General features: G+C 36.7%; 1 protein-coding gene across 1 annotated transcript; it reads right to left on the bottom strand.

Moving 5' to 3' along the window:
* Positions 1-31,337: 31,337 nt before the first annotated feature.
* Positions 31,338-60,412, bottom strand: SULT1B1 (sulfotransferase family 1B member 1). The gene is made up of 7 exons (XM_032164402.2): positions 60,265-60,412; positions 59,865-59,993; positions 55,321-55,418; positions 38,482-38,608; positions 37,758-37,852; positions 34,840-35,020; positions 31,338-31,450 (listed from the first exon to the last, which is right to left on the bottom strand). Exons 1-7 carry the CDS (start codon positions 60,410-60,412, stop codon positions 31,338-31,340), a joined length of 891 nt encoding a protein of 296 aa, XP_032020293.1.
* Between the last annotated feature and the right edge of the window lie 11,677 nt (positions 60,413-72,089).

Genomic DNA, 72,089 nt, shown 5'->3' with positions numbered 1-72,089 from the left:
ATCTTATTTGTACTTTTGACCTCAGGTGATAAACCCACCTTGGCCTCCCAGAGCCCTGAGATGACAGGGGTGAGCCACCGCACCCAGCCTGTTTGAGATCTTTCTAATTTCTGGATGAAGGTATTTAGCACTATAAATTTTCTTCTTAACACTGATTTTGCTAAAACCGAGACATTTGGGGGAGGCTGTGTCTCTATTTTCATTAATTTCAAAGAATTATCTTATTTTTGTCTTAATTTCACTGTTCATCCATGAATCATTCAGGAGCACATTGTTTAATTTATATGTATTTGTTTAGTTTTAAGAGCTATTCTTGATATTTGATATGATTTGGCTCTGTGTCTCCACCCAAATCTCATCTTAAATTATAATCCCCATCTGCTGAGGGCAGGACCTGGTGGGAAGTGATTGGATCATGAAGGCAGTTTCCCACATGATGTTCTTGTGATAGTGAGTGAGTTCTCACAAGATCTGATGGTTTAAAAGTGTTTTGCAGTCCCCAAACCTCTCTCTCTCTCGCTCGCTGGCTGCCCTGTGAGAAAAAGGTCCTTACTTTTTCTTCACCTTCTGCCATGATTGTAAGTTTCTTGAGGCCTTCTCAGCCATGTGGAATTGTGAGTCAATTAAACCTCTTTTTTTTTTTTTTTTTTTTTTTTTTACAAATTACTCAGTCTCAGGTAGTTCTTTATAGCAGTTTGAAAACAGACTAATTGAATATTAAGCATCATTTTTATCACACTGTGGTTCGAGAGCATGCTTTCTAGATTTTGGTGTTATTAAATGTGTTGAGACTTGCTTTATGACTATATTAGTCCATTCTCATGCTGCTAATAAAGACATACCTGAGACTGGGTAATTTATACAGGAAAGAGACTTAATGGACTCACAGTTCCACACAGCTGGGGAGCCTCACAATCATGACAGATTGCAGATGAGGAACAAAGTCACGTCTTACATGGCATCAGGCAAGAAAGTATGTGCAGGGGAATTCCCCCTTTATAAAACCATCAGATATCATGAGACTTATTCCCTTTCATGAGAACAGCAAGAGAAAGATTCGTCTCCATGATTCAATTACCTCCCACCATGTCCCTTCCATGACATGTGGGAATTATGTGAGCTACAAGTGAAGATGAGATTTGAGTGGGGATACAGCAAAACCATATCAATGACTAAGTATGTAGTCAGCCTTAGAATATACTCTATGTGCATATGAGAAGAAAGTATATTCTGTGATTGTGGGGCAGGGTGTCAATTCCAATTATTCAAGTATTGAGTTTAAGTTCAGAGTGTCTTTGTTAGTTTTCTGCCTTGATGATCTATCTAATGCTGTCAGTGGGGTATTGACGTCTCCCTCTGTTATTGTGCCATTTTCTAAGTCTTTTTTTAGGCCAATAAAACTTATTTAGGAATCTGGGTGCTCTGATGTTAAGTGCATATAGATCAAATAGTTAATTTCTTTGGATTGTACTCTTTATCATTATGTAATGCTCATCTTTGTCCCTTCTATATTGTTATTGTTTTAAAGTTTGTTTTATTTCACATAAGAATAGTGGCTCCTACTCTTTTTGTTTCCCATTCACATGGTAGATCTTTCTCCACATTTTCAGTTTGAGCCTGTGGCTGTTGTTACACATGAGATGGGTTTCTTGAAGGCAGCATATGGTTGGGTCTTACCTTTTTATCTAGCTTGACACCCAAGTCTTTTTGGTGGGGTGGTTAGCTCATTTACTTCAGGGTTAGTGTTTATATATGAGATTTTGATTTTGTCGTCATATTGTTAACTGATTGTTACATAGACTTGATTGTGTAGTTGCTTTATACTCCCTATGGGCTACTTGCTTAGGTGTTTTTTTGTTGTAGCAGGTATTGATCTTTTGATTCCCTGTTTAGCACTCCCTTAAGGAAATCTTGTAAGGCTGGTCTAGTTGATATGAATTCCCTCAGTATTTGCTTGTCTGAAAAGGATTTTATTACTCTTTAACTTATGAAGCTTAGTTTGCTGGGATATGACATTCTTGGTTGGAATTTCTTTTATTTAAGGATGCTGAAAATATGCCCCCAATCTCTTATGGCTTGTACAATTTCTGCTGAAAAGTCAGCTACTAGCCTGATGAGGTTCATTTTGTATGTAACATGACTCTATTGTGTTTACCTTGGTGCACCTGATGGCTATATGTTGTAGGGTGGTTGTATTGTTTAGTATTTAAGCAGGTTTTTCTATTTTTTTTTTGAATTTGAATGTCAACCTCTAGTGAAATTAGGAAACTTTTCATGACTATATTCTCAAACAAATTCTCCATGTTACTTATTTTCTCTCTTTTTTGTCAAGAACACCAATGAGTTGTAGATTTGGTCTCTACGTAATCCCATATTTCTCTAAGGTTTTGTTCATTTTTAAAATTATTTTAAATTTATTTTTTTTGACTAAGTTGATTCAAATAATTCACCTTTGAGCTCTGAGATTCTTTTCTTAGCTTGGTCTATTATGTTGTTAATACATTCTATTATATTATGAAATTACTGTAAATTTTTCAGCTCCAGGAGTTTAGTTTGGTTCTTTCATAAAATGACCTTTTTGTCTTTAATGTTTGGATCATTTTATTGGATTTCTTGGATTCCTTGGATTATGTTTCAACTTTCTCCTGAATCTTATGAACTTCCTTGCCATCCAGATTGTAAATCCTATGTCTATCATTTCAGTCCATTTAAGAACTCCTGCTATGAAGCTATTGGACTCATTCGGAGGAAAGGGGACCTTCTGGCTTATTGAATTGCCAAAAATTTTGTGCTGATTACTTCTCAGCTGGGAGGGTTGGTATCCCTTTAACTGTGGTATAAGTTGAATATAGTCAGTTGGCTTCATTTCCACATGTTTTCAAAGGGTCAAGGCTAAGCACAGGGTTTTTATTTGTAGTTGAATTATTGCCCTTGGTTTCACAGGGGATATATTAGTAAAATATCTTTGGTGTTATACTTTGGGTTGTGATTCAGTAAATGGTGCTTAAGAGTAATGGGCAGTAGATAAGTTCTTACTTAGCCACATGGCTCCTATGGATTTCCTTGCATCTGTAGCCATGTGCTGTGGTGCAATGGGGAGAGAGATGGCCCCTTTACCAGGTCTGCTCCTGGGCCTTAGGGGAACCCCCTCCAATTACTGGCACTGCACTCATATTTCTTTTTATTAGGTGTTCCAGGCCACAGGGCTCACTCACCCTTTCCAGGCTGGCTCTTTTAACGGAAGCACACCCAACTCCTACTCCAGCCAACAAACACAAGCATCTCACATTGCTCAGCACTCTAAGAGTGTGGGCCACTCTTCTGCTCAAATCATGGCCACATAGCTCAGCTTAGCATTTCCAAGCTTCATGCCACATCCATGGGGTTCCAGATCAGCATGTGGCTCTGTCCTTCGGAGTTAGGGAGCATTTTGTCAGCTCAAAAGTCAACGGGGAAAGCAGGGTCCTTTGTAGATAGAATCCCAGTAGTCTCATATTTCCTTCACTTGTTCATTTGCCAGGAGTCATTCAAGAGTGGAAACTAGCTCTAGCATTCGGGTACCCCACACAGGGCTACTGGCTTTCTTCTTTAGCTTAAGTGCTTGAGACATATCTTCATCTACTTTCAGCATTTACTCTATGAAGAGCTTTTCAAATTATTTTTGTTTACTCAAAATTTTGTTCTCTCTGTGGGAATGATTCTTCCTGGCTGCATCTAACTGGCCATCTTCACTTTTTTTTTTTTTTTTTTTTTTTTTTGAGATAGAGTCTCACTCTGTCACCCAGGCTGGAGTGCAATGGCACGATCTCGGCTCACTGCAACCTCCCCCTCCTAGATTCAAGCTATTCTCCTGCCTCAGCCTCCTGAGTAGTTGGGATTACAGGCACCCACCACTATGCCAGGCTAATTTTTGTATTTTTAGTAGAGACGGGGTTTTGCCATGTTGATCAGGCTAGTCCTGAACTGCTGACCTCAGGTCATCTTCATTTCTTATTTCCTGCACCTTTAATAAGACCTGTCTTTCAAACCCCTAATTGTTATATTTGTTTATGTTTAAATTTTATGCATTCTTGATTTCACCCTAGTTCTATTTTCCATAAGTTTTATGACTACATTATACTTGGTAATTAAATAAATGTATCATCCAATTTAGAGTACTTAATTAATTAGCTCCCTCATATATATAATAGAACTATAATGGTACCTTGGAATACATTTAATGAAGGAGGTGAAAAGATCTCTACAAGGAAAACTGCACTACTGAAATAAATAAAAGATGACACAAATAAATAAAAACATTTTATGCTTTTGAATTGGAAGAATCAATACGATTAAAGCATACTGCTGATTTAATGCGATTTTTATCAAACTACCATGTCATTTTTCACAGAATTGGAAAAAACTATTCTAAATTTCACATGGAACCAAAAAGGGGCCTGAATAGCCAAAGTAATCATAGGCAAAAAGAACAAAGCTCAAGATAATCACACTACCTGACATCAAAATACAATATAAGGATATAGTAACCAAAACAGCATTGTACTGGTACAAAACAGACATATAGAACAATGGAACAGAATAGAGAGCCCAGAAGTAACGTCACACAAATACAATCATCTGGTCTTTGACAAGCTCAATAATAAGAAGCAATCAAGAAAGGACTCCCTATTCAATAAGTGGTGCTGGGATAACTGGCTAGCCATATGTAGAATATTAAAGCTGGACTCCTATCTTTTGCCATACACAAAAATTAACTCAATGAATTAGAGCCTTAAAGGTAAGAACTAAAACTATAAAAATCTTAGAGGAAAACCTAGGAAATACAATTCTGGAAATTAGCCTTGAAAACAAATTTATAATTACATTGTTAAAGCAATTGCAAAACCCCTCAAAATTTACAAATAGGATCAATTAAACTAAAGAGCTTCTGCACAGTAAAAGAAATTATCAACAGAGTACACAGACAACTTACAGAATGGGAAAAAATATTTGCAAACTATGCATTTTATAAAGGTCTAATATCCAGAATCTAAAAGGAACTTAAACAATTCAACGAGCAAAAAGACAACTCCACTAAAAAATAGGAGAAGGACATAAATAGACACTTCTCAAAAGAAGACATACATGCAGCCAACAAATATATTTTAAAATACTCAATATTCCTAATTATTTTTATTTTTATTTTTTGAGACAGAGTCTTGCTTTGGTGCTTAGGCTGAAGTGCAGTGGGATGACCATGGCTCACTGCAGCCTTAAACTCTGGAGCTCAAGTGCATCCCTCACCACAGCTTTCTGAGTAGCTGGGACTACAGTCATGTGCCACCACATCTGGCTGTTTTTTAAGGATTTTTTTTTGTACAGATTGAGTCCTACTATGTTGTCAGGGTTGAACATCACTAATTATTAAACAAATGCAAATCAAAACCACAAGATACCATCTCACACCAGTCAGAGTGGTTATTATTAAAAAGATAAAAAAAAACACATGCTGGTGAGAATGTGGAGAAAAGGGAATACTTATACACTGTTGGCAGGAATATAAATTAGTTTAGCCACTGTGGAAAGCTGCGTGGAAGTTTTTTAAAATAACTTAGAGCAGAACTATCATTTGACATAATAATGTCATTAGCGGGTGTATACATACTCAAAGGAAAATGAATCATTCCACCAAAAAGACATACGTATTCGTATGTACACTCAGCACTATTCACAATAGCAAAGACATGGAATCAATGTAGATTCTCATCATTAGTGGACTGAATTTTAAAAATGTGGTAAAAGGAATGTTTTAAGAATAAATACAATGGTACAAGAGCAGTTCAGTGCTTGGAACTTATAAATTATTCAGTGGTATTTATTATTGTTATATTTATGATTTTAATTGTCTTATTTGGGAGATTATATTCAGTAAACATTTCATGAAGATTATTCTAATTCCTTTCTTGTATATTCACTCAGCTTTCTTGCCTCTCTCAGCTCTCGGCATACTTGTTTTGAGAAATCCCAAGTCTAAATTCAACATTCCACCCATTTTATACTCAAACATGGCTAAAGAAAACACATCGCTATAGTGACTGGTCTCGTTTTAAATTCATGGCATGAACATTTTCCCACGGCTCTTCCTATATTTTCCTACACTTCTGAAAAAATAACATTCCACATCCCCTTTGCTATTTTTCTTTGCTCTACTTTGTGTTTTATTTTTAGGTCCCTATTTCTCATCTTCCTTTTTGATAAATTTGTTAACCCATGCTTTCCAGAGCATAGTGAGCCATGAAAGCCATGCATGTGTGAGATTATTAAATATATAATTTAGTGCAGCACATACTGAGGTTCAAGTTTGTGAGGGCTTTGTGATAAAATTATTATATACGTTGGAGTTATTTATCAACACTTTGAGGAAGGACATTTATTCATCATGGGACAAAAACAATACTCTTTAACTCACTAGACATTACGGTGAAGGTAGTTACACATCCTGGTAGCAGGTAAGGATGCCCAAGTTTACTCAGAATTGTAGGGGGACTATCCAGGGTAACTCTTCACAACTGTTAGTTAGACATCGAGCCCCTGAATAAGCTCCAGAGTACTAGAGAGAATTAGTTAAGACAACAAAATAAAGCATAAAAGTGAAAGATACTACCAGTGTTTCAAAAAAAAAAAAATAAGAGGAAAGAGGAAGAACTACTTTCACATCAGGTGCTCTATAACGATGGTGGAAGTTTGTATTTTTTTCCCCACTGCTTTCAATAGAGATAAAGAGAATGCACTATCTTTTTCACTTTAACATTGTCCTGAAAAGTAACTAATCCAATAGGTCTGCAGCCTTCCCAAATATACATGTACCGTCTTTCTTTTTCATCTTTTATTAAGAGGGCATTGTATTTTATCAATAAATTTTTGTTTCTCAAACTCAGCTCTAGGATTTTTCAGAAAGTATATGATTTAAGACAACACCATGATAAATCTTTCAGCAATTTTTCAAAAACAAGACACCACACGAGCAGTGACAACAAAAGTTTTAAAAGCCCTGTGTATTCAGCCTTTAGGATTCTAACTCTTAAAGAGTAACCTTACAGAGCTCAGGGACACATGAAAACAGACCTAAAATGATTCACTACCTCAATAGCACTGTTTCATTCTCCATTGTTACACTGTAGTCTTCTGAAATACATAGATGAATTCATATTACATGGTCCAATTTTAATCGGGAGAATTTCCAATATTGAACTTGCCTTTTACTCTTTATTTCATTGTAATTGCCCATTTATAAATTGATAGTAGGCAGGGTGTGGTAGCACACACCTATAATCCCAACTACTTGGGAGGCTGAGGTACGAGAATTGCTTGAACCTTGGAGGCGAAGGTTGCAGTGAGCCGAGATCGCACCACTGCACTCCAGCCTGGGTGAGAGAGTGAGACTCTGTTTCAAAACGAAAACAAAAACAAATCACTGTTAGTACTCAAGAAACTAATTTGTAAATTATGTATTTTAGAAAATATTTTTCTAGTTTTGCCTGTTTTATAGTTCTTAGTCTGGCCAGAACACATTTTCTGTAAATGATTAACTCCATGAAAAGTTATATTTAAATTATTCTATGTGCCCTAATAAAGAGTATACATAGAATATACATGGGGCTATATCTTTCTGCAGTGTGTGCTTAGAGTTCCATCCTGGTGTGTTAAGGGTGGTAGGTGTTCCTGTTAGTTCCTCTTGATGACTGTACACCCTGTACATTTTATTCAGACAAATATTAATACACATAGGCTGAAATAAATGAACATTTTAATCTCTACTGACTCAAATGTCAGAAAAATAAAATTATAAGCATTTGGAGAGAATAGAAAGGAATTGTTATTTTATAATTTACCACTTTCTGTTTTTGCCAATTAAAAAAACAGCCTGGAGCTGACCCACTCATAATATTTGTGAGGTCTAAACAAGAATATGAATGGAAGCGCTAGCCCACAGTAACACCCAACTCCACTCTCCTCCAGAAGGGTCTCATATAAATATATTTGAACAAACCACACCCCAAGTTAAAGCTCTGCCCCACCCTTTCTCCCATGCAAAGAACCACCATTTGCCCCTCCTTTAAGTTATGGCCGCACATGCTTACAGCCAAGGCCTGCCCTTGGGAGGAGGACCTGGGAAGAAAGCCTCATAGGGCTGCAAGTGGGCCATGACCATATGGGCAGGGAATTTCTGAGCTTGGGACACCTGAAACATGGCCTACATGGAAGGACAGTCCCTGGCTTTTTGTCCATCGTGAGGGGTACAGCAAAAGAAAGGCCAGAGTATGAGCCCCTGAAACTTGAGGCTCTCAGCAGATAACAGCCAGGGATGCATTTCTCTCAGTTAAAATGAGACTAACTTATAGGATAAGGATTATGGAGGACTAAACATATGAGGAGATAAAAAGTAAATAGCAATAGCACCATAAATGCCCAGTCTGGTGGGAGATGAGGAGAGTGGGCTTAGCAGTGAAGGAAGGTTTCAAGTATGACATCCTCTAACTGTTCGTGTTTTTATTTTCTATTTGAGTTACAGAGGTTACACTATTGCTTCAGGGTTTATCCTGCACAACTAGGGCATTTAATCAGGACTTTGCTTTTTTTTTTTTAATCTACGGTACTAACCAGCTGTCTTACAGCTTTCCTGAATGGCAGGTAAGAACTCATGGCATTGGTTTCTGTGATTTCAATATTACATATAAAACAAGGGAGGAGTAATAAACACTACTTCCTAGAGATTGCACTATTGTTCTGTTTCATAGAATTGATGGGGAAAAAGTAGTCGCAATTACAATTGAATAATATTTGTATTCCAACAAATGAAATAAAAAGCAATGAACATTTCAACTGTAATAGAAAATTTGTTTCAGTATTAATTATTAATGCTATTTGTAGTGATATTTTTAAATGATGTTAAGTTGTAACACTCTTCTAATGAGAGGGGTCTTTGTTACCTCCCCTTGAGTGTGGACAGGCTTCAATCAAAAGAGTATATTGAAGTGACACTATTTAAATCCTGATTCTAGGTCATAAAATGCTGTGTAACTATCCCTTTGTTGGTCAGAATATTTGCTCTTGGAGTCCTGAGTTGCCGTGTAAGAAGAGGACAGACACTATCCTGTGTGGGAGCTCAAACCATAAGGGAGGTAGCCCTCCGGTGTTCATTACCAGTTGAGTATAGTCTTCAAGTTATCACAGCCCAGGCTTCCAATCTGTGATTGAAGACACCTCCAAAATATTTCAACACCCAGCCACTTGAATCTTCCCAGTGGAGTCCCCCAACATTATAGAGGGGAGCCAAGCCATCTCTCTGTCCCTTGTCTGGATTCCTGATCCACAGTATTTTTAAATATGTTTTCATACCACTATATTTTGGGGTAGTTTGTTGCATAAAAGCAGATAACCTGAAACATTTTAACAATTGTGTGCGTGTGTGTGTGTGTGTGTGTGTGTGTGTTCTACATAGGTACAAATATGTTAGATGAGAAATACCCAAATATTACAGAAACTAATAAAAGCTATTTATAATTTCATTGCACAGTTGGTTGTGTGTTTACAATTGAATCACTTAGTATAATATTTTGTTGCAAAGAATCAGGTGTCACGGACCTTTCTTGACTTTTCCCATTTAAAGTTCTATAGTTGTGGATTCATTTGTAGAGCTGTGTTAAAATTATTACATATTTTTATGTGTTCATTTTATTAGTGTTTGAAAGAGTAATTTGAAAAATGTTGTGGCATTTTAAATAACATTTATTATATAATATACACATCTGGGGGAAGAAGAAACTGAGATTACTCAATCTTAAGCAGTTTTAGAAGTACTAGCACAGAGATTCTTTAAAACAAAACTTCCTTTCAAAGTTGTAATAAAAAGAAATAAAACAATTATTATTCCGTATAGCAATTACTTAGGTAATCTAGATCTTCAGGGATCTTTACAAGACTTTAAATCTTCAATCCAACAGTATCTGATTTAGATCTTTATACCTTGGAGAGTTCTTTATTATACATTTTCTTCATTTATTGTTATCTCTATTTTCTGTTTTTCCCTCACTTCCCATTTGCTACTGGCCACTGATTATATTATTAGAAGAAAATAACCTAAGTAAAGCAAACAAACTACTGCAGTTCTGCTCATTTTCTTTGCTTTTATGGTTAGACATTTTCTACATTAAAATTTTTATGAGACGAGGTCTAATCCAACCAAACCTCACTTAATTCTTTTTTTTTTTTTTTTTGAGACGGAGTCTCTCTTTGTTGCCCAGGCTGGAGTGCAGTGGCACATCTCGGCTCACTGCAAGCTCCGCCTCCCAGATTCACGCCATTCTCCTGCCTCAGCCTCCCGAGTAGCTGGGACTACAGGCGCCCGCTACCACACTCGGCTAATTTTTAATATTTTTAGTAGAGATGGGGTTTCACCGTGTTAGCCAGGATGGTCTCGATCGCCTGACCTTGTGATCTGCCCGCCTCGGCCTCTCAAAGTGCTGGGATTACAGGCGTGAGCCACCGTGCCCGGCCCTCACTTACTTCTAACCTCCTTGCAGATCATCTGCTTGAACATCTCCAGTATCTCCTTCCTCTGGAGACATTTTGGTGTTTTTCCCAGAAGGAACCCTTACTTATGGGAGAATCACATTTGATAATTTTTAACACTTCTAATGAGTGGGATGGTTTGGTGATTTGGGACAATTATACTCAGATAAAATGTGATTATGCCCAGTCTGAGAAAGAAGAAACTAGGCAAAGAAAAATAAAGTGAGTTTCTAATGATCACACAGCTATTAAAGCAGAATTAGAAATCAGGTTTCACTTCTAAATGTTTCTGCTCAATTCATGCTTTTCATTTTTTGTCAGTCAGACTTTCTAACTCAACTGCATGCTGAAGGATTTTTTTTAAATTCTATCAAAATAGAAGCTCTTAGTAGTATTTTATCTTAATCTGTCACAGTTTAAAGTTTCAGAAGCTGGTTCATTAAAATGCATTTTGAAAAATCGATAAAAGATTCATTTAAGAAAGAAAACCGATTTTCCTGCTGATTGCCTGTAATATTTTCATGCATTGATTTTAAATTAAAAATTATCTGGAAAATGTGATAAAGTTAATGGGATTATTTTTAACATGTGTGGTGGGATAAAAGAGGTAAGAATATACTGATATTTTCGGAGAAAGAAAATTTGAGAGCAAAGGAAGAAATTTTTTTTTAAATTTTAGAATATTTACCAAAACCCCTTATTAAGCGGTATTCTTTTTACGTAATTTTGCAAGATCTTTGGATATCAGGACAAAATGAGAAGATATACATGAATTTAGTTTGAAAATTATTTATACCTCTTTAATGACACTATATTTTGTAAGATTATTTTCACTTCAGAAAAAAAAAATAACAAATTGTCTCATTGGCTTTCAGGACTCGGGAGTTCTTTTGTCTCTAATAAAAAAGCTGTGAAACATAAAGTTACACTCCTGTTTGTTTCTTTGGGTTTCACTTGCTCTTTGGAGGATCTACATGAGCTTCTTAAACCTGGCTTGTATAGCATTGTTTTTGGCAATGCTAAAACCATGGTTTTGGCACATCACACACTATCTCGTTATTACTCATGTCAGAATATTCTCACTATCTGGGAAATTTCCTCTATAAATGCTTTGAACTAAACACACCTGTGATAGCTGGCTGGGGCAGAATCAACACAGCTATGAAATAAAGTGTTGCCTAAGGCAGGAGAAGTTTACAACTGCCTTTCAGTTCTAGGCATGTCAGAGTTTGTCTCCCTTTTCCTTTTCTTTACTTCTTTTTGTTATTGTTGAGTGTGTTTTTAAGTGTGCCTTTACACCAGATAATCATATTTAATTTCACATTTCATGGTATACATGTGACAGAAGAATTTGATGGAAATTCATCAAATTTCATCAAAATTGACTATGAGTCAATATTCTACATGTTTCTCCCATTAAGATACATTTGTTTCTATTTTTTGTTTCAAAATGAATCATCTGGATGCAATTTTATGATAAGGATTGAAATTCTCATTTATATATTTTAAAGTTAAAAATACATTTTTGTCCATTACAAACCAGAAAAAATGTACTCATGCAAGATATATTTGCTGTGTGAATGTGTGTGCCTTTCCCATCCTGTCATGCTAATTTTTAGACAATTGTCTCATGCTTGTTTTTAGACAAAATTATGTTGCTTTCAGAGTTTTGTTTTTGCCAGGCTAGTCTCCAACAGATAACATTCATTTTCTAAAATGATATTCACTAATGAGTGAGTAACATTTCTTTAGACCTGCTATGTGTGAGTAATTTCTAAGAGCTTGACATATGCTTACTAATTTTACCCTCATTACACTCTCATGAGTAGCCACTATAATTGTGCTCATTTTTAAGGAAAGAAACTGTAACAGAGGCTAAGCTACCTGATCCATAGCACCTGCCAGAAAGTGGCAAAGCCTGCATTCTTAACAACTCTCACGTACTACTTCATTATATAATTTCAAAAATAATTGAAATAATAATAGTAATTACCATTTTTACATGTTTTTTATGTACTCTGTGTGAGATTTTGCATATTTCATTTTATTTTATTCTCTTCATAATGCTATGAAATACTTTTTAGCAATGTGGAAATAGAATCAGACATGCTAACTAATAAGCCAAGGTTATGGAACTAGGAACTGGGGGCATATAGATGTTAACCTCTGTGTTAATCTGTTCTCATGCTGCTAATAAAAAAACCACACTCAAGAGTAGGTAATTTATAAAGGAAAGAGGTTTAATGGACTCACAGTTCTGCATGGCTGGGGAGGCCTCACAATCATGGCCAAAGGCAAAAGGGTCGCAAAAGCATGTCTTACATGGCAGCAGGCAAGAAGATGTATGCAGGGGAACCTCCCTTTTTAAAACCATCAGTTTTCATGAGACTTATTGACTACCACAAGAACAGCATGGCAAAGACCCACCCCCATGATTCAATTACCTCACACTGGGTCCCTCCTACAACATGTGGGAATTATGGGAGCTACAAGTCAAGATGAAATTTGGGTGGGGAGACAGCCAAACCATATTATTTGGCCCCTCGCCCCATCCAACTCTCGTGTGCTCACATTTCAAAACCAGTAATGCCTTCCCAACAGTTTCCCAAAGTTTTAACTCATTTCAGCACTAACTCAAAGTCCAAGTCTAAAGTCTCATCTGAGACAAGGCAAGTCCTTTTTGCTTATGAGCCTGTAAAGTCAAAAGCAAGTTAGTTACTTCCTAGATATGATGAGAGTACAGGCATTGGGTAAATACACTCATTCCAAATGGGATAAATTGGCCAAAATGAAGGGACAAGACACTCCATGCAGGTCTGAAATCCAGTGGGGCAGTCATGTCTTAAAGCTCCAAAATTATCTCCTTTGACTCTATGTCTCATATTCAGGTCACGCAGATGCAAGAGGTGGGTTCCCATGGTCTTGTCCCTGTGACTTTGCAGGGTACAGCCCCCCTCCTGGCTGCTTTCATAGGTTGGCATTGAGTGTCTGTGACTTCTCCTGGTGCACAGTGCAAGCTGTTGGTGGTTATACCATTCTAGGGTCTGGAAGACAGTGGCCCTTTCCTCACAGCTCCAGTAGGCAGTTCCCCCAAGTAGGGGCTCTGTGTGGGGGTTCACAACTCACATTTTTCTTCCACACTTCCCTAGCAGAAGTTCTCCATGAGGGCTGTGACCCTGCAGCACACATCTGCATGGACATTCAGGCATTTCCATACACCCTCTGATATCTATGTGGAGGTTCCCAAACCTCAATTCATGATTTGTGTGCACCTACAGACCCAACACCACCTGTAAGCTGCCAAGGCTTGGGGCTTGCACTCTGAAGCAAAGACCTGTGCTCTATGTTGGCCCCTGTTAGCCATGGCTAGGACGCAGGACACCAAGTCCTGAGACTGCACAAAGCAGCAAGGCCCTGGGCCTGGCCCAAGAAACCATTTTTTCCTCCTAGGCCTCCAGACTTGTGATGGGAGAGGCTGTCATGAAGACCTCTGACATGTCCTGGAGACATTGTCCCCATTTTCTTGATGATTAACACATAGCTCCTAGTTACTTATGCAAATTTCTGCAGCTGGCTTGAATTTTTCCTCAGAAAGTTGGTTTTTCTTTTCTATTGCATTGTCAGGCTGAAAATTTTCTGAAAGTTTATTCTCTGCTTCCCTTTTAAAAATAAGTTCCAATTCCAAACCATATATATGTGAATACATAAAACTGAATGCCTTTAACTATACCCAAATCACCTCTTGAATGCTTTGCTGCTTAGAAATTTCTTCAGCCAGATGCCTTCAAACTCTCTCTCTCAAGTCCAAAGTTCCACAAATCTTTAGGTAGGGGCAAGAAACCACCAGTCTCTTTGCTAAAACATAGCAAGTCACCTTTGCTCCAGTTCCCAACAAGTTCCTCATCTCCATCTGAGTTCACCTCAGCCCGGATTTTATTGTCCATATCACTATCAGCATTTTGGTCAAAGCTATTCAACAAGTCTCTAGGAAGTGCCAAGCTTTCACACATCTTCCTTTCTTCTTCTGGGCCCTCCAAGCTGTTCTAACCTCTGCCTGTTACCCAGTTCCAATGTCACATTTTCAGGTATCATTTAAGCAGCACCCTACTACTTGGCACCAATTTACTGTATTAATCTCTTTTCATGCTGCTAATAAAGACATAATTGAAACTGGGTAATTTACAAAGGAAAGAAGTTTAATGGACTCACAGTTCTGCATGGCTGGAGAGGCCTCAAAATCATGGTGGAAGGTAAAGGAGGAGCAAAGGCACATCTTACATGGCAACAGGCAAGTGGGCTTATACAGGAAAACTTCCCTTTTCAAAACCGTCAGATATCTTGAGACTTATTCAATAGCATGAGAACAACATGGGAAAGACCGGCACTCATGATCCAATTACCTCCCACCTGGTCCCTCCCAGGACATGTGGGAATTATGGGGGGTTAGAATTCAAGATGAGATTTGGGTGGGAACACAGCCAAACCATATCAACCTCTTTTTATTTTAATTAAATAACAACTCATTTTACTTTTGCAACTTGCTGTTTTTCTATTTATCACTTATTTAATATTTGTGTGTGTTCCTCTCTGTGTGAGATAATAACTGGAAAAATGTGGGTGGTTTAATAATATACTTCAGCTTCAAATAAAAGATTGAATCTAAAACCAATTGTTCAGACAGAAAATATTGCTTTGAAGGGGATTATATACTTTAGGGAAGAAACTAGATGAGATTTTTCTGGACTAGCCAAAAACTAAAATGCTTTTAATGTCCTAGGCAAGTCACATAAATGTGAGAGAGACTGAGAAGGATAGTGGGGCTTATATTGAACTGGAGATTATATGCCCCCAGGTAAAGATATTCAAATTCTTAAAAAAGTCAAGGTCAAGTAAATACCTTAGTACCAACAACAACAGTGAAAATTCTACTGGCCAAATAGAATACTTCCAAAGCCAAATTCCAGTGAAGAAATTCTAGCTTGCCTCATTGCAGATAATAATCAACACCTCATTTTCAAAAGCTAGCTATTATATTAGAAATCCAAAGTAAGCAAAAGACACTTTTTATGTATTTTGTACATAAAGTTTTCAAAGTAGAGAGAAACACCAATTTGTTAAGGGGAAAGTGAGGAATTCCCAGTATTCCAGGGAAGAGAGGTGTGAAAGCAGCTAATGTGCCCAGACGAATTCATGAGAAGAGACTGAGGTCCAGGAGAAGGCAGGAGAGCACAGTAGTTAAGACTATGCTCAGGTATTAGACTACCTGGTGTCAAATCTCAGCTCCACTACCTCACGACTGAAATAAAATAATTTTTTTTAAAAAAAGAAAACCTAGATGGAGCGCAATATCTAACTCAAATGAATGAATGAACTGATGGAATCAGGTAGGTCATCAGAGATAGTTTATTGAGGAAACATTTCTAGCCAAGAGTTTCAGGATGAGCTGTTGTTGCGCCTAACTCCTGTCTACTCCAGTAAGGATGGCACCAGGTTCAAGAGGCCAAAGAAGAGACCAGAGTAAGCAAATGACACATTGGGTTTTTTTGGGGACTTACATACAGGCCTAAAAATCTAGTATTAGTGGGCTGGACAGGAGAACCAACCACATAGCCCAGTGGTGGCAGGCTGGGCAGAAGACTGAAACCACTTGCAAAAGGAATGCAGTTTGTATAGCATTTTCAAGTAGCACCCTTTCCCTAACAATTTCCACCTTACAACATTTATGCAACCCAAAACTCACTCCCCTGTATGTCCCATGTTCCATAGGAGAAGCCAGGGTCTCAGAAGTTCCTCATAGGCAAGAAACGAATCTCTGGATGGCTACTCCAAAATTCTGTAGCTCTAGATTGTAACACACATTCAGGTGCATGTGCCATGCAGGATCATTCTCAGAATATGCTTAATTATTGCTATTAGGTGCATCTACCATACACCTGTGCCTCATCTCAGAGTGGTCAAATCCTACTCCTCAACCTCCCTGATATGGTTTGGCTCCGTGTCCCCACCCAAACCTCATCTCAAATTGTAATCCCCACATGTTGAGGGGGGTACCTGGTGGGAGGTGATTGTCTCATGGGTGTGATTTTCCCCATGCTGTTCTCTTGATAGTGAGTGAGTTCTCAGGAGATCTGGTTGTGTGATAAGCCTCTGGCATTTTCCCTGCTTGTTTGCTCGCTCTCTTTCCCTGCCCCCTTGTGAAGAAGGTGCTTGCTTTTCCTTCACCTTCCACCAAGATTGTAAGTTTCCTGAGGTCTTCCCACCCACGTGAAACTGTGAGTCAATTAAACCTCTTTTATTTATAAACTACCCAGTCTCATGTAGTATCTTTATAGCAGTGTGAAAATGGACTAATACACATCCCTACCTCCTTGGGTCATGTGTTGCTAGGCAGATGAGCCTTCTTCTAAGAAAAGGAGGAGAAAGAGGTCTTTATTGAGCCCCTCTCAAGGACCAGATTCAGCTGAGATTTTATCATCTAATTTAATCCTCATAATACTATGATCCTATGACCTATCCTTGATAGAGGTATTGTTTGTCCTGGTGTTCACGCAATTGAGGAAACTGAGATTCGGCAACAGTCATAATTTGCATAAGATGAAAGAACTAGTATGTGGCAGAGATGGGATCCAACTCTGGTATGTTAGACAGAAGGCCTGTGCTTGTCCTCTACACTACACCATCTCCCTCTGCCACTTCAGTTTACCAAACGACACTCCTGCAACCCTGGCTCTTGGCCCTAACCATGAGGTTAATTTCTATTCTGCTCAGAACCCTGGTAGAAGAACCTCCTGTAGGCTCTGGAAAGCTGCAGGGACACAGTGATCCTCTCTATTAACAGCATCAACTTTTTCTCCAAGGTAGAGGGAACTTAGTTAACCAGGTGCCACACAGGAAACAAATGGCCAAGGGGAAAAAGGATGATCATAAGTAAAAACTGGTAAGTATGCAGAGAGGTCACACAGGAACATGACTCAACTTGCTGTCCTCAAAAGATGGTGCTACCTTGGATAAAATTTTCCCTAACAAATATAAGAAAATAGTTTGGGGACCATAAAGAGAAATTAAAACTTAGTTACTCAAGCTATTTGCTTGTGCATTTATGTGTTCAACCTGTTAAAAGTGCCTGGATACTTCTCTATTTCATTTATCTTCACCTGACCTCTGGGACACTTGTTTCCATAGGTGAAAGGGATGGGGAAATGCCCTTACTAAGGTCCAGACAATGATTTCAGAAAATAATCTCCAAAGCAATGTGAGCAGGCAATGGTGGATGGGTTCCATGAGACAGAAAGGGCTGTGAGATGCCCAGGAGCTAAAGCCTGGAATCCTGCTCTCTGATTCTATGTAAAAATACAATTGATTAACAAATGAAAATTGTAGATATTCAAGGAGTACAAAGTGATGATTTGAAAATCATGCAGTGAGCATCAGCTGTGGTCATCATTACACAATAATCATGTAGAGAGTGTCGCTGTGTAATAACTTGTGTAACGATTACCATAGCTGATGTGCACTGCATGCCTGCTTGCCTGCTCTTACTGCAATGTCACAGCACAGAATATTTCACTTTCTGGCATGCAGAAAGCCCCTGTATAAACGGCACTGTCCCTATAATCAGTGGAGCTGAATTTGATGCTGGCTCTCAGGTATCAGCTATAATTTTGTGAAAGTTACTTAACCCACTGAGCTTCAGTATTCTCACCTTTAAATAGGATAAGACAGGAAATAAAATACATTTTTTAATTAAATGATAATACAACCCGGCACTTCCAAAGTTGTAGTGTGGCAAGCCACAGTGGTTCATACCTGTAATCCCTGCACTTTGAGAGGCTGAGGGAGAATCACTTGAGGTCAGGAGTTTGAGACTGGCCTGGGTAACATATCAAGATGTGTGTCACTATGAAAAATGTAAAAATTAGCTAAGCATGGTGATACACATCTGTAGTCCCAGCTGCATGGTTGGTTGAGCTGAAAAGCTCACTTGAGCCCGGGAGTTCCAGGCTGCAATGAGCCATGACTGAGCCACTGCACTCCAGCCTGGGTGACAGAGCGAGACCCTGTCTCAAAAAACAAAGACAAGGAAGTTGAAGGGTGAAGATAAAAAAATGTTTCAAGTGAATTATACTGATATGCACATATTAGAAAATGTAAATCTTGAAATTAGGAGAAATATGTTCTGGTGTTCAGCACAGGAGGGTGACTGTGGTTATGAATATTTTACTGTATATTTTAAAATGGCTGGAAGAGAAAATTTAGAATGTTCTGAACACAAATAATAAATGAGGTGATGGAAATCTCAATTACCCTAATTTAATCATTACACATTATATGCATGTATCAAAATATCACATGTACTCCATACATATGTACAATTCTTATGTATTAATTTTTTTTTTTTTTTAGGTGGAGTCTCGCTCTGTCATCCAAGCTGGAGTGCAGTGCCACAATCCTGGCTCACTGAAACCTCTGCCTCCCAGGTTCAAGCAATTTTCCTGCCTCAGCCTCCCAAGTAGCTGAGATTACAGGCGCCCGCCACCATGCCTGGCTAATTTTTGTATTTTTGGTAGAGACGGGGTTTCACCATATTGGCCAGGTTACCCTCAAACTCCTGACCTCAGATGATCTGCCCACCTCGACCTCCCAAAGTGTTAGGATTACAGTGTGAGCCGCTGCACCCGGTCATATCAACTTTAAAAGCTGAAAAGTAAGATCAAAGCTTCTATCTCTAGAAACTTGAAAACACCACAAAACAAGCCTCAATTATGAAAAATATAGATGGAATTTAATGAAATCCTAGATGTGATATCAAAAAAGCCAAGTAAGTTTGGTATTTTTTAAGAGTAATAAAATTGACAACTACCTGACAAGACATATTAAACAGTAGAGAGAGAGAGCAATCATCAATATTAGGGATGAAAAAGTGGACATCACTAATATTACCATAGAAAATATAAAGATAAAATAATTAAAGAATAAATAGAAATTTTGAAAGAAATGGAAAAAAATGCTCAAAAAGCACAAGTTGTCAAAACTGACAGAGAAATAGAAAACTACAATATTTCTGTATACATTAAAGAGCTGAAAGTACTAGTAAGAACTTTTCCACAAAGAAAATCCCAGTCACTAAAGTCACTAATGGCTTCACCAAAGCTTAAAAGAGAAATATCATCAATCTTATTCACAAATTTCATAGGCTAGGAGTAGAGTAAACACTTTCCAATTCTCTTTATGAGACTCCCATAAATTGATATAAAATATAACATGGGAAATATAAGAAAAAATATTATATATTAGCTTCATGAAGATAAATAAAAATATCTCAAAGATTTGTAAATTGAATGTAGGAATAGATAAACAGGATAATCCACAACAACCAGGTGGGTTCATTTCAAAAATGCAATATTTATTTTATGTTATTTTACAAAAAAATAGTCATTCACCCCTACTAAAAATTATAAAAGGGAATTAAATAATCTCAATATATGCAGAAGGATACAATTCTAACAACACATAATTAAAGAAAATTTTCTTAACAAATTGAAGAATTTCAATTTAAGAAATACAAAAATTAGAATTAGTGATAAAATATTAAAAGCTTTATTTCTGAGACCGAAAACAAAAGCCTAAGTGCTCAATTCACTGTTTTTTAAAATATTTTATTAAATGTGCTAGGCAGCACAAGAAGAACTAAAAAATATACAAAGTTTTTAAAGGAAAAATTATCACTATCATTGATAACTGACATTATATTGTATGTAAAAAGACTTGATAGAATCTGTAGACTATTAAAATTAACAAATGAAATTAATAAGTTTTCTGGATAAAAGGTTAAACTAAAAATCAATTGCATTTCTACATATCAGCAACAAAAATTATAAAATGGCCTTTAAAGAAAATATCATTTGAAATGATCAAGATAGGTCAAATATAGAGAACTGAATGAATCTAACAAAAGTATATGATTTCTACACTGAAACAATGAATTATTAGAGGTAAGCAAATAATTCCCAAATAAAACCATAGTTTTTTGTAATCGTGTAATTACTTGGCTAATTGATCAATAGATTAAATGCAATCCCAATACGGATCATAGCAGGTTTTTTTTTTTTTTTAAGGGAAATTGACAAGGTTCTTCTAAAATGTATATGGAAAGGCAAAAGGCCAATAATTGACCAGGCATTCTTGAGGAAAAATGAAATTGAGTTCCACTATCAGTCATTCAGTTAATTACATTAATTAAAGCTATATTAATTAGCTATATTAATTAAAGCTATGTTAATTAAAGCAATATGGTGTTAGTGTAAACATTTATAAAAGACCAGTGGAATAAAGTAGTCCAGATACAGACCCACATTTATAAGGACAACAGATGTATGACAAACATGCCTGCAGTAAAGTGAGGAATGAATGGCCTTTTTAGTAAATTGTGCTAAGTCAACTGGATATCTCTAAGTGGGGAAAACCACTGCAGTCCTACCATATAAATATTCATTCCAGTTATATTTTAGATTTACATGTGAAAGGCAAACAATAAATCCTGTAGAAAAAAAGAGTATATTTATTACCTCGTTGCAAGCAAATATTTCTTATGTGGGATACAAACTGCTTACTCTGCAGAAAAAATTATAAATTGAACAATATTAAGACTAATAATACCAAAAGACACTGGTAAGTGACTAAAAACTCAAGTCGTAGAATAAGCAGATGAAATAGCAGATGTAATATCAAAAAAGCCAACAGTTTTGTGTTTCTTAAGAGTAATAAAATTGACAACCACCTGGCAAGACATATTAAAAAAGAGAGAGAGAATAATCATCAACATTGAGGATGAAATAGGGATTTCACTAATATTTCTATAGACAATATGAAAATAAGAAAGATTTTGAAAAGAGCAAAGATATAAAAAGCCTTAAGGAAAGATATATATGTATATATATACCTACATAAAAATATGTACATATGTGTAAGCAAACATATGCACATACACACTCATAAATAGACATGCATATTCTTCAAATCAGTGAAAAAATAGGGCAACACATAAAAAGGTAGACAAAAGATTTGAAGGGGTACTTCACGAAAGAGGTATAACAAATAATCAATATAATGAATTAATGTGAAAACTTACTGAAAATTTATCAGTAGTGAAATGTCAATTATAACCAGAACATAATACACATTTACCAAGATGGCTAAAATGAAAATTACATAAAATAATAGGTGATGAGTATCAAATCTGGGACTGGAATGCTTTTGTACAGCTGGTGTAATTGTAAATCAATATAACCACTTTGGAGAAGTATATGGTGGTATATCATAAATGAATGCACATCACATTATTTAGCAAATCAATACCTAGGCTACACTCAAGGAAAATGCACATAAAATATATATATACCAAAAATGTAAATAATATGTTCACTGTAGTACTATTTGTAGTAAACCAAACTGAAAATGTTGAAATGCTTATCAAAAGCAAATAAATATTGGTATAGTCTCACAATGCAATGCTATATAATAATAAAAATAAAAACTACAACCACATGCAACAACATAGATAAATCAGCGAAATACAATGTTGAGTGAAAAAAGTCGCAAAGTCCACAGAGTCCATCTGTACCATCCCGTTAATATAACTTTCAAAATAAAAGGCAAAAGTAATCCACGGTGTTAGAAATCAGACTTGTGATTTCTATTGGGAGTAACATTGACTGGAAGGGTGAGTCTCCAGTATGCTGGTAATGTTCTATTTCTTAAACATTAACCAAATTAACCACAGACATGAAATCTGTTTACTCAGGTGTGTTTATTTGGCAGGTTTCTCTGTATATCTATGATTTTTGGAGTTTTCTATCTGTATGCTATACTTTAAAAAAAGGTAAAACTTCAACGACCATGAAAAATTCAGATATTGAGATGTAATTTTGGTACCCCTAAAATATGCCTTGACCACTAGGCTGCTTTGAACAGACTTTAAATCTATTAATTTTTATTGTATGTTGCTATCCCTTTCTGGTTTGCTTTCTTTGCATTTTGGCTTTGTTGCAGAGGCCCGGTGTGGTTCAAGCTCAAGACCCCAAAATATGACAATAAGAACAACTCAGGCAAAACAATGAGAGAGTATAGTTTTATCACATACTAATCTATTCAGAAACTTAGTTTTCAAAAAATGGAAGAAATAATTACCCAGGGATTAAGAAAAAAAATGTTCTCAATGAAACCCAATTTGTACTCATTGTTTAAGCGAATGAATAGTTTACACACTAAGCAAACTGTACTGGGAAAGTTACACATTTATTTTATTTTGAAACACACTGCATATTTGGCTAAAGGCCAGTTTTAAGTTATGTGATTCAGTTAACTTCCTCTTTCCCTTCAAATTATATTTAGCCATTGGCTTTAAGTTTTATGTTTTCATTATTTTATTTTTCTGCATTTCTAAATATGAATTTCATTTGTACAAAAAGAGCTACTTTGTAGCTGTTAAATCTATTACTTGCAAAATGAGTAGTTCATCTCCGTCACTTGGAAATTGCAATATATAATACAGCTATTGAGTCACCTCTGGTGTTTTATAAAATGTGTAAATTAGAGTCCCACTCCAGGCTTTCTTAATCAGAATCTCCAGAAAGAGCTACAAGAATCTTTCTTTTACAAAAACTTCTAATATGCACAAAATTATTGATATTTTTGCCAACAGTTCTAGAGGAAGGGAGGGAGGGGATTTAGAGGATGCAAGTTGTGAAAAAATAGTTTGTTCCCTCTCCTTTTTTCCCATATTCAAAATTACAGGAGAAGCTTTTTCATAAGATTTGTGACATCTTGTTCTCTTTCTCTCAATAGAAGAGAACAGGACAGGGTACAGTTAGTGCCCTTCTTATGAATAGGCTGCATTATCTTATTAATCATTTGTTGGGACTCTATGCATTTTACCAGAGACATTCCTTTCTAATGAGTAAGTTTTAAAATCAACACTTGAAACTCAAATTAACCTAGATGAGTTTGAGCTATGGTATTGCCGTCATTATTTAAGACTATAAACAAGCACCAATTATGACATAGTTTATAGAGAAAAAGCACTCATAAATCTAATTTTCATAAGTTCTCAGGCAGTATCCTTGCCATGTGAGGTCTCTAAGAGAGAATAGAACTTGTAAATTTAACATTGTCAGCTTAGGCACCATTACTTAATTATTTCCATGACATATTTGAGAGGTAATCTAATATCTGAAGGTGATTATTTACATATAATTCTACAAAGTATCATGTAATGTTGAATGACATTTTGAAGACAAACAGACTTATATTTGAATCCCAGTTTTAAGTCTCAATTTGCTTGCTTTAAAATGGAATATATTGATACTTCTACAGTATTGTCTGATATCTAATAAATTATCAATTAAAATGGTAATAAAATATAAAATATACTATTATATATCATTCTACATATCATATTAATGTTGAATTAAGTTACACAATTGCATATATCCAATTCTATTGTCATATTCTATAATTATTAAGAAAATTATTTCTTCTTGTAGACTAATGAGAAAAGGCTGTGATCAGCCTTAGGTAAGATGATAAAGTAAGAGACAGAGCCCATTTGTGTTTAGCCATTTCCCAATTCCTGACCAATAAATTTATGATTATAATAGGACCAAGAAAATTTGCATTTAAGATTTTCAAGCACATTTGAAAATCATTTTCTATGTGTCCACTGGCATTTTCTAAAAAATGCTGAGACACGGCATTTCCCAATTTATATCAAAATGATTACAAAGCATTACTGAGAGAATATATATGTGAATTTACATGACACCCAAATGCTAAGTTTGACAATGTGGACTTTATGGCTGGGCATGGTGGCTCATGCCTATAATCCCAGTGCTTTGGAAGGCCGAGACTGGAGGATCACTTGAGGCCACGAGTTTGAGAGCAGCCTGGGTGACACGGCAAGAACCTGCTCTACAAAAATACATAAATAAAAATTTAAAATTTAAAAAATAGACTTCCCCATGTAATCAAATTCCCACTGAGAAATTTCAATCCACCTATGTCACAGTATCTAACTTATCTTTATTTTTTCAATAGCTGGATTATTACAACCTATATATCATTTGCAGTGTTATTCCAATCTTTATAGCCTTGCTGTGCTTTTCTATTGAATGATGATCATTGACACACATTGAAAATATTAAGTACTTGAGAGTAATGCCTTAAGCAGGAGTCCTTGACACACGTGAAAAATTTAACTTGGTAGCAAACAACAAAAGAACAATGGTAACAGTAATGAAGCCAGAAACCTCCTTGCCTCCCAGTAATTTGCAAAATATTTGTACATTTTGAAGCCAGCTAGCAGTGTGGAACAAGAAATCCGATGCCTCAGTCCCATTTAGATAAATAAAATTTCAAGATTTTCACAATGATTACCTTCATGGCAGCTAATATTAAATGAGCACACTGAAGTATGCTAGGCACTGTTTTGTTTTATATATTATTTCATCTTTGCAAGAAATACTCATTGTCTACATTGTACAGATAAGCAATTGAGCGCAGAAAAGTTGTGACTTGCTCAAGTTTTCATGGTTAGAAAGTGGCAAAGACCTAATTCTAAAAAGGCTTTATAATTACAGATTTTGTGCTCTTATCTTTTGTTCTATACTGCTTGGTCTTCAATGTTGCCTCAAATCCCCTCCTGATTTAGCCCCTGCTCCATGCACAAAAATAATATGCAGAGTTGTTAACTAGGGAAGAAGCTATTAATTTTTATGATTTTCCTACTACAAAGATACTCATCTATATTTTGAGGGTGGAAAATTAAAATAGCCACAAAAAACAGAAATGAGATTTCAAAATATAAGCCAGTTAAATGTCATAATGGCATGCAAATAGTCATCAAATAGTCATCAATAGCTTATTGTAGCAAAATACAATAAATTATATTTTATTGAATTCATTAAGTGGCAGCTAAAAAAGGATTACTTCACTGCTGAAAGTAATGTCTCGATAATGTGGAAATTTTACATATATGTATAAAACAGTTCTAATGATCATACATAAGAAGACATTTATGAAGACAGCTTACATAATAAAAACAATTTATACGTGGGTCATTGATAACCACCAGTATCTCTCCCTTTCCCCTGGCCTTCCCCAGTTATCTGAAGATCGCTGCACAAAATAATTGTTTTCCCATATATCATTAATATCAAGCATTTTGAAGAAATTATAGTATCTTTTTTTCTGTATATGAAAGGAATTACAAAATATGAAGAAGAGTTGTATGTTGATTAATGGTGAAATGGGGCATAATACTTAACCTTCAAAAGCCTCCAATGATGCAATTTTTATCACACAGAACATAGGGTCAATGGGAAAGAGAATGAAGAATGTAGATAGAAAATAATTTAGGAAGATAACACAGTAGAATAGGGTGGAGTGAAAGGGAATACATGACACTTCCCTTTGAGTGTATGAATCTGAGTGTCTATCCATGTCATGATGAAAAGTTCTTGAAAGCAATGCTTTGGCTTTTTAGAAAATAGCCCTTTAGTTGATTAAGGAGAATTTCCATGGATGAGGAAATAACCATATCATTGTCAGATATTTGTTATCACCGTCCTTACAGCATGGTTCTGTTAGAGAAAGATAGTAATATGGGATTACTTTAAGTGTTTTCATTTGGAAATTGTACTGATGATTCAATAGGAGAAATAATGATAAAAGCATTGTTTTAGAAAAATTAATTTTGCAGTGTTCTGATTGATTTCAAAGGGTATCAAATGTATTTGAATCATAGAAGTGCCACTGTGTGGTGTTAAACATAAACTGAGGAATTAGGATAGTGACATTTGCATCATAGAATAAATATATAAGAGGCAACAATCTATTAAAAAAGTAAAGGAAAATCTAAATTCTATTTTTATCTCCACACTTCACTCAGTGCATAGAAACATACCTGAGGCATAATTACAACTTACTAAGTTTTTGTTGAATACAGTCCAGTTACAGACTTGTTTCTACAAAGTAAAACTAGAAAAAGTGGAAATTATTTTATCTTGCTAGTGAAGAAAGTATAGCTAATCTATTTACACAGATTAGAGGATAGTTTAGTGGTGTTTTTTTCCCCCAGTAACAGACCATAGTATCAGAAATCTGTATATATTCAGGCCACATTAACTTATTATTTAATAAAGATAATAGAGGAAATTGATACATGATTTTAGTTTACTTCTTGTGGACAACAGTATTGGGGAAAGCTGGAACTAGTTCACAATACCTTTAGATAGTCAAGATTAACTCCTATAAAATATGTGTCCGTGGAACATAAACACAAATTATATACTCTAAAATACTTCATAACACATATTGTAATAAATCTATAGAAGCAACTATCTCCAGAATAATAGGTGTACTATTTCTATGAGGTTTGTGATTGCCATTAGACCAATCCTTTGCTGGGTTTGGAAAAGAGAAATGTGACAGCTTAAGGAGCTATTTTAGCTATTGCTGGCTAATAGCAGAGATTCACCTGTGAAGTCAAAATACCATAAGCCATAGCTACCTAAGTGGTGGCTCAGAAAGTCTAACAATGTGTCCGAAACCACCACCCCCACCCCTTTCAGAACAAGTAAGGGCCCAGGGTACTCTACCTTCAACTTGAGAACCATGGCATGGCGTATAACTTGGCACATGTGATCTGATCTCAGGAAAAAGACTTTGCTGCATATGGAGACATAAACAACTACTTCTAGTGCAAAGCTGGAGTTAAGATCAGAGCAGAACTGAAGGAGATAGAGACAGAAAAAACCCTTCAAAAAATCAATGAATCCAGGAGCTGTTTTTTTGAAAAATCAACAAAACCGATAGACCATCAGCAAGACTAATAAAGAAGAAAAGAGAAAAGAATCAAATAGACGCAATAAAAAATGATAAAGGGGATATCACCATCGATCCCACAGAAGTACAAACTACCATCAGAGAATAAACACCTCTATGCAAATAAACTAGAAAATCTAGAAGAAATGGATAAATTCCTTGACACATACACCCTCCCAAGAATAAACCAGGAAGAAGTTGAATCTCTGAATAGAAAAATAACAGGCTCTGAAATTGAGGCAACAATTAATAGCTTACCAACCAAAAAAAGTCCAGGACCAGACAGATTCACAGCTGATTTCTACCAGAGGTAAAAGGAGGAGTTGGCAGGATTCCTTCTGAAACTATTCCAATCAATAGAAAAAGAGGGAATCCTCCCTAACCCATTTTATGAAGCCAGAATCATCCTGATAGAAAAGCCTGGCAGAGACACAACAAAAAAAGAATTTTAGACCAATATCCTTGATGAACATTGATGCAAAAATCCTCAATAAAATATTGGCAAACCAAATCCAGCAGCACATCAAAAAGCTTATCCACCATGATCAAATGGGCTTCATCCCTGGGAGGCAAGGCTGGTTCAACATACACAAATCAATAAACGTAATCCAGCATATAAACAAAACCAAAGACAAAAACCACATGATTATCTCAATAGATACCAAAAAGGCCTTTGACAAAATTCAACAGCCCTTCGTGCTAAAAACTCTCAATAAATTAGGTATTGATTGGATGTATCTCAAAATAATGAGAGCTATTTATGACAAAACCACAGCCAATATCATACTGAATGGGCAAAAACTGGAAGCATTCCCTTTGAAAACTGGCACAAGACAGGGATGCCCTCTCTCACCACTCCTATTCAACATAGTGTTGGAAGTTCTGGCCAGGGCAATCAGGCAGGAGAAAGAAATAAAGGGTATTCAATTAGGAGAAGAGGAAGTCAAGTTCTCCCTGTTTGCAAATAACATGATTGTATATCTAGAAAACCCCATCGTCTCAGCCCAAAATCTCCTTAAGCTGATAAGCAACTTCAGCAAAGTCTGAGGATACAAAATCAGTGTGCAAAAATCACAAGCATTCTTATACACCAATAATAGACAAACAGAGAGCCAAATCATGAGTGAACGCCCATTCACAATTGCTTCAAAAAGAATAAAATACCTAGGAATCCAACTTACAAGGGATGTGAAGGACCTCTTCAAGGAGAACTACAAACCGCTGCTCAATGAAATAAAGGACGACACAAACAAATGGAAGAATATTCCATGCTCATGGATAGGAAGAATCAATATCATGAAAATGGCCATACTGCCCAAGGTAATTTATAGGTTCAATACCATCCCCATTAAGCTACCAATGACTTTCTTCACAGAATTGGAAAAAAACTCTTTTAAAGTTCCTATGGGAACAAAAAAGAGCCCACATTGCCAAGTCAATCCTAAGCCAAAAGAACAAAGTTGGAGGCATCATGCTACCTGACTTCAAACTATACTACAAGGCTACAGTAACCAAAACAGCACGGTACTGGACCAAAACAGAGATATAGACCAATGGAACAGAACAGAGCCCTCAGAAATGATACCACACATCTACAATTATTTGATCTTTGACAAACTTGACAAAAACAAGCAATGGGGAAAGGATTCCCTATTTAACAAATGGTGCTGGGAAAACTGGCTAGCCATGTGTAGAAAGCTGAAACTGGATCCCTTCCTTACACCTTATACAAAAATTAATTCAAGATGGATTAAAGACTTACATGTTAGACCTAAAACCATAAAAACCCTAGAAGAAAACCTAGGCAATACCATTCAGGACATAGGCATGGGCAAGGACTTCATGTCTAAAATACCAAAAGCAATGGCAACAAACGCCAAAATTGACAAATGGGATCTAATTAAACTAAAGAGCTTCTGCACAGCAAAAGAAACTACCATCAGAGTGAACAGGCCACCTGCAGAATGGGAGAAAATGTTTTCAATCTACTCATCTGACAAAGAGCTAATATCCAGAATCTACAAAGAACTCAAACAAATTTACAAGAAAAATACAAACAACCCCATCAAAAAGTGGGCAAAGGACATGAACAGACACTTCTCAAAAGAAGACATTTATGCAGCCAACAGACACATGAAAAAATGCTCATCATCACTGGCCATCAGAGAAATGCAAATCAAAACCACAATGAGATACCATCTCACACCAGTTAGAATGGCGATCATTAAAAAGTCAGGAAACAACAGGTGCTGGAGAGGATGTGGAGAAATAGGAACACTTTTACACTGTTGGTGGGACTGTAAACTAGTTCAACCATTGTGGAAGTCAGTGTAGCAATTCCTCAGGGATCTAGAACTAGAAATACCATTTGATCCAGCCATCCTGTTACTGGGTATATACCCAAAGGACTATAAATCATGCTGCTATAAAGACACATGCACACGTATGTTTATTGCAGCACTATTCACAATAGTAAAGACTTGGAACCAACCCAAGTGTCCAAAAATGATAGACTGGATTAAGAAAACGTGGCACATACACACCATGGAATAATATGCAGCCATAAGAAATGATGAGTTCATGTCATTTGTAGGGACATGGATGAAGCTAGAAACCATCATTCTCAGCAAACTATCGCAAGGACAGAAAACCAAACACTGCATGTTCTCACTCATAGGTGGGAATTGAACAATGAGAACACATGGACACAGGAAGGGGAACATCACACACCGGGGCCTGTTGTGGGGTGGGGGAATGGGGGAGGGATAGCATTAGGAGATATACCTAATGTAAATGACGAGTTAATGGGTGCAGCACACCAACATGGCACATGTATTACATATGTAACTAACCTGCACGTTGTGCACATGTACCCTAAAACTTAAAGTATAAGAAAAAAAATATATCTATATATATAAATGTTCCAAGAAAACATAGATCAGAGACCACACAAATAGACATAAGCATGTAATAATAAGTAGAAGGAACATTGGGTCAGGAGGAGAGAGCGGAGATTTGCCTAGAGAGTCTTCCTTGGGCACTAGATTGGGAAATATTCTGCAGAGGTTATTACCACGTCTAGGATGTTAAAGTTATCCAAATCTATTCAAACATGAGATTAAGTAACTGAAGTTCCCAAATGGTGACCAGAACAAAGCAGTAGGTGATTTCTCTGAAGTTCAAACAGATCTGTTGGGAAAAAGAGGACTCCCCATAAGAACTACATCACAGCTCTCAGGGCTGGTTTTCAGAACAGAGCTCCAGTTCCCAGGTAAGAATCCTACAGAGACTATTGTAGGTGTTTGCCTTTTGGAGACTTAGACATTAGGTATGATATAGAAAAAACATTTCCAAAATCTGAACTACATGATCAGCGACATGAACTATGTTATCCAAATAGAGGCACTGCAGGAAGATGATCTATGACTCAGGGAACAACTTGAAACTCTGTAGACAGCAGTGGAACACAGTGTCCTGGGTCAAATTTTCAGCAAAGGGAAATTGGGGCAGAGTTAGGAAATACAGTCTCATTATGAAAACAGCATTTCTTGGACCATGATACTAGGGAGGGGAACTTAATTCTAAATCATAATATATGGGAGATAAGTAAACTAAATCCCTTCTTTCTTATCAGTACTAGTGTAGAAAAAGGCAGGAAGAGTCTGTGGTTACATTCTTCCTTTGTTACAAAAAGTTAACAATGAACTTTAGCCTTAGAGAATTTGGAACCTCGGAATCAAAGGAATAAAACTGGGATCTGATTAATAACATTGAAAAGAATCAACATATTAAAAGCATATTATTCTCCTTTATAAATTCATTTGATTGCCCAAATCAATTCATAACTGCCCTCGTTTCAATCAACTACAGAGAATCTCTTATTTCTTTAGATTTGTGATTTAGACACTTTAAATCTCTGTGCGGAATTGAAGTGCAGTTTTGGACATTTCTGTCTTATAAATAGCATCAAATTTCTCATTTTGGGCCACGGTGAAGTAATTCTTCCAGTCACCAGCCGTCCCTAAAGATAAATAAAAAAACATAGGAAAGAATAAAATATTTCCATAAGAAGAAATCAGTATATACCAAAGGAAAAGGTTAGAAGGCCTAAAGAAAGACCTTCCTTTTATTTGAATGAATTCAAACAGCCTTTAAATTGTACAAACCTTTAAATTTTTAAGCCTTTTAAAAATTGAATAATTTTTTCCATCTGGAAAGGTGGTTTATAACTAAATAGAGTCTGACATTTGAAGAGGCATTCTGAGAAAGACTAATTTTCTTGTTTAAATTCCTGGGCTTTACAATAGTTTCCCAAGAGTGATAATTTTACTGTTTCTAATGGTCGTGGGTCATGAGATTATCATTGAGCACTTGGATCAATAGGCATATTTTATTTCATAAAGTAACTTTTGGAAACTAGACAAAAAATTAGTCATCAGCACAGCAAAACTGTGAAATAAAAAGTTGATAAGTATAATTTCCTAGAATTTATGAACAAGGATGCTATGATATGGAGATGATAGTTGTTTTTCCTAAATTCACTAGGCTTGTTCTTTATTTGCAATTTAGGTGGGAATAATAACATTAATATCAAATATATAACATCCTGGAACCATGTTTTTTAAAGTAAATCTTTGAGGATAAAAATTTAAATTTAATCTCTCATACTTGGGTATTTATAAATATGTATTTGGAAAATGAATAAACTTTTAATGTACTGCCAATATTTTTAGAGAAAAACATCTCACTATTTTATGAAATAGTAATACATCATATTAAATTACAAGCTATATTAATCCACAGTGGTTTGATAAAACTTCCAAGTCTTTTAAAAGAAAAACATTCGTATAGATATGCTTGTTTCCCTAGTTGTTACATTTCGTTCTATGTTCACCGGATGTCAATAGCTCTGGAATTCAACATTGGGTTGAATAAGGGTTCAACATAAACATATTGGGGCTAATGCATCCGTAAGGATGTCATTAAAAACAGAGGAGAACACAAATTTAAGCAATTAAAAGTTATATATAAATCACTTCAATGATCTGATCTGCATATAAATTTTATAATATACACAAACGCATTTACTTCACAAACGAATTTTTGATAAATGCTGGCCAAAGGCCAGGTTTTTCTGTTTGTTATAATTTAGGACATATGAATAAACATTGGACATAATCTATCCCACCCTCATAATAATAACACTGATTTATCTAATATGGCATCTTTCAAGATTCAGTGTGCCTGGCACATGTGTTCATAGTTCACTTCTTTCAGCATTCATTTATGTACATGCCCTTTGCACTACATTGTGAGCTTCTTAAGTCAAAGATATGTATCATTTACCTTTGAATCTTTTAAAGAATATGTGATGTATATAGTTATTCATGAAGAAGTTTTTCTGTATGCAAATTATTGAATGAGTACTCTAAATGTTTACTGGATACATCAGGGAAGGAAAGAAGGAAGGAAGGAAGGAAGGAAGGAAGGAAGGAAGGAAGGAAGGAAGGAGGAAGGAAGGAAGGAAGGAAGGAAGGAAGGAAGGAAGGAAGGAAGGAGGGAAGGAAGGAAGGGACAAACTATTTAGACTAATAATAATTTTTACTTCTGTATGCATTATTTATTGTAAGAAAATATCCTAAATGCTTACATATCATTTACCATAATCCTCCCCAGAAACTTTAGTCACAGGTGTTATTATATTATCTATTTTGCCAGTGATGTAATCAGAGCTTTGGCAGGTTAATTAATTTATTCAGGGTAATAGGTTCAGGGAATGGCGTAGCCTGGATAAACCTCAGATCAATCTGACCACAAAAGTATGCTCTTAACCCCCTAGAGAGGGGACATAAAGACTGCCTTCAATATTAGAACAGCACGTGCTTTTTTTCTGTTGAGGTTGGAGAAGCCATAGAATCCAGACACTGAGCTTGTCTTCTTTATGTCTACATCATAATGAAATGTGATGAAATGGCATCAATTTTCATATGATTTGAGATAAAATTTCTGGGAAATTATATTCAGGTATCTATCACAGTGATAATTTGCCATGTTTAATAAAGATTTATTTTCTAATTCTTCTACCAGGAAAAAGAATATATATGTACATGTACACAAATGACCTTTGAACAATACAGACTTGCGCAGGCCAAGTTCACTTATATGCGGTTTTTTTTTTTCAACTAAAAGCAATAAAAAATACAGTATTTGCATGATGAGAAACCCACCCACATGTTTGGAGTGCCAACTTTTCATATAGGCAGGTTCTAGCATACTCATAGGCAGAGTTCCTGGAACCAATCCCCCACATATAACAAGGGATGACTGTCCATACACATACATTTACATCTGTGTGTAAGCATAGAGATGAGATATATATACATCAGTCTTCTTTGCTCAAACTTATAACGCATACAATTTTTGATGAAAAACATACCTGCTTTGTTACTCTAGAAGTTATTTTTAATAGGTTAAATATATTGTTTTTAGAAAAGGAAGAGCATAATTTGGAAACACTAGAACTATTTGCTACCTTAATAAGTTAACAAACAACTTTTCAAAAAATTAATCATATTACTCAAAATCGGTGGTTTTGTTTCATATGTTAATATGCACAATACATTCCTAAGGTTGTGCTTACTTCCTAGCATATAAATTGAAATTCTACCCCTCTCCCTCCAATTCAGTCAAAGATATTGAAAACAGATCGTGGCATTATTAGGTGGATAACTTCTCAAAGTTATTTAAGTTAATAATTTGTTAAATGTATTGTTATTATTAACACTTTTTGACATATATTATGTATAATAAGCCACAATAAGCAGACTGCTTAAATGGAACTAACGTATTTCAACAGTAAATGCCATATTCTTCTAAGTTAAATTTAGACTCTATGTTACTAATAGTTTAGACCGTATTTGCAGAGGGCTAAAACTTCTTATAAGGTCAAATAACAGTGTCTCCTTTTGGTGAATTATTTTTCATGCAATTACCATGGTTTTCTAAGTGATATGGGGACTTTTAAAACTATGGTACTGTACTAAGTGAAATTAGTATTTCACTGAGGAGCGGAAGGAAGGAAGCTTGTCTATGCCACCTTAGGCAAAGATTTAAGGGAGTTAGAATGACAAATTTGGAATTGCTCACATCAGAATTGCCAAAACCACTCTCATTTAGCACAGTAGTAAATAGAAGAATAAATATTTATGGTATATTCAAGGTATTCTAGTAATAGCTTTAAATGCATTGTTTCATTTAATAATTTTGAATCTCAGCAATTTTGGGTGGTAGGTATTTACTATAAAGCTTAAACAGGCTAAGAAACTTAGTAGAGATCACAGAACTAATCCTTAGCTTATGATAAATCATAAGAAAGTACAAAAGGGAAATTAAACCCAGCAAAGTATTTACCTTTACGCATAAAAGGGGATTTGCTATGATTCATCACTGTAGTTGGTAGATGTGTATAATTTACCAAAGGATTGTCCTTCATCACTTCAAATGAGGTGTGATGGATGATCCTATCCAAGATTTCATCATTCAGGTTCTTCTCTAGAAATCTAACGATCTTCTTGATTTCCTCCTTTGGATTCTATCAGTGGGTAAAACCCAAGACAATAAACAAGTAACTCACACAATGTGAATATTTATAAAACATTTATAATCTGTTTTTTTAAATGTTGACTCTGAATAGTATAGGAAATCCATATTTGTTTTGGTTTATTTTTCTCAATTTTTAAATAAACTAATCATAAAATATTAAAAATCAAGAATATCTGTTATATTTTCTGTGTCGGTCTTCTCTGACAGAAGAATAAGATCAGAACTTAAGGTGTGTCAGTGGTTAGAATGAGTAAAAGAGCAGACGTGATGGTAGTAGAGAAAAGCCCAAAATAAAAGGTAATAGTTGTGCTAGAAAAACACATAGATGGACAGGTAAATAGAGAACATTTTCTTTTTGGGGTCAAAAATATTTAGAGAATAATTTGGCTAATCCTAAAATATTAATGGTGATATTAGTCCAGGGGTCCCCAACCCACTGGCCGCAGATCAGTACCAATCAGTGGCCTGTTAGGAACTGGGCTACACAGGAACATGTGAGTGGTAGAGGAGCAAGCACTACTGCCTGAGCTCCAACTCCTGTTAGATCAGTGGTGCCATTAGATTCTCATAGGAGCATGAACCTTATCGTGAATTGAGTATGTGAGGGATCTAAGGTGCACACTCCTTATGAGAATCTAACTAATGCCCGATGATCTGATGAAACAGTTTCATCTGGAAACCATCCATATACAGCCCCCTTGCACCCTGTTCATGGAAACATTGCCTTCCACAAACCCGGTCCCTGGTGCCAAAAAGGCTTGGAACTTCTGTGTTAGTCTATAGACCAGTAGAAGTTAAAGCAGAGTCCTGGCTCTGACTGAATCTTCCCCGATCTGTTATTCTTTTATTTCACTTATTAGGAATTTATGTAGATACTCATAAACATGTTGTACATTACTGGACTTTTTTTCAAATTTTATTATTGATGTATATTCTATAATTTTCTTCCATTATTGTTGCTGCATTAAACTTCTCTATAATGTTATCTACAAATGATTGTATGGTAGAAGAGAAATATTGTCTGTTAATGCAATGTATGTTGCACGTTTGAAGAAAATTATAAATATATGGATATGCTTACAAAGGTAACCGGTTAGACTATAAATAAAAATGAGTAAGTTTATTTGAATAAAGCATTTTAGCTAAATAAAGACAGAAACGGTCTCAAATGTTATGTGGGAATCAGTGTAATTGTTGAATTGGAATTTGAATAACAGCCAGACAGACAGAATGTATTTCTTAGTCTTATAGAGAAAAGGGACTATTGCCAGAAGCTAAAATTGTTCTTCTCATAAAGCTTTTAAGTGCTGTTCTGCTGTCCAAAACATGAAGAGAGATATTTGTTAGAGAGCTGGAATAATTTTCTCTCTTATGAAGAATTTGTAATTTATCTCTGGCTAAACAAGCTCTCAAGAGACATATCACTTTGTTACAGTAGTTTCATAAACCATGCAAGGTTTTGCAGCTGTGTGGTATGAGCAAATTAACATTAATACTCTCAAACCCTGTGTAAAGGGACAATGATAAGACATAGATTACAGATTCTTTATGGGATATGGACAACTGTGATGGAGAATGAAAGCTTGGGCAGTGAATAAAATCTCAGAGGATTCTTTGTGCTAAGATACGAGAAACCCCTGGGAGTTTCCCAAAACTACCTAAAGCAAGTAATATTTCACATGGGGCCAAATTTGTGTGTTATGCAAAGTAAGATTAATGCCATTAAAGTTTTGGATTTTACCACTCACTCATTTATTTATTGAAGCAATCAATGATCCATACAAGTAACCTTGAGCCTCTGTTTATGTTGTATGCACTGTATTAAGTACTGGGATGTAGTTACAAAGAAGACAAACTTTGTAATTTTCATTGTAGATCTGAAAGTATTCTAACTTGTATGTTCAGGCTTTTATAAGTAAGGAACTAATTTCAACATGTTTTCCTGTTGTGTGTATGTCTGTCTGTATTTGGCCAATTTAAGTAGAAGAGTTCCATAATGGTGGCATGAAGATTTGTAGTTGTATTTAAGTAATACTGCTTCATACTAGAAAGATGATTACAAGTTTCTACACTAAGAGTGAGGTAGTAGGGAAGTAAAGGAGGGAATACTTTGAAAGATACAATAGATTACACTATCTGAACCAATTGAATGTGCAAAATATAGGAAACAAGGACAATAAGAATAACTTTTATTATTGAGAGAGAACAAAATAGTAGAAATATTACATGTTGGAGAGAAAGAAAATAAGTTTAGTTTTGAGCATGTTAAATGTAATACAAGCATGGGCTAGAAAATCGAGGTAGAAGTGAAAATGGAGGCACAGATAAGGTATGATTAGCACATAAATAATTGTGAAAACAATAAGTGTGGAAGGGGTAACTCAAATATAGCAAACAATTTTTAAAAACAATGTTAAAGTATTAATGAGTAGATATCTAGAGGATAACCTAAGCATGTGATATCCTGGTAAATGAAGGAAATAATTGCCGAAGAAAGAGTGGTCGGATATAACGCAGTGGCTAAGAAATAAGAGGAATAAAAATAAATAATTGTTTTCACAATTAGAAACTCATTAATTATAGCAAGATTTGGGTAAAAACACATGGTGGATTGGCAAAGCAATCATCATTTTGGACTCCACAGACTAAGTTGGAATGCAAATATCAATCCTTTTACAGCATGATGCAGTGGGGAAATTATCCAGAATCCATATCTACCATTTTACCTCTTTCATATCTTCATAGTACAAAAAAAGTATTGGGTGTTCTTCCTTTTTCTTCCACCAGTTTTTAACATGAGTAAACCAGGAACCATAGGCCACTAAAACCAGATAAAAGTCTATTTTCATAAACATTCATCAAATTAAATATTTCTGTCTGAATAATAAATCAAATTGTGAAAACATTTTGTGGAATTCAGTAACCAAAGGAACTGAGAATATGAGGACAATTTTAAAAAGTAAAATTAGCTATTTATGGATATATAAACATCAGATATTTTTTAATGTCAAGTACAAAGAAAGCATTTCAGACAAAAATACACTGACCTCCAAAAAGTTATAGTCTCATAAGGAAGAAAACTATTATCTTACAAAGTACTCATATCAACTATTTACCTAAATACTATAAATATGACGTATGCATTAACAGATCTAACTAATTGCTTAAGCAAGTTAAACAATGTCTATTGTGAGGAGAGACTGAGAATGGATTTCTAGCAACCAAGAGCAGATTATAGAATACTTTTGTATGCCAATGATTAATACTAGTTTTATAAATTGAAGGTCATAGTAAAAATATTAGATGCATTAGATTTAGTTTTTTAGATAATATTTGAACATACTTTTCACTGAGTTGGAAAAATAAGTATTTTGAAAGTCATAAAAGTTATTGTTAATAGTGTTATTAAAATAAAAAATACTTATCAACTTTAAGATAAAGTCCACATACCTTTTCCAGTTAAGAATTTCTCCAGATATTCTTCCCAGGTACCAGGAAAAGGTTGTAAATTATTCATTAAGTCGAAATGGTAATATGAGACTGAAACATCCTTGGCATTACGAGCCAGATAAATCATCTGCAGTGGGGGGCGGGGGTAGGAGAAAAAAATAAGATAAAAGACATTTTGTTTAGGAAAAAATTAACCTATACGCATGTAAAATAGCAGAGTACTTTTTCAAATAGAAATTGTGGGCCAGGGAGGCCCTTCTATTAATAGCTAAAATATAGAATCAATTCAAGTGGTTTTCAATACAGCAATGCATTTTTGAGATTAGAACCACTGAGCTGTAGAGGTTTTGAAACAAAGATTTCAGTTTATGGCCACTTGACACTGTGAAGCACAAATAGACCACTGTGGCTTCTGGAAGATCTGCAAGGTCCTAGAACACACATTGTCAAGAAAATGACACCATGACTAAAGAGAATACCAGCAAATTGAAAATAACAAAATTGTGGGAAAAAAATAAAAGTTTTCACTTTTCACTTCTACCAGTGAAATACCTAGAAAAATATTAGGTGCTGATAAAAATATATAGAAAGGAAAAGAAGGTAAAGATATTAAAAGGCATTAAAATAAGTTTGGGGGCATCCAGTTCAGAAACTAGAAGGTATAGACTCACTATTTTCTACTTCGCTACTCTTTTTTTCTTTTTTTTCTTTCTCTTTTCTTTTTTTTTTTTTTTTTTTTTGAGACTGAGCGTTGCTCTGTCGCCCAGGCCAGAGTGCAGTGGTGCGATCTCGGCTCACTGCAAGCTCTGCCTCCCAGGTTCAGGCCATCCTCCTGCCTCAGCCTCTGGAGTAGCTGGGACTACAGGCGCCCACCACCACGCCTGGCTAATTTTTTGTATTTTTAGTAGACATGGGGTTTCACCGTGTTAGCCAGGATGGTCTTGATCTCCTGAGCTCATAATCCGCCCTCCTCAGCCTCACAAAGTGCTGGGATTACAGGCATGAGCCACCATGCCCAGCCTTCTCTATTCTTAATGTCACTAAAGCCCTGGAAATTATTCAACGTACAATGATACAAGAACTCTAAAAGCATACTGGGTAAAGAGCTGAGTAATACCAATGTGGTGAGTTCCTCCTAGGTGTCCTTTTTGTCTCTTATATACTCTTGGATTGGGCAGCAAAAAAGACTATGACCTGGAACCATTTACAGGCATACACGAAACAAAAAAATATCTAGAAAAACCTGCTCTCTCTGGTCAAAGGATTAGGAAAGAGGAAGCCCAACAGAGACATAGCGGAGAATTCCAAACTCTGCTCCACACCCGGGGTCTCTGTAAGTGAACTAACTCACTGCCAGTAGTGGCAATGAAGTACTGGGCCATTCAAACTACTGCGATATAAATGGGGCTTCATGGGCAGTCCCACCCATTCCCATTGATGACATCAGAGAAGCCCCGTTTCTCCCAGGCCCCAAGGCTTCTCTCCAATTTTCAAAAAATCAGCCAACAAGAGCAGGAAGTCCAGGAAAGTACCTTATACCCCTTTTATGTGTCATCAGCAGAGATGGTACAGTATGTCTAGCAGCCCAAGAAATCAAATAAGCAAGAAAAGCAAAACTGAGATGAATCAAATGTTAAATTATCTGACAAAGATTTAAAGTAGCTATCATAAAACAGCATCAACATTCCATTAAAAGTTGTGTTGGAGGGTGGACCAATCATCCCCCACACCTCAAAAGGAATATCAAATTTGCCAACTACCTATACAGAGAAAGTACCTTCAAAAGAACCAAAAATCAGGTGAGCACTCGCAGTACCTAGTTTTAACTTCATATCACTAAAACAGCCACTGAAGATGACAGGAAAGACAGTCTTAGAATTGCCATTGCCACGCCTCCCCCAACCCTTAGTAGCAGCTATGTGGCATGGTGAGAATCTGTGCGCTTGGGAGAAGGAGAGCACAGCAATTATGAGACATTGCATTGAACTCAGTGCTGCCCTGTCACAGTGGAAAGCAAAACCAGACCAAACTCAGCTGACAGCCTTCCATGAAGGAAGCATATAAACCAATCCTATCTAGAGGGGAATCACACATCCCAGTGGTAGAAATATGAGTTCCAGCAAGTCTCACCACCATAGGCTAAAGTGCTCTGCACCTGTAAATAAACTTGAAAGACGGTCTAGACCACATGCTTCTAGGCATGTTCCAGTGCTGAGATGGCCGCAGAGCCAGTGGACTTGGAGGTTACAAGGCATACTGAGACATACAAGACTAAGGGACTGTTTGTGCCACCCTTCCCCAAACTCCAGGCTGCACAGTTGGTGGATTCAAAAAAGATCCCTTCTTTCCACTTCAGCAGTGGGAAGAGGGAAGAGCAAAGAGGACTTTGTCTTACATCTTGGACACCAGCTCAGCAACAGTAGGATAAGGTACCTGTCTGAGTTATGAGGCTCCTATTCACACAAACATATATACATATGGTGTACCCAGAAAAATTAAAAATTGAAAAAAAATTTAAAACAAATGAAAAAATATAAAAGAAATTTGAGCTGTATTTGTAAAGTTAAATATATGGAAATTACAGCTCTGCAATGTATAATAACTGAAATAAATAAATAAATCACTAGATGGACCAAATAGTATAATGGCAATGTTAGAGGACAGAAGCAGCGAACATAAAGGTATATCAATAGAATTTACTCAATGTTAACAACACAGAGAAAATAGAATAAAGACGATAAAGAGAAACTTAGGAACCTGTGGGACAATAACAAAAGGCCTAATATTTGTATATTTAGAGTTACACAATGATAGGTGGAAGAGTAAAGAAGTGAAACAGTATTTGGAGAATTGGTGACCAAAAACTTCCCTTAAGTGTTGAAATAAATAAATCAATATATCTAAGAAGTTGTGTGAACTCCAAAAAAGGAAAAAAAAAGCTTTGTCAAGACACATCATAAAAATACTTCTAAAAATTAAAGATGAGTAAAACTCTTAGAAAAAAAGCCAGATAGGCAGCATATTGCATAATAAAGATCACCGATTCAAATGACAAGTTTCTCATCTAAAACCATAAAGGCCAAAGAGAAGTAGCACAATAGTTTTTCAAGTGCAGAAAGTAATATATTGTCAATTCCAAATCCTGTATCCAGTAAAACTGTTCTCAGTCAAGAAGGGTAAAAAGACATTCTCAGAAAAAGGAAAACTAAGAGAATCCATTGCTAGCAGACTATCTTATGGAATAGCTAATGAAAGTTCTCCAAACAGAAAGAAAATGACAGTAGAAAGATGAAAACTTTAGAAAGGGAAAAGAAAAAGAGAATGGGTAAAAATAGAAGTAAACATAATAGCTAATCACTCACCCAATGAATTTCTTAAGTCATATTTTACAGTTGAGGCAAAAGTTACATTATCTGATGCAGTTTTCAGTTTATGTACAGGATCACTTGGGACCATTATGTTGAAAATACGGAGAGAGTAAAGGGGCCTAAATGGAAGTAAGATATCTACACTTAAAGTGAGAAAACGTTGACACCATTAGACTGTGATGAGTTATGTATATTTATGGCAATACCTGAATCAGTCACTAAGAAAACTGTACAAAAATATATTTTGAAATATTATAAATAAATAAAAATGAACTCCAAAATGTTTAGGTACAACAAAGGAAAGGAAGACAAAGAAAAGAAATGAGATACAGAAAGAACAAACCAATAATGTAGTAGATACAAATCCTAAAACGCCAATAATGTCTTCATTTATTTATTTATTATTTTTAACCTTTAGGTCCAGTGGGTACATGTGCAGATTTGTTGCATATTTGTGTGTCACTGGGGTTTTGTGTACAAATGATTTTGTCACCCAGGTAGTGAGCATATTACCTGATAGGCAGTTTTTTGACTTGTACCCTCCTACCACCCTTCACCCTCAATTATGCCCTGGTGTCTGTTGCTCCCATCTTTGTGTCCAAATATACTCAAGGTTTACCTTCCATGTGTAAGTAAGAATATACGTTATTTGATTTTCTGCTCCTAAATTAATTTGCTTAGAATAATGGCCTCCAGCTGCATCCATGTTGCTGCAGAAAACATGATTTCCTTTTCTTTATGGCTGTGTAGTATTCCATGGTGTATACACACCACATCTTCTTTATGTGCTTCACTGTTAATTTGGATTGTATTAATAAGTTCTCACTCTGCTGTAAAGAACTGTGTGAGACTAGATAATTTATAAAGGAAAGAGGTTTAATTGACTCACAGTTCTGCATTGCTGGAGAAGCCTCAGGAAACTTACAATCATGGCAGAAGCAAAAGAGTGGCAGGCACCTTCTTCACAGGGTGACAGGGTGGAATGAGTCCAAGCAGGGGAAACACCAGACACTTATAAAACCATCAAGTCTTCTGAGAACTCACTCACTATCATGAGAACATCATGGGGGAAACTGCCCTCATGATCCAATTACCTCCACCTATTCCCTCCCATGACACATGGGGATTATTACAATTCAAGATGAGATTTGGGTGGGAACACAGAGCCAAACCATATCATGCTGCCCCGGTCCCTCCCATATCTCATGTCCTCAGATTTTAAAACACAATTATGCACTTCTAACAGTCCCCCAAAGTCTTAACTTAATCCAGCATTAACCCAAAAGTCCAAGTCCAAAGTCTCATCTGAAATAAGGCAAGTCCCTTCTGCCTATGAGCATGTAAAATTGAGTCATTTATTACTTACTAGATACAATGGGAGTACAGGCATTGGGTATAGAAACCCATTCCAAATGGGAAAAAATTGTCAAAACAAAAGGGGCTAGAGGCTCCATTCAAGACGAAATCCAATGGGGTAGTCATTAAACCTTAAAGTTCCAAAATGATCTCCTTTGACTCCATGTCTCACATCCAGATTATGCTGATGTAAAAGGTAGGCTCCCAAGACCTTGGTCAGCTCCACCCCTATGGCTTTGCAAGGTACAGCCCCTCTCCTGGCTGCTTTCACAGCTGGGGTTGAGTGTGTACAGCTTTTCTATCAGGGAACCTGCCCTGATAGTCACGTAGGTGCTTTTCTATTTTCCTTAAGCATCAGCTGCCTTGAGAAATAAAGGGACAGAGCACAAAAGAGAGAAATTTTAAAGCTGGGCGTCTGGGGGAGACATCACATGTTGGTAGGTTCCATGATGCCCCACAAGCCCCCAAAACCAGCAAGTTTTTATTAAGGATTTTCAAAAGGGGAGGGAGTGTGCTAATAGGTGTGAGTCACAGACATCAAGTACTTCACAAGGTAATAGAATATCACAAGGCAAGTGGAGGCAGGGCAAGATCACAGGACCACAGGACTGGGACAAAATTAAAATTGCTAATGAAGTTTTGGGCACCATTGTCATTGATAACATTTTATCAGGAGACAGAGTTTTGAGAGCAACTGGTCTGACCAAAAATTTATTAGGCTGGAATTTCCTGTTCCTAATAAGCCTGGGAGCGCTATGGGAGACTGGGGTCTATTTCACCCCTGCAGTCTACAGACCATAAAAGATGGCCACACCTAGGGGGGCCATTTATAGACCTATACCCCCAGGCATCTCTTTCCCAGGGATGTTCCTTGCTGAGAAGAAGAATTCAGCAATATTTCTCCCATTTGCTTTTAAAAGAAGAGAAATATGGCTCTGTTCCGCTCGGCTCACCAGTGGTCAGAGTTTAAGGTTATCTCTCTTATTCCCTGAACAATTGCTGTTATCCTGTTCTTCTTTCAAGGTGCACAGATTTCATATTGGTTCAAACACACATGCTCTACAATTTGTGCAGTTAATGCAATTATCACATGGTCCTGAGGTGACATACATCCTGCTCAGCTGACAGGATTAAGAGATTAAAGTAAAGATAGGCATAGGAAATCACAAGAGTATCTATTGGGGAAGTGATAAGTGTCCATGAAATCTTCACAATTTATGTTTGGAGATTGCAGTAAAGACAGGCATAAGAAATTATAAAAGTATTAATTTGGGGAACTAATACACGTCCATGAAATCTTCACAATCCATGTTCTTCTGCCATGGCTTCAACTGGTCCCTCTGTTTGGGGTCCCTGACTTCCTGCAACACTTTTCCAAGTGCACAATGCAACTCTCAGTAGATCCACTATTCTGGGGTCTGGGGGATGGTGGCCCTCTTCTCACAGCTCCACTAGGTGATGCCCCAGTAGGGACTCTGTGTGGGGGTTCCAATCCCACATTTCCCTTCTGCACTGCCCTACCAGAGGTTCTCCATGAGAGCTCTACCCATGAAACATACCTCCATCTGGACATCCAGGTGTTTCCACTATGCTTTGAAATCTAGGCAGAGGTTCCAAAACCTCAATTCTTGACTTCAGTGCACCCGCAAGCTCAACACCATGTGGAAGCCACCAAAGCTTGGGGCTTGCACCCTCAGAATCCATGGCCCAGGCTGTACATTGGCCCCTTTTAGCCACAGTTGGAAGGTCTGGGACACAGGTCACCAAGTCCCTAGGCTGCACATAGCAGGAGGGCCCTGCTTATGAAACCATTTTTTCTTCCTAGGCCTCTGGGCTTGTGATGGGCAGGGCTACTGCAAAGGTCTCTGACATGCCTTGGAGACCTTTACCACATTGTCTAGGTGATTAGCATTTGGCTTCTTGTTACTTATGCAAATTTCTGCAGTCAACTGGCTGGAATTTCTCCCCAGAAAATAGGTTTTTCTTTTCTACTGCATCATCAGGCTGCAAATTTTCAAACTTTTATGTTCTGCTTTCTGTTGAATGCTTTGCCACTTAGAAATTTCAAAGTTCCACTGATCTCTAGGGCAGAGGCAAAACGCTGCCAGTCTCTTTGATAAAGCATAGCAAGAGTGACCTTTATTCCAGTTCCCAACAAGTTCCTCTTCTCCATCTGAGACCACCTCAGCCTAGACTTCATTGTACATATCACTATCAGCGTTTTGGTCAAAACCATTCAATAATTTTCTAGGAAGTTCCAAACTTTTCCACATCTTCCAGAGTTTTGAGCCCTCCACATCTCTAGGAAGTTCCAAACTTTCCCACATTTTCCTGTCATCTTCTGAGTCCTTCAAACTGTTCCAACCTCAGCCCATTACCCAGTTCCAAAGTCACTTCCAGATTTTCTGGTATGTTTAATAGTAGTGCCCCACTACCTCAGTACCAATTTACTGTATTAGTTTGTTCTCACACTGCTGTAAAGAACTGCCTGAGAATGGATAATTTATAAAGCAAAGAAGTTTAGTTGACTCACAGTTTCCCATTGCTTGTGAGGCCCCAGGAAACTTACAATCATGGTGGAAGGCAAAGGAGAAGCAAGTATCTTCTTTATAGGGTGGCAGGACAGAGGGGGTTTTAGCAAGGGAAATTCGAGGCACTTATGAAATTGTCAGGTCTTGCGAGAACTCACTCACTATCACGATAACAGCACAGGGAAACCAACCCAATGATTCAATTACCTCCACCTGGTCCTGTCCTTGACACATGAGGATTATTACAATTCAAGGTGAGATTTGGGTTGAGACACAGAACAAAACCATATTAGGCATCTAGTTGATTCCTTTGCTATTGTGAATAGTGCTATGATGAACATACAAGTACATGCGTCTTCTTGGTAGAACAATTTATATTCCTTCAGGTAACTAGTCAGTAACGGGATTGCTGGGATTCATGGTAATTCTGTTTTAATTGTCTTATTTTGAAAAGTGCTGTTCATGTCTTTTGCCAGTTTTTAATTGGGTTGTTTTCTGCTCATTGATTTAAGTTCCTTATAATTCTGTATATTAGATTTTTGTCAGATGTGTGGTTTGTAAATATTTTCTCCCATTTTCTATGCAGAAACCATTTAATTTAATTAGATCGTACTTCAACATTTTGGTTTTTGTTGCAATTGCCTTTAGAGACTTAATCATGAAACCTTTCTCAAAGCCTATATCCATAATGATATTTTCTAAATTTTCTTCTGGTTTTTTATAGCTGTTGGTAATACATTCCAGTCTTTAATCAATCTTCAGTTTATTTTTTGTATATGGTAATAAGGGCTCCAGTTTCAATTTTCTTCGTACTACTAGTCATTTATCACAGCATCATTGATTGAATAGAGTTATTTCTTCATTGCTTATTATTGTCAACTTTGTTGAAGATCAGCAGGTTGTAGGTAGGTGTGCAACTTTATTTCTAGGATCTCTAACCTGTTCCATTGGTATATGTGTCTGTTTTTGTACCAGTACCATGCTGTTTTGGTTACTGCAGCCTTGTAGTATAAAGTTGGATACTGTGATGCTGCTGGCTTTGTTCTTTTTGCTTATGGTTTCCTTAGCTATTTGCATTCTTTTTTTGTTCCAAATGAATTTTAAAATAGCTTTTTTTCTAGTTATGTGAAGAATGTAATCAGTAATTTGATAGGAATAACATTGAATCTGTAAATTCCTTTGGGAAGTATGGTCATCTTAACAATATTGATTCTTCCTATACATGGGCATGAATTTTTCTTCCATTAATTTTTGTCATCTCTGGTTTGTTTTAGCCATGTTTTGTAATTCTAATTGTAGAGATCTTTTACCTCTTTGATTAGCTATAGTCCTAGTATGTTTTTTGTGACTATTGTGAATGAGATTATGTTTTGATTTGGCTCTCAGCTTGAACATTATTGGTGTATAGAAATGCTACTGATTTTTATACACTGATTTTGTATCCTGAAAGTTTGCTGAAATTGTTTAATCATTTTAGCAGCTTTTGGGAAGAAACTGTGGAGTTTTCTAGCTAAAGAATCATAGCGACTATGAAGAGAAATAATGTGACTTTCTCTTTTTCTATTTGCATGCCTTTTATTTCTCTTTTTTTGTCTGATTGCTTCAGTTAAATCTTCCTGTACTATCTTGAGAAAGAGTGGTGAAAGTGGGCATCCTTGTTTTGTTCCAGTTCTCATGGGGAATGCTTTTAGCTTTTTCCTGTTCAGCATGTTGGTTTGTCATGGACTGCTCTTATTATTTTGAGGTATGGTCCTTCAATACCTAGTTTACTGAAGTTTTAATATGAAAGGATGTTAAATTTTATCAAAAGCCTTTTTTTAAATTTATTGAAAAGATTTTATGGTTTTTGTTTTTAGTACTTTATGTGTGAATCACACCTATTAATTTGCATGTATTGAGCCAACTTTGCATTCTAGGAATAAAGCATATTTGATTATGATGGATTCGATTTTTGATGTGCTCCTGGATTCAGTTTGCTAGTATTTTGTTGAGGATTTTAGCATCTATGTCGATGAGGAATATTGGCCTGAAGTTTTCTTTTTTGTTGTGTCTCTTCCAGGTTTTGGTATGAGAATGATGATGTCCTCATAGAATGAGTTGTGAGGAGTCCTTCTTCCTTGACTTTTAAAAATAATTTTAGTAGGATTGGTATTAGCTCTTTTTTGTACATCTGATAGAATTCAGCTGTGAATCTATCTGGCCCAGGGGGGTGATAGATTAGTAGGTTTGTTATTACTAATTCATTTTCAGGACTGGCAACTGGTCTGTTCATGATTTAAATTTATGGGGGTTTCAATCCTAGTGTTATGAGATCCTTGGGGTTTTGCTTCACCAGCCAGAAGCCTCTGTGGCCAGTGGCGCCTTTGTCCAGGTTTGCTCTGGCCCTCTGGGCTCGTTCCGATCACTCAGCCTTGCAGGCTGCACTTGGCTCATGCTACCAGCCTGGATCTCATGCACGCCAAGGGTGAGCCAGGTGTGGAGCAGCAATGGGTGTGTGAGCAAGCCTGTAGTCTGGCCATTGTGCAGAGCCCTGCCTGCCAGCTGCTGTGGGGGGGCAGCTCCAGGCATCAGCATGGCCCCAGCCTCATGGCCCCAGCCCTCTGCAAGGCTGCACCTGGACCAGGCACACCATAAACAACTTCCACAGCTGATACCGGGGAAAGCAGTGGCACCCAGAAGCTTGGAGACACCAGGAACCACAGAGCCCTAAAGAGGGTGTCACAGCCCTGGCTCAGGGAGCTCCTAAGTCTGGGCTCCTTGAAGGACCACAGCTCTTCTCTCTTTCTCTCTTCTGTCTTTCTTGTCGCACACAAAGTGGTGAGCAAGGTGTGTGTCTCAGGCCTGTTTGTGTTACAGCTCTTTCAGCCCTGCCATTCGGCGGTCTCAAGTTCCCATCCTGCATCCAGGAAGACTGAGGTGTACAAACAAATGGAGGGTGAGCAAGATTAAGAGGAGCTTTATTGAGCACGGAAGTCAGGGTTTCCGGATGAGTATTCAGTCCTCAGCAAAGAGGGTACCCTGGGGTGAGTAGCTTCTCTCTGTAGCTGGTCCTCCCGTCGTCTCCTCTGGTTGCAGTCTAGGACATTTTATGGGCCTCAGAGGGGAAGAAGTGCAGTCCCACTGGTACATGGGCAGCCATGGGTGGGCCCAGAAAAAGCACCACAAGTTCCCATTCCAGTCCACAGGACCAGCAGCCCAGCTCCCAGGCTTCAGGCCCTCCCCAGCTTGAAAGTGGGGCTTCACCCGGGACCTACCCCCTTCTGCCTAGGAACCTGTCTACCACCTGCCACACTTCATAGCACCAAGGCTGTTACTGCCAAGGGTTGCCAGCAGGCCAGCTTCGACCTGCCCTCAGCAGCCCCTTGGCTTTCCTCCTGTGTCCTGTATACCCAAGGTCCAGAGGGCACCGAGGTGGCAGGGGGCTGGTGTGTCAGAGCTGTCCCAAGTGTGCACACATCCAACTGGGCTATGACAGCACCCGGGCTTGGTGTCAACCATGCTCCAAGATTGGAATGTGTTCCACGAGCAGGCAGTGGCCAGATAGTGGGAGCAGACACCTCTGAGCCTGTGGGAACAAAGTGGGGGCCTTCCTTGGCCTCCTAGATTGCAGAAATGCCTGGGTCAACAGCTGCGCATGGGTGGCTGCAGGTGCTCCCAGGAAGGCAGTGCTCCTGCCTGCTCCTGGTCCCCAAAAGCACAGGGAGCCCTGGGTCCACAGCCATTACTCGGGCTGCTGCAGCTGTGCCCAGGAGGGTGGGGCTCCTGCCTGCTCCCTGCTCCCGCTGGCTTCGTGAGCAGGGCACCACCCTTGGCCCAGCTCTGCCTTGGAACCCCTCTATGCCCTTCCCTCCATGTCTAACCACGCTGCTCCCCCATCGGCGGGTGACTCGGCGCGGCCTCATAGTGGTAGCAGGGTGATACCAGGGCAGCAGGCTCTCGGGAGAGTCCCACGGGTGGACTGTAGGGACTGACTGCCTCCTCTCTGTGTTTCCCCGCAGCGGAGGCGCAGCGGCCCTGGCCAACTTCGTACAAACGAACCCGGCACAGCGGAGGCTCTAGGCCTGGAAGTGGGTCCTGCCCGGCCATGAAAAGGTAAGGGTGGTGCAGTAGGCTGCTGTGGGGTCATGGGGCACTGGGGTCCCACTGCCGCCTTTGCTGTTTCTGCAGCCGCTCCTGCCACCACCACCCATGTCTCCCCACTGCAGCCGATGTGATGGCAGCAGCCACTCTAGACTCCCCGCCGCTGCCATCATTAGGAGGTTGTATTTTTCCAAAAATGTATCCCTTTCCTTCTAGGTGTTCTAGACAGCATGCATAAAGGTGTTCCTAGCAGTCTCTGCAGGTTCCTTGTATTTTTGTGGTGTTGGTGGTTATTCTTCCTTGTGTTTATTTGGATTTTCTCTCCTTTTTTCTTTGTGAATCTAGCTAGTGGTATATCTTGTTTATTCTTTCAAAAAACAAACTTTTGTTTTTGTTGATTTTTTTGTCTGAATTTTCACATCTCAATTTCATTCAGTTCTGCTCTGATTTTGGTTATTTCTTTTCTTCTGCTACTTTTGGTATTGGTTTGCTCTTATTTTCCTGGTTCCTCTAGTTGCAATGTTAGGTTGTTAATGTGAGACCTTTCTAACTTCTTGGTGTAGGTATTTAGCACTGTAAACTTTCTTGGTACTGCTTTAGCTGTGTCTCAAAGACTCTGATATGTTGTGTCTTTGTATCTCTGTTTTCATTTGTTTCAAAGACTTTTTAAAAACTTTCTGCCTTAATTTCATTATTTACACTGTTTCAGGGGCAGGTCATTTAACTTCCGTGTAATTGTAGGGTTTCTATAGGGCTTTTGGGCATTAATTTATATTTCTGTTATGCTGTGGCCTGAGAGTATGGTTGGTATGATTTTGGTTTTCTTGTATTTATTGAGAATTGCTTTATGGCTGAGTAAAGCATGTGGTCAATCATACAATATGTGCCATCTGCAGATGAGAAGAATGTATATTCTGTTGTTGGGTAGATGTCTGTTAGGTACATTTAGTCAAGTGTTGAGTTTAAGTCCTGAGTGTCTTGCCTTGATGATCTGACACTGTCAGTGTGTTGTTGAAGTCTTTCACTAATATTATGTGGTTATGTAAGTATCTTTGTAGGTCTATAAGAACTTGTTTTATGAATTTAGATGCTCTAAAGTTGGGTGCATATGTATTTAGAATAGTTACTTCTTGTTGAATTGAACCTTTTATCATTGCATAATATTATTCTTTGTCCTTTTGATTGTTGGTTTAAAGTCTCTTTTGTCTGAAAAAAATAGCAACTCCTGCTTTGTTGTTGTTGTTCTCTATTTGCTTGATATATATTTCTCCATCCCTTCACTTTGAGACTATGGGTGTTGTTGCATGTGAGATGAGTCTCTTGAAGTTTGAAGGCAGTAGAGTTGGGTCTTGCTTCTTCATCCAACTTACCAGTCTGTGCTTTTTAAGTTGCTCATTTAGCCGATTTGTATTCCAGATCAAAATTCATATGTGAAGATTTGATCCTGTAATTGTGCTGTTAGATGGTTATTATGTGGACTTGATTATGTAATTGATTTGTAGTGTTAATGTTCCATGTATTTAGGTATGTTTCTGTGGTAGATGGTATGTCTTTTGTTTCCATGTTTAGCACTCCCTTAAGGACCTCTAGGAAGGCAAGTCTGATGAGAATGAATTCCTTTAGTATTTCCTTTTCTGGAAAGGATTTTATTTGTTCATCACTTATGAAGCAATTTGACTGGATATGACATTCTTGGTTGGAATTTCCTTTCTTTAGGAATACAGAATATGGGCCCTCAATCTCTTCTGACTTGTAAGATTTCTGCTGAATAGTCCACTGCTAGCCTGGTGAGGTTTCCTTTGTACATGACCTGCCCCTTTCGCTAGCTGTCTTTAAGATTTCTTATTTCACATTGACCTGGGTGATTCTCTTTCACTCTATATTTTGGGAATTGCTGTCTTATGTAATATCTTTTTGGGGTTCTCTGAATTTTCTGAATTTGCATGTTGACTTCTCCATCAAGGTTGAGAAAATTTTTATTGACAATATCCTCAGATATGTTTTCCAAGTTAATTGCCCCTCTCTATCTCTTTTAGAAATTCCAGTGAGTCACAAGTTTGGTGTTTATATAATCCCATATTTCTTGGAGGCTTTGCTCATTTTTTATATCCTTTTTAAAATTTTTGTCTGCCTTTGTTGATTCAAAGGAACAGTCTTCCATCTCTGATATTCTTTCCTCAGCTTGGTCTATTCTATTATTAATATTTCCCATTGTATTATGAAATTCCTTTAGTGCATTTTTTATTTCCAGAAGTGTAGTTTTGTTCTTTCTCAACGTGTCTATGTTTTCTTTCTGCTCGTTACCAGTTTTACTGTTTTCCTTGGATTGGGTTTCAACCTTTTTCTATATTTCATTGAGTTTCCTTGACATCTAGGTTCTGAATTATATGTCTGTCATTTCAACAATTTCAATCTGGTTAAGAACCATTGCTGGAAAGCTAGTTAGGTCATTTGCAGGCAAAAAGACACTGTGGCTTTTAGAGTTGCCAGAATTCTTGAGCTGTTTCTTTCTCATCTGACAGCTAATGTTTCTTTAATCTTGGAAATTCCTTTTCTTTGGATGGTGCTTCTTGCTTTTATATTCTTTGTTGCCCTTGAGGTTTTGACTATAGTGTAAATTTGGGTTTATTAGATTGTTTTCCTTTTTGGATGCTTTTAGGGGACCAAGGCTTAATTCAGCACTCCAGGGCTATGTGCTCTGTCTCTAGGGGGATAGAACAAGAACCTTTGTTTTGTTCTTTCGCCCCTTGAGGTCAAGCACCTGCTCTACCAGAGGTACTGATGTGTTCCCAGTCTACTGGCAACAACATTCCAATCAGGGATGCTGGCAAAAGTGCTTCAGTGGGGCATTGGAGATGACATGAGAGAGTGTAATCCAACAGGGAAGCAGGGAGCCAGAGGCACTTATGTAGTGATGGAGCAGTCACGGGCAAACACTTGATCACAGGGTAGCAGGGGTAGGCTGCAGGTTACTGTACACTGGTGGGAGAAGACTGAAAGTGAATCTGCACCAGTAGGGATCCATATGCAAAAGCAAAAAACTGGGTGAAAAACTGGAAGTTAAGAGCTGCTGGCTGCAGAACTATGACAGCGGCTGCTGGCAAGTGCTTCAGCAGGGCAGCTGAGGCTGTGCCCTAAGCAAGTGTGGCTATGCAGGGGCCCTAGTAGAAGCCAGCACAGGGAGGAGTGGTCAGATCAGACTGGCCCTGGCCCATGTGCAAGACAGGCCTGCTTTCTGCAGACCTGGGAGCTAACAAAAGCTAAAGCCACCTAAAGAAATATGGAGAGCCTTGGGGGATGGGCATCTATGGCCATGTTCCACTGCAGCTATTCCTGCGCCAAACCCTCTGGACTCCACACAGAGTAGAGTACTGTCTCTGCCAATTCTCTGGGAAGTTCTCCCTGCCAACTAAAATGTCTCTGGGTGTCCTGGAGTCTCCTGCAGCTAGGATCCTGGAGGTCCATGGTAAGAGTGGGCTGTTCCATGTCTGTTTCACTCACTCCTTCTCTAGAAGCTGTGCAAGGCGAGGAATGAGTCATGGTGCTCAGCAAACCTATGCAGGATTCCTAGCTTCCTCCCCTTTTAGCTGCAGGGTCTGCATTCTCCTTCTATTCATTCTTAATGCCTTTTATCCAAAGATCTTTTTGGAGTATGCCAGTCTGCTTGATATTCTGGTCTTTTTCAGTGGGAGAAGCTCTTCCAGAATTCATCTAGTCAACCATCTTAGCTCTATCCCATAACTACTTTAAATGTGTATAATATACACACATGAATCTAAAGACAAAAATTGGCAGAGTGTACAAAAACAGAACTTAGCTGTATGCTGTTCAAAAGACACACTTCAAACAAAATGACAGTGATACGTTGAGAGTAAAAGGGTAGCAAAAAAAATATGTAATGCAAACATTAATCAGTAAAAACTAGGAGTGGCTATATCAATACAAGACAAGATAGAGTTCAGTGGAAAAACAATTTCAAGGGACATTCCATAATGATAAAAGGACTAATCTGTTAAGAAGATAAAGCAATTCTGAATTCCAAACAGCAAACAGCAGAACTTCCATATACATGAAATGAAAACCAGTAAAGCTGAAGTAAGAATAGACAAATCAGTAGTTATAGTTGAGCATGTTTACAATCCACTCTCAGGCAATTGATAGAACTGCTAGACAGAAAACAAGGAAGGATATAAAAGAACTGAACAACATTATTGGCCAAGAGGATGTAATAAAAATATAGAGAATACATCCACCTACAAAGAAGAATACACAACCTGCTCAAGAGCTCAGAAAACATTTAACAAGATAGAACAAGATGAACCATAAGAAATTTAAAAGAATTGCAATTATGTAGAGTATGATCTTTGACTAAAATGGAATAAAATTAGAAATCAATAACAGAATGAAAACATGAAAATCCTCAAACACTTAGAAATTAAATCATACACTTCAAAATCTTGCAGTAAATGAGGAAATTTCAGATAAAATAAAAATGTGCATAGCATTGAGTGCAATTGAAAGCATGGCAATTTTGCATTTGAGTGCAATTGAAAGCATGACATATCAAAATTTGTGGGATGCAACTAAAGCTTTACTGAGGAAAAATATTTACAACACTAAATGCTTATTTTAGAATATAGGAAAGAAACAAATCAATAATCTCAGTTCCTACTTAAAGAGATTAGAAAAAGGAGAGTAAAATAAACCCAAAGCAAGTAGATGGAGAGAAACAATAGAGAAAAAAAGCAGAAATCTATGATACTAAAAACAGATAAACAACAGAAATAATTGATAAAACAAAAAACTAGCTTTAACAATGTCAATAAAATTAATATACTTAAGAATGACAACGAAAAAAAGGAGAAGGCACAAATAACTGAGATCAGGAACAAAACAGGGTATCAGAACAAATCCAGCAGCCATTAAAATAATAATGAGTGTAATATGAACAACTTTTCATTTGTAAAGTCAACAACTTAGAAAAGTTTCTCACACATCGCAAATTGTCAAAAGTCAGACAAGAAAAAAACACATAATCTACATAGCACTGTAGCTATTAAAGAAATAGAATTTGAAATATAAAATTTCCCCAAAAGCAGATAAGCAGGAACAAATGTTACACCAAAGAATTATACCAAATCTTCAAATAAGGACTGATGTCCTCAAGTTCAGCGTTTACAGAAGGCCTGAAGATCTAGGGAGAGTTGGGAAAAAAAGTAGCAATATTGTGCTGAGGTTTGGATTCTGTTGCTGCTCAAGTTTGGAAAACTTGAGTATATAAACTCAGACTAAAACTTAATTTTTAACTGAAATATTTCAATGTAGCTCAGTTTTCATGGTCACAAGTAAATGACTTTTGAAGATTTACATACAATATGAGTGGATATAGTATAGATTGTTGCAAGTATATGGTTAAAGAAACAAAAATATTTTAAAAAATAAACAATGTGAGTGGGTAAAGGGATAGGGCCATACCAAAACCTGACTTGGAGTCTGGAGTATACCTTGCAATTGTTTTCCCAGAAAGACTTAGGAAGAAGATCAGTCGGTAGATGTGTTTTCACAATCCGGGGTGATGGATTCTTCTCTAATTGTTCTATACCTGAGAAATTTAGTTAAGTATAGGGAGATATTAGAGTCTCCAGAAAGGCTACGTTTCCTTATTTTGCCAATCAGTTTTTCAAGACATTTTTGAGCATTATGTAATGCAGATAAATTCTGAACCAATGACAGGCATTTCACCACATTACTAGAGTCAGTGTTGTGTAACATTCAAGGATACATATTCTGAGGTTAGCCACCCTGAGTTCAAATGCTGACTCTATCACTTAAGCATTGTGAGACACTTTGAAAGTATCTCAGAATCTCTGTACTTCACTTTCTCCATCTCCAAAATGAGAGATAATAATACCCTCTCTAATAATTTGGAGTTTTATTGTACTTGGGCATTGCTATAAATGACTATTTAAATGTTTTCTTCATGCCAAAGAGATATCAACAACTAGTAAGTCTCAAACTGGCTATCGTGTTGTATATCAGGTACTGTAGCATAGATGATGTTAACTTTGTATATAATATCAGCTGTTGTATCTATATTTTCATTATATCCTATATGTGTCATATGTCTCTCCATGTATGTATGGACAGTAAAAATGTGTAATCTTTAGATATTAGCTTAAGTCTCTAAAGTCATACAACAAATATGTGGTAGAACTTGGTTTCAAATTAAGGTCTTAAGACAGATGATTCATAAACTTCTTATGCATTCTTTTTTGCTCCACAGTATTACTTATATACAGTCTAAACTCTAGAATACCTGATAATTTTACATAATCTTGCTATCTCTGAATAGAAAGGCAAACCCACACAAAAGTGCATCTGACTCACTCATTGAAAACAATACTTTGTTTTAAATGTTCACAGTAATTCATTGCATATGCTAAGAAGTCATTCAGCCTCTTACATTTTTCTTTTAATGCTCTATAAAACATATTTTGACTTCATAGTTTATTTACTTGTTTGTTTACTGCATGTCCCCATGTCCCTTCCCCAACTCACTCCTAAACTTATACTAAAATGGAGATTTCATAAGAACAGAGATGTAACCTGTTTTGTTCATAAATAAATGTCCATAGAGAACAGTGACTAGCACATGGTTAATATGAAGAAGACTATTTAATGTCAGTAGAAACAGGTTTGGCAGACAGGAAATTAAAAAATGTGAAAATCCAAGTTAAATTTGAAATATCAGATAAATAGCAGGTTGTTTTTAGCAAGAATATTTCCCTTACAACATTTGGAAAGTACTTATATACTTAATAAAATGGTTATTTATCTGAATTTGAAATTAATTAATTGTCCTGTATTTTATTTGCCAATATAAATGACTGTAAACATAAATTACTATACAACTCCACCAGGGATTTTACTATGCCTCTACTGATCTAGCAGCTACAGTCACTTTACCCAGCATATAAAAATGAGAAATTGTAATCTTCCACAACTCGTTATTACTTAATGCCCATTACATGAACTTATGTCTGTTTCTTTTAAGAAGTTTTTCTCACATTTGTTGTTCCTTGTTCCGCATTCAGCTTCCCTGAAAGACTTCTCAATTTCCCCTATTTTGCAATCATTTTGCCAAGTTAAGTCTTTTAATGAACCCTTTATATCCACAAGTATGAGTGTTAGCAATGTATAAAGACAACAAAATTATCCACATTCAGGCTCTAGAGTTTGTTTGTTTGTTTGTTTGAGACGGAGTCTCGCACTGTCACCCAGGCTGGAGTGCAGTGGCGCTATCTCAGCTCACTGCAAGCTCCGCCTCCTGGGTTCACGCCATTCTCCTGTCTCAGCCTCCCGAGTAGCTGAGACTACCGACGCCCGCCACCACGCCTGGCTAATTTTTTGTATATTTTAGTAGAGTCGGAGTTTCACCGTGTTAGCCAGGACGGTCTCGATCTCCTGACCTCGTGATCCACCCGCCTCGACCTCCCAAAGTGCTGGGATTACAGGCGTGAGCCACTGTGCCTGGCCTAGAGTAGATTTAAATGCTGCAGTTTACCCTCATCTACCTGATGAACTTCAGCCATTCACTGTCAGGCAATGCTGCATAGCCTCCCTCTCTATCCCCAATCCTGCCTTCCATCTGTTATCCCTGACTCCCATGTCTCTGATTACTTTGGTTCTGTCACTTTTTCATTCCATACTTTCTATGATTCTGAAGTCTTGCCTCCCTCTTGAACTCATTTGGGTTCCTCGCCCCAGCATAATCCCTCAGTTCCAAGCTTTCCAAGGATAGGCATGTTTAAGAACATCAAGCCATAACATAGTCATGTTTCAGAACATCTTGTCATAACTATTTGTTTTAAGAATCTTTGCAGTTTGCATTTTAAGTCCTTGACAAATTAAGCTGAACTTAATGGCTTAGGAAACAACTGGGATTTTATATTTGTAACTTTGAAAAATTGAATATATTTTTAAAACAAAACAAAACAAAAATTGGCATTTGCTCTCTGAATTCTTGCAATGACATAGAAGGACTGACATCCTGCCAGTTGATCCGTCTCTGCCTATGGAAGTAACTAGTTCAGTCAGCCTGCTGAGGGGCACCTCCATTGTAGAAGAGGATTTGGATATTTCTCTTCACATTGGCATACAGGTCTATCACCATCCTACTACTTATTTGTTTCCCAGGATTCCAGCAGCATTTGAGAGTCAAACTTCACTTCTTGAATACCCCTCTCATTTACTTACAGAACACCATACTCTTGCATTCCCTCTTAGCTCATTTTTTTTCAGTTTCCTTTGCTAGCCTCTCTTTCTCTACCTAATTTCTGCATGTTGATGTTTTTCACAGCTCAGTGCTTCTGTTCTCATATTGCTCCACAGGCTTTCCCTGGGCAATCACATTGATTCCAGTGTCCAATTATGCTGAGCATTGCCTAATGAATATATTTTTACAAGCTCTGAATACCATCATTTTAATTAATTATAATTTTAACTGATTTTAATATCCAATGTCATCTCAAAACTAACGTTTCACAACTGAATTATTAATAACCCTACACCCAGATGTGTTCCTCTCCAAGTACTTTTCCTTGCAAGCAAATGGTTCCATAGTCCACTTGCTTGATGAAAAATAAAACTCATTTTTTTCATTTTCTTCCTATTTCTTTTACAGTCTATCAACAAGTCAAAAATATGTCTTATCTAGCATCTTCAATTCCACCTCTACCAAGCAACCTGTGGAGTCTTTGTATTTAAAACAACAACAAAAAACAAAAACTCTATAATTTTTCTTTGCATAAAACCCTTCAATATCTTCCTCAATGTTCTTGGAATAAAATGAGAAAATATGTTAAGAATTACAAGTCCTACATGATCTATCCTAGCCTAATTTCCAAGTGTTTTGCATCCCACTTTTTCCTTCTTTCATGGATCATTTTAGTCTATATCAAGATCTTCCTGGAATATGCTTTCCAGGACTGTATCCTGGGATATTCTTTCCCCAAGTATGTACAACTTTTTAATCTCAATTTGGAGTGGATACCCCTTGTTAATTAAGTTTAGACTAAAGCTGTCATCTAACATATTTTAAGTTTGGCTTAAAGGTTTCTCTATACATAGTGAATTGTAACCTAACTGGATGTGTAAACATATTACATTCTACTGTTGTGCTAATCACCAAGTTTTGGCCAATCAAAGGTGGCCAACTCTTCAGACTGTTTTCAAATAAGTCAAACACTAAACTTTAACTAAGCCAGCTGTTTCTGTATCTCAATTCTGTTTTCTGTATGTCACATTCCTTCCTTCCATAAACCATGTAGCTGTTCTGGAATCTCTGAGGCTATTTTGGCTCAAGAGGCTGCCTGATTTGTGAATTGTCCTTTGCTCAACTAAACTCATTTAATTTAATTTGTCTAAGTTTTTTTCCTTTATTATCCACTTAAAGTAAGCTTTCCTATTGTTTGCTTCCACAGAACCCTATTATTTGGCTATGTAAGACTACTAACATTGACATATTGTTATTTACTTTTTAACATCAAAATATTGCTGTAAGCTCCTTGTGATACAATATACAATTTCTAATCATTATATCTCTATACCATAGCACAGTGAATAATTCTTTACAAGCATTCCATAAATATTTTGTGGAAGAAAAATTAATAGTATTAGTGAATTCTATGTTTTAAGAAAATTTGCTTCTTATTTATTAATTACAACAATGTCCTAAATTAGGAACTTACTGATCTAATCAGACAAATTCTACCAAATAAAAGTCAATAAGACATAAAAATATTGTTTATTTTATCAATCAAATTTGTAATTGTTTTGTACAGTAAGACTCTTTCATCTTTGATATCATACCTGGATATACAACAAACAAAAACAAAATTTCTTCATATTCTTCAGTTTTATATTGTTTGCCAGCTTCCATTTTATGTCACCAAATCTACTCCAGTTTCAGTGAAAGTCACACATACAATAATGCATATGCTGTCTAAATAATATTACAAAATAATAATTCCAAGTGGGTTAAATTTACCTGATGTTTTTAATCCAGGGAGAGTCATTTCCAACATTGGAACTTTTTCAGTAATAAAACCTCGCTTACATTTTTCAATATCTCCATCATTTAGAATCATGTCTATAATTTCACTAACCCAAGTAGTACCTGTGACAAAAGGCAACATTTTCAAAATAATTACCCAAATTGCACGGGAGAGGGAGAAGAATTTATTGGAAACACTACCATCTTAACACATTCTATTACAAACTTAATTCCCCTTTCTATGCCCCAAATGCCAATTTTAATATACTAAAATAGATGGCTGCACAAAATGAATATTAACTTTATTTAGAATGATAATGATTTTATGGACAAGTTGATTTCCAGGAAACGAAAATTGAGGTCGGACTTGAATATGTCAGGCCACAGAACTCACCTGATTTAGGATAAGTGGCTATCACAATGTCATCTGGTCTGCTATGGAACTGTTCAATTTTTTCCCAGTTGCTCGCAAAAGCACAGGTAATGGGATAACCATGGACAAACTTCAGATCTTTTCGCAGAATATCTTTTGGGGAAAGCATTTTAATACCAGATTGTACAAATATATAATAGATTGACAGTCGTTCTGGAGAAATATAGAGAATAAAAATCAGAATCTGAGTAAGTAATGTTGGTCTTAAGACACTGCAATTTGTCACAAAGTAAAATTGGCCTTTAACATTCTGGGCACATGGAGATCTAAGTACAAAGGGCATATTTCGTGGGCATTAGGTGCAGTAGATTGCAAGAGCAATAACTGGCTCCGTGACAAGCAGGACAAAGGTCTCTAGTGGAAGTTTTGCAAAGAAATGAAACTGCATATCTCTCCTTGAATTAAAAAGCATGTTTCGGCTGGGCGCGGTGGCTCACGCTTGTAATCCCAGCACTTTGGGAGGCCGAGGCGGGCGGATCACGAGGTCAGGAGATCGAGACCATCCTGGCTAACATGGTGAAACCCCGTCTCTACTAAAAATACAAAAAATTAGCCGGGCGTGGTGGCGGGCGCCTGTAGTCCCAGCTACTCAGAGAGGCTGAGGCAGGAGAATGGCGTGAACCCGGGAGGCGGAGCTTGCGATGAGCCGAGATTGCGCCACTGCACTCCAGCCTGGGCGACAGAGGGAGCCTCAGTCTCAAAAAAAAAAAAAAGAAAAGAAAAAAAATCATGTTTCACAGAAATATGGCAAAAACAATCTGAACAATCTGACTTAAGGCAAAATAAATCCACTGCTCATTATTAAGACTTCAGCTATACCTCATTTTTCCTTACAGAAAATTTGCTGTCATTCTGACCTTTGATTTTCAGTTTGTAATTCATCTTTTTTCTTTGTGTGCTTCTAAGATTTCTTTCTTTATCACTCATTTTGAGCAAGTGGATTGTAATGTTCCTAGGTGTGGTTATTTTCGTGTGTGTGTGTGTGTGTGTGCATGCACGTATACATTTTAGCTTTGTTGAGCTTCTTGAAATTGTGAGTTTACAGTTTCCATCAAATTAGGATAATTTTCAGCCATTATTTCTTCAAATATTTTTTTCTCTCTCTCTCCTTATGAGACTATAATTACATGTATATTAGGCCATATGAAGTTGCCCACAGCTGAGAGATTATCTATTTAGTTTTTTAAAAAGCTTTTCTCTGTGTGTATTTCATTTGGGATATTCTCTATTGCTATGTCTTTGTAATTACTAACCTTTTCCTCTGCAATGTTTAATCTGTCTTTACTCCTATCCAGTGTATTTTTATCTTGGGCTTTGTATTTTTAATCTCTGGCTATTCAATTTCAATATGTTTATATTTTTTGTTCTCAACTTTTTAAGCATACTAAATACGGTTATAATGAATTTTTTTCTTTGTTAACAGTAACATCTGTATAATTCTATGTTGTTTTCAATTGATTGATTTTTTTCTCATTATGGAAGGCTTTTTCTCCTTGTTTACATGTCTGATAATTTTTTATTGGATGCTTGGTGTTCCTGTTACTTCTTCTTGATTAGAAGCTGTCATTGATAATTTTTTGTGTCAACCTGACTGTGCCAAGGAGTCCCCAGACATTTGGCCAAACACTATTCAGAGTGTTTCTGTATTGGTGTTTTAGGACTAGATTAATATTTAAATTGGTAGACTGAGTGATTGTCCTACCTAAGTGGGTGATCTTCATCCAATTAGTTGAAGTCTGAGTAGAACAAAAAGGGTGATGCTCCTAGGAGTATTCCTTCTACCTAATTGCATACATATTATGCAAAAGTGAATGAATATTGAGGGAGCCAATACCCTTTTCATACTGTCTGCTAAAATTATATAGACAAATTGATTCCCCATGTAGCAAGTAGCTTATATTATATATTTATAGCATAATTTCTGGTTCCATTTCATGTCTTGGTTCATCCTTTGCCTTTTCTTTATTTATTCATCTTAATTTAATTTGTACTATTCTTTTATATGCATAAAATTGATTTACAATTTCTATTCAAATTACAGTCCATGTACAAGCCCCATGTGTTATTGGCCTTATCAGAGAGCTTGTTAGAAGTGTGGAATCTCAGGCTTCAACCCAGAATCAGAATCTACATTTCAGTAAGATCCTCAACTAATTTGTTTGCACTTAAAACTTGAGAAAATGACTTTAAACTACCTTTAATTATCTAATGATACAGGGTGTAAGTAAATGATTTATCAAAATGAATTCAGGGTCTTTTAAAACAAATTGTATTGATTGTGCTTCGTGTATATGATCTCTAATCATTGCCTATCCTGAAATGATAAGTCTTACTTTCATTTTGTGGATAAGATTAGGAAACAGATCTTCAGAGCATCTGCCCAAAGAAACACAGAAAAGGAGTGGCAACCCAGGAATGGACTTTAGCTTGCCCAGCTCTGTTCATGTGATCATACTGAAAATTTACCGTAGGCCCAACCCAGAGTCAAAAATGTCCGTGATTTATCTCATTCAAACAAGAGTATTTACAGATTGGAAGGGATTTTTGCTTTGACAATGAAAATCCCCTGTGACAAAAAGGTCAGGCTCGTCATGCTGTAAAATTGTTGCCGGAGAAGGATGGAATGAGTAAGAAGATGAAAATAAGGCAGCTGATTGTGAATATATGCTAGTCACCTCTGGGAAGTGGGTGTGTCCAATTCAGGAAGCTACAGGGTATTAGGCATGAAATAGCATTACCTTGTCATGACCAGTGGATAAATGATGAGTTCTGAATAATATGGGGAGAAGAGTACGGAGGGGAGGACTGGAAGATGTCAAATAATTAATATAATTAAACTACATATGCTGAAAGATGATTTATGAATGACATTTACTTTAAAATCTAAAAATTAGTTCATAAAATATTTTAAACCCTATTGGAAAGGAACAGGCAATTTAAAGTAGTTGTAAATTATACATGGGATCTCAAGACTTCCTATTTAAGATGAGCCATAGGCTGAAAATTAAAATGTCTAAAATTGACTTTAAGAAATATTAATGGAACAAAAGAGAAAAATAAAAAACAATGCCTGCCTATTTTAGAAGAAACTGAGTCATTTAACATTAAAACTATATTTTTCTGTCAATTAGAAAAAACAATTTATTTCATTTGTCATGCTCTGACAAAGTTTAGCTCTATCTGATACACATCAAATCCAGCTACTTAAATAAATGTGGTAAATGACATATTTTATATTCTGGAATGCACCTTAAAGGTGTGCGTATGTGCATATGTGTGCATGCATGCATGTGAGTGGGACTGGATGAAAGATGGGAGCAGAGAAACGAAAACTTGAAAAAGATTTCTTTTTCCTTAAGTGGCTTACAGTTTCATGAGAAGACCTCCATTCCTTGTATGCTTCAGTTCCATTAAATGTAGAAAAATAAAATTGAACATTGAAAGCTTGAGAGATTTTAGACAGCATAAACAACAAGAGTTTCCTATAAGAAAATTGGAATTATGCAAAAGACTTTCTAATTATAGAATATGTTCAAAACAGAAATTGTTCTAAGGCACACAATATTCTGCAGGGGTAGGACAAAACTTCAAGGAAAGAAATTGAAAAGCAAATTTTACCTCGCAATTTAATCCCTTTGTTCAGTTTTCATTTTCAGCCAGTGAAGCTGCTGTAGAATAACCATGGGAAACGGTGGTGATTCTGGCAGGGAATGGGGAGCCCAGGAAGGCTCCTGGCACCAGAAAAAAACAAGTTCAAGGTTTGATCTGAACGCAGCAATCACTGAATTTACAGGCAGCTAAGATATAAAAAGGTTAAACTACCCACACCCACAATCACACACACATACATACACACACATGAGGCAAGTTCCACTGTTTCAACAGCTAGCAAAGCCAGGAAGCCAGGAAGTGGTTCAGGGTGGTGGCCATAAGTCAGCAGGGGCACAGGTTGTTTAGATTCTAAGCTCTCTGCAAGCTTCAAAGGGTCTGAGAAATGCAAAGGGAAAGAACATGAAGTGTTAGTGGATCAAACTTGTTGCTTCTCTGTATCTTATAAGAATGTCTTCTAACAATTTTGGCCATAACAGAAATAAAAATTGGTTTTGTGTGTGTTTGTGCATGTGTCAGTATATGTTTCCATCTGGAATAAACGTGAGTTTCTAATATCATTAAATGTCAAACATATTAAAGATGAAATGATTAATTACTTTGGCGTCAGAAACACAAATACTCTAATCATTTTTACAACTCTTGGCTTTTTCTTCTTTTGGTAGGCAGAATCACATTGACAAGAAATGAGTGGAAATCAATCCATTTGTTAAGAGCACTCGTCTCAAACTTACACACAACTACAACCACCAAGCTCTTGCCCCTGAGTTATACCTATGAAGGCCTGGGAAAGTCAGGAAGACCAGAGGGAAATTAGCACATTCCTTTAGACCATCAGTTTAACTTATAAATTTATTAAAGAAATGTAAAGCATATTTTCTTCTTAAAAGATGCTGCCAACAGATTCCTAATCTTTGCCAGTCAGCATTGTTTTATTTTCATTTTGTGAAGAGGGTGGAAGAGTATTAAAGAGAGAATACAGAGAAAAGGGGTTTATGTGCACCTATTATAGTTGTATTTTGTTGCCCTTATGGGGAAGCATTAGGCCTCCAAATGAATCAGGAACAGGCACATGGAGGGCATTGAGACTGTCATATGTCAATCTGTCTCTCTTTGATTGAGAACCCGAAATGTTTGAATTTTCTGAGATTCCCTAGCTTAGAGAGTTAGCTTTCTAGGCTAACTTGTTTATTTTCTAAATATAATTTTGTGATCTTATAAACTAGGATTTTTTTTTCTGCTTTTGATGACATGTAAAACCATTGGCTCCCACAGACCACCTCCCCTTCCTACCAACCTTCATGCAGTCAACTGACACATTCCACAGACATAGAGTCTGTATAGGTCAACTTTCTGCAGTAGTGAACTACCAAAAACAAAAGCTGAACAAATTATATTTTCAATTGAGTATATAAATCTGCTATTGAAAATTATTTTATAGTGTGAATTTAAAACCAATTCAATAGGCAAGATAATATAATACATTCAGACAGCCTGAAATCTGACAAATTTTGGAAACCTGTGGAATTGTACCTCAGGCTTCCTTAAGTAAACTTATCAGTGAAAAAGATGATTATTCTAACCTAGCCACAACTTGTGAAGCTAGGAAAACACACTGAAGGCAGTGGGAGAGAACTAGTCAGCAAGAGGGTAGGCTATAGCACAAGTCCTGGGCTTTAAATCCCAAACACAATCATTAATCAGCCTTGTGAGAGGGACAGGAAATTTAGCCTCTCTGTGCCTCCATTGCCCCACTGGAAATAATAGCATCTTCTTTATACAGTTGTTTCAGTTTTCTCCTTTTTTTGAGTGTGGGAAAATACATATAGCATAAAATTTACCATCTTGATGAGTTTTAAGTGTATGTTCAGTAATGTTATGTATATTCACACTGTAGTGCAATCAATCTCCTGAACTTCTTCATCTTGCAAAACTGAAACTCCATACCCATTAAAGAACAACTTATCCTCCCTCTGATCCTTGGTAACCACCACTGTACTTCTGTTTCTATAAATATGATTCCTCAAAATACCTCATAAATGTGTAATCAGACTGTATTTGTTCTTTTGTAACTGGCTTATTTCATGTAACATAATGTTCTTAAGGTACATTCGTGTTGTAGCTTGTGTAAGATTGCTTTTTTCTTTTTAAGGCTAAATATTTTACAGATACCATAATTTTTTTAAAAGTAATAAAAATAAAGTGGATACTTGGGTAGCTTCTACATTTTAGTTATTGTGAATAATGCTGCTGTGAACAAGAGCATGCAAATTTCTTTTTATGAGATCTTGATTTCATTTCCTTTGGATGTGTGCCAAGAAGTGGGATTGCTGGTAATTATGTTTTTAACTTTTTAAAGAAACCACCATACTGTTTTACTTGTCTATATCATTTTACATTCCCACCAACAATGCACAACAGTTCCCATTTGTCTACATACTTGTTTTGATTTTTAAATGAGTTAATATAAATATTGTGCTTAGAACATATCCTATCCATCACATTCTTTCAAAGAAATTTAGTCATTATAATTAAAATATTTATTTAAAATGTAGTGTTTATTGTTACAGAGATACAGATGAGCTGAAACCTTAGCATCTGTCTTGTGAGAAAACCTTACATATGATTATTCTAGCAGCAGCATATGAGATACAATCTACAAAGCTTAAAGGAAACAGCAGAAGTTTTAAAAAGTATATTTAATTTTCATGGGTCTATACTAGATTATATGTTAATATTTATAGAGTATCTATGATGTTTTAATACATGCATACAATGTGTAATAATCTTTTGCAACCCAGAAGAGAGAATCAAGTTTAGAATGAATTTAAGGAAAAGCAAATTCTAACAAAAATATATTTAAATTACTTAATTCTTACTTGGTGTGAAATTTAAAATCATCTTGGAAGATGAATTGTTACATCATAGAGTCATAGGGAAGAAAATGGTGAGGCTTCATGCTGCAGATATCGACCATGCTGTCCGGGCAGAAAAGGAAGATGTGTCGTTATGCAAGGACACTAGTAATTAGGTCAACTGCATATCTCAACTATATAGAGCAAAAACAAAGCCCCAATGAAGAAATTTCTCATACAATAATTAGGCTTTTTTAATTCTTGTTTACTTATTTGTTTTCATTTAAAATGTAAAAGTAGTATCTGTGTGTGTGTACATGTGCACACGTGTTAAAATCAAGCAACACATTGTAAAAAGGAATATAAATCCTGGTTGTTGTTGTTGTTTTCTTTTTAATGAGAATAACATTGAACACTTACTGTACTACACTGATGTTAGCTTAATAAGGTTTCTTTATTTGTGTGGAATTGTCGCGTTTATTCGTGAAGAAAAATAATCTTCCATCAGAGACTCTCGGAAACAAATTAATTTCTCTTTAGAAAATATACATATTGAGCTTTCATTAAAAAAATAAAATTTCAATCAACCGCTGCAATGCAAACCTACATGGTTTTATTTATATAAGAAAATAACCTCAGAACAAATTAAGAGATTTGAAAGAAGAGAGTTGACTGTGGAAACTTTAAGAAGCTCAAAATTAGATTTACAGTGTCACTTAAACAATGTTATTATCAACAATGTTCCCACCCTGGAAAAATATTATAAATATATCTAAAAAAATTAACAAACTGATTTATGTACAACCTTTCAGCAACATCAGGAAACTACCCCAAGGCCTCCAGCTGATAGCTATGCATAGTCTTCGACAAAATTGTCAAAATTGTAAACATTTATATTTGGGGCTTCTTATGACAAATAAACCAGTGAAAACAACATTGAATTTTTAATCCATATATTCATAAAAGCCAGAGTTCTCAAGATATTGTGCTGACAAAGAAAATAAGTGAAATTGATAGGGAGTTTAATCTGATGTTTATTATTCTTCAATTCATGCCAAATTCCTAAAATATACTTAGTGCAAAGGCATTTCCTTAACTGATTGAAACAGTTTAAAGACATATTTCCCTTTGTGTTTCTCATTTTAAAGGTGGTCTTTTAATTTTAGAGTAAATATAATAATACAGAAGGAAATATTACATAGATTTAAAGAAAAGATATAATATTTCAAAAAATATTATTCTTGAACAAATCATTTGAGTTATGCCCCTTAACTTTTCTTCTTTCCTTTCCTCGTGCCTACGGGCATATTTACTTTCATCACTAATTAGAGAGAGTATCTTCAATATTAACTTTGAACGGGGCTGACATTAAGTCTGGAGTTGCAAAAACACATGCCTATGAATAGGGTGACCCATCAGTTATCATCCAAACCAAGATAATTTGGGGAATAAAAGAGAGGCTATGAATAATTATGTGGTGACAAAAGATGTCAACTGGGCCTCAGACAAACCTGGAGGATGGGTTACCCATACGTTCATGGAACATTCATGAAACAGTTTGAGATTAAGAAAAGTAATAGCTCGAGCAAAACAATAAACTGATACATGGTCTCTGTTTTGGGAGAATAATATGGTGATAACACTGGAGAGGCTAAGGTCCAGCATATTCTTGTTATGAAGAACAACAAGGCAACATTTTAAAGATTTAGATTCTTCATGAGAAGTGTGCATACAGTAAGTGTTTAAGTATTGATAACCAAACACATGCACCAGACAAACACTTTTGTATGGCACATAATGAGATGCAATTTGCAAACTTTGACATAAGGTATTAGTTACATAAAAATTCTACTTAAATGCACATAGGTTACCTGGAAACCACGTTATTAATTAACTAATTAAACTCCAAATCAGTATTGAAAAACAACCTAGAGAAGAGATTCTTAAATTTTAGAATGCTTCAGAATGACCTTGAAGGGCTTGATAAAATACAAATTCTGCTCCCCCCCCAGCGACACTCAGTGTTTTTGATTCAGTTGGTCTAGGGAGGAGTCTGAAAATCTGCAATTCAAACACACTCCTAAATGATGGTGAGCTACCAGTTTGAGGACCATACTTAGAACCACAAACAAAAAAATCACTCTTGCTTTAAAGATTTCTATGGTTAATTCATTCATGAATCATTCTTGCATGTATTTGTTCATTCAGTTACCAAATTTACCAGCTCCAAGATACTACACTAGGAAAAAAAGGCATTGGATTTTTCCCTCAACTCATAAATAATAATTTATTGATGGCATCCTCAATCTGTTACTAGCTCAAATTTTACCTATGAGGAAACATATTCAGAGATTCTAAGTGATTTGGTTAAGATCTTATAAGTATTAGGTAAAAAGTCAGGGTCAGAAAACTACTTGCGACTTCTAAGTCATGTAGCCTTAACAAATAAAATAATAGAGATAGAAGAGAGATTTTTAAAAGACTTAAAGACTCATAGGGAATGCATTTTTTTTCCACTACAATTGGTCCTGAATGCATATCATCCAGGCTACACAGAAGTATTTAAGAAGTTTGGATTCTTTCAACATCATTAAATTTCTAAGAATTTTTTAAAAATCTATTTAGAGTCAGCTAAAAATGAGAAAGTACGTTTTTCCTAGTTTATGTTATAATTTGAGGACATTTGTTTTACTTTTCTCATCTAGAGACATGCATTTTAATATTAGAATGTGTAAATTTTCCAAATTTATTGGTTTATTTACCAGCATTTTTTTCAGTTACCCTTCTTCTGAAAGTGTGAGTTCAAAGAAGCAGCCAAATTTTTGCAGTTATTTGCACCTATATAAATTCCTGTGCACAGGGTTATCATTTTTCTCTTGTGATAGAAACAGTGGTAAGATTCACATCCTTGACCTCCCTTGTTTCATAATAGCTCATCCACTTGAGAAGTCAGGGATTAGAATGAAGATGAATCTACTTGTCTCTCTGAAGGTGTGTTCCACTGACAGTTGTCACTAGAATGCTTTTTCTCACTTCCTTTTGCACAGTTGAATTCTCTCATCTGAATATTGATCTCCCTGTATGCCTGACTTATCTTTAATGAGGAAGAAGGATGGTAACAGTAAAGGGACATTATTAGATAAAGTAATATCCAGAATAAACAAAATTTTGACATTAGAAAATAAGTGAAATATTCAAAAGTAGGCTCATAGAATTTGGATTTACTCAACACTAGCTCAGTGTCCTTTCATGGCAACACCTCTGACTTTTTCCTCTTCATAAACTCACTGTTTTCAATATCCCACTTTGGGACACCACGTTATGTGCTGTGATATGAAATTTACTTCCTGGAACTGTGAAGTGCACAACATGCACAATCATAAGTGCTGATGTCAGAGGCTTGTGAAGCAGAACTACTCCATCTTAAATAGGAGCTAGGTAAAATAAGGCTGAGATCTACTGGGCTGCATTCCCAGACAGTTAAGGCATTCTAACTTAAAGGATAAGATAGGAAGTTGGCACAAGATACAGGTCATAAAGACCTTGCTGACAAAACAGGTTGAAGTAAAGAAGCTGACTAAAACCCACCGACTGCAGAACTGATTAAACGACTTTGGGTAAGTGGGGTGCATATACCCGGGTAAAGGATGGGATTTGGTTAAAGGCCCAACTTAAGGGAGTTAGAGTGTCTCCTAAGACAGAGTGGGTTAAAGTATCTTTTCAATAAAAGGCAAGGAAGCTTGACCAACCTTGGGTTAGAGGCCCAACTTAGGAGGGTTAGAGTCCTTTCAAAAATTTCAGGGGTTAGAGGCCCCTCTCGGTAAACTCCCTCTCTGTAAAGTCTCTTTCAGCTAAGAATGGGTTTGGCACTCTGGGATGTTAACTGCTGTTCTCTGGATTGATCTGCCTTGCACTCTTTGCTGATGGCTATGAGTGATAGGATTAGGCATGTACAGGATCGTGGGACATGGGGAATTTTTGCCTCCCTAAAAGGGAAAACTTCAGAGCTGATGGGAATGCTGGAAAAGATCCCTCTGTGACCAAGAAGCAGCCGGCTGAAATTAAAGTGTCACTGCAATGACTAGGTCTTTCTCTGGCCTCCCTGAGTGCTTCGCCTACCCCACCCTGCCACAGGCAAAGCTTTACTCTCTCTCCTTTCCCTTTCTTTTCTTTTCTACTACTCGGGGTAACCTTCTTTCCCAGAGATCACATGTTGAAGCTCCTGGTCCGAGGTTGGATTAATAATGATGGGGCCCAACTAGGGGTAAATTCGAGCCTTGCCAGCTTGATATTGGGTGCTAAGAAGAGTGGCTAATGTATATGTTTTGTCACAGATATCTTACTCCAGCTAGAAAGGAAAGAGAGAATTTTCCTTTAGGTTGCGGCTCGGCCCCCAGGGCTGTGGTGCAGCCAGAAGGGTCAGTAGGGTCAGTAATACCCCAGAAGGGTCAGAGAAGGGGAACACTGAAGCCTGGCATGCTGGCCAAAGGGTAAGAATTTCTTACCAGACAGACTTCTGGCATGTGTGTGTGTGTGCTTGTGTGTGTGTGTGTGTGTGCCAACTGGATGTGGTTTCCCTCTGGTTCAGGGTTTAATTCTCAGCTTAGGGGAGGATCCTTTGCTTCTGTCTATGTATTTATATGTATTATGTGTGTGATGTTTATATATGAACAAGCTTTAATTGGTTTAATAATAATAAAAGCTTAAATCAAATATTTTGTCAGAAAAGTAAAAAGTGTAATGCCTTTTATTTAGTTCATGTGCCTTAATTAATATTTGGGAAATAACTATACCTTTAAACATTATTGGTAAAATAGAAGTATCTTCAAAAATATAAACTTTTGATTTAAGTTAGGTAGTTTAGATCTTAAGTTTGCTAAATGCTTTAAAGTCATAAACTGCTTCTTTGACTCTTGAAAATTGTTCAGTTTATTTCAGACCATTATATTCTAGATAAGGCTTGGGAACATATGGAATTAGCCATGCCTCAGAAGTTTGTAAAGAGATTTTATATAGGAAAAGATCTTGTGTGGCACATTCTTGTCTTAAAGTAACTGTTTGTTTAAAAGAAGGGAATTTATGCAAGAAATGTTGTACAATTTAAAGGTGATTAAACCTCCTAAATGTTTAATTAAATGCCACTATGACTCTTAATTGTACAACCTGCCTGCTTTACAGCTAGGTAAGGCCTGGGACACATGGAGTTAAATGATAGAAAAAGTAGGCCTTATCTGTACTTCTGTATGCTGTCCTAGGCTCCATACCTACTACATAATTAAAATCCTGGACTTAACAACTTTTCACTAAAAGTAAAAGTCCCTA

The sequence above is a fragment of the Hylobates moloch genome, unplaced genomic scaffold (assembly GCF_009828535.3).
Source record: "Hylobates moloch isolate HMO894 unplaced genomic scaffold, HMol_V3 SCAFFOLD_2, whole genome shotgun sequence".
Classification (NCBI taxonomy): domain Eukaryota; kingdom Metazoa; phylum Chordata; class Mammalia; order Primates; family Hylobatidae; genus Hylobates; species Hylobates moloch.
This window is presented reverse-complemented; position numbering and strand designations above follow the sequence as displayed.

Bases quoted from the DNA above. Each gene is read 5' to 3' on its own strand.
- SULT1B1 (XM_032164402.2), bottom strand. From the start codon at position 60,412: ATGCTTTCCCCAAAAGATATTCTGCGAAAAGATCTGAAGTTTGTCCAT. The intron at 55,419-59,864 runs GTAAATTTAACC...TAAATTTCTCAG, and splicing joins CCCTGGATTAAAAACATCAG to GTATAGAACAATTAGAGAAG. The intron at 35,021-37,757 runs GTAAAATGGTAG...ACCCACTGATAG, and splicing joins ACTATGAAGATATGAAAGAG to AATCCAAAGGAGGAAATCAA.